Here is a 72,089-nt window from a genome sequence, read left to right as displayed (position 1 = left end):
CTAACTTAGGATCGTCGGTCGAAGATAATGAGCTCAACTCGGGGGCAATCGTACGACTCATGAGATCGGTAGTGGAAGAGGGTCACGCCGAGATAAACTCCACAAGCCTGACTTGGGATAGGAGAAACAAATATATAGAATATCTGAAAACCGAAAAACTTCCCTCGGATCCAAAAGAATCAAGGGCCCTGCGTACGAAGGTAGCCCGATTTAGCTTGTCCGAACACAGAACCCTATTCAGAAGAACATTCAATGGTCCACTAGCGATATGTCTAGGACCAGGAGATACCTAATACGTTTTGAGGAAAGTTCACGAGCGCACCTGCGAAAATTATTCAGGTGCCGAATCATTGGTTTGTAAAATAATTAGAGCCGGCTACTACTGGATCAATATGGAAAAGGACGCGAAGGAGTTCATACGAAAATGTGATAAATTTCAAATACATGCTCCTATGATACATCAACTTAGGGAGCTGCTGCATTTGATTTTGTTGCTATTGCTGTTCATGAAGTGGGGAATGGACATCGTTAGCCCCCTTCCATGGGCACCCTATGAATGACTATTTTTCTAAGTGGGTGGAAGCCCAGGCATACGAGAAGGTCAGGGAGAAGGAAGTAATCAATTTCATTTGGGACCACATCATATGCCGGTTCAGAATGTCGACCAAGATCGTGTGCAACAACAAGAAATAATTCATCGGCAGCAAAGTAAACAAGTTTCTCGAATACCATAAGATCAAAAGGATACTATCAATACCCTATCACCCTAGTGGGAATGGACAAGTAGGATCGAACAACAAAACCATACTCCAAATCCTCAAAAAGAGGTTAACCGACGACAAAGGAAAATGAAAGGAAATCATGCCCAAAGTCCTATGGGCATACCATATGACCTCAAAGTCTGGTACCGGGCCCCCCTCATTCTCAGTAGTTTATGGTGCTGAAGCTCTAATACCGGTCGAAGTCGGGGAACCAAGTGTCACAGTATGATATGCAACTAATGAATCAAACCACGAGGACATGAGTACCAGCCTGGAGCTATTAGATGAAAGGCGTGAAGCTACCCTTATCCGATTGGTCGCCCAAAAGCAGCGAATCAAGATGTATTACAATCGAAGAGCCAACCTTCAACATTTCAATATCGAAGACTCGGTGTTAAGGAAGGTCACACTATGCACCCGAAACCCGAATGAAGGGAAGTTGGGACCCAACTGGAAGGACCTTATCAAATTATTGAAATCACTGGTAAGGGATCGTGCAAACTTGGAATAGTGAACGGCGAGCAACTTACCGAACAACTGGAACATAACTCACTTGAAGCGATAATACTGCTAGAGTACGACCCAATTCATTCTTTTTTACTTATTTTTGAACTAACACTTGCAGGTAACCAACAAGGAATAGTACAATTTTTAGGCCCGAAAGCAAGCATTGCACTCTTTTTCCCTTGAATCGATTTTGTCCCAAATAGGTGTTCCGGCAAGGTTTTTAACGAGGCAACAGTGGATCGTGCTAAATTGGAATCGAAGGCCAATCATGAATCGGTGTCAAAGATCACATCAAAAGTATCTGAGGCTTCTTTATGATCAACCTTGGACACTAAGGGGGCATTACCCTCAGATAACGACTTTAGCAAGGACAGAGACTTTGTGACTGAACGGTCTCAGCTCGATCGATAGGATTTACTATAAGGGTCAAACTGTCAAATGAACCGTGCCCGCATATACTGGTCGAGCCCTGGAATAAAGCTTGTACACATGTGTAACTATTACGCACAAGAATAAAAAGAAGTCTCTACCTTGTTGATAAATATCTTGTCCCTTAAAAATTATCATTTTTCATTTCTTAAGGAATTTCCTTCATCCGATCCTCAAAGGGTATCGAGCCCAAGGGCTACTATAATCCGAGTTCAAACAATCACTCTCACTCGGGGACTATCGTCCAAAGATAAACTCGGACATCCCGGGCTATCAAAGCCCAGGGACACAAGACCTATTAGGCAACGTCCGAACTTTAAAGGCTACGACCATCCCCACTCGGGGACTGTTATCTTAGGCAAGCCCCGATAACTCGGGATAACAAGCCACTGGGCAAAACCCGAACTAAATAGGCTACAACCATATTAAAATGGCTCGAAGACGTCCGAGAGCCATAACAACAAACAAGGCCTTCAAAATTTCTTAACCAGTTCTAAAGGCTACCCTCGGAACACTATAATCTAAACAATTATAAGTACTTTTGGGGAAAATTTCCGGTCATACCGAACCCGCACGATACCTTAAACAAACTAATATTGTAGGCAAAACACGTTCGAACCTTTGAACATAACCTAACTATTTCATGCTAAGGCATTTCAATCTTTGTAAATATAAATAATAAAGCAAAGGAAAAACTCAGAAATTGCTGAAGGAAAAAAGCCTTATATACATGTCAAATGATTTTTTTTACAAGGGCCAAACGAACTCGATGCATATTTTCACAAAGGCCAAACGGCCTCAACAAAAAAGAAAGGCAATACAAAAGGCAGAAATACAAAAATATCTGTAAAACGCCTAAGTGGCCTAGTCTTCGTCGGGGGCCGCCTTATCACCTTCGGGGTCTCCTCCACCCTCGAATCTGCTCAAACCCTCGGAATCTTTATCATCTTTGGGATAAGCCAACTTCTTGGCCTTGGCTTCGAGCTCCTTGGCACTCTAAATTTCACCTGATAAGTCAAAACCCCGAGCATGAATTTCCTCGAGAGTCTCCTTTAAGGATTGCCGCTTCGCGTGCTCGATGATATCCTTCGCTCGATCCTGGGACGCCATGGAATTAGCCATATATTGGGCCACCATCTCGTCAGCATCAACTTTAACCACCACGACTACCGACTTGGCCGTTTCACGCTCCTTGGCCAGAGTTTCTCGATCAAAGACGACCGAACTTAACTGAGACTGAAGCTCCTCAATCTTTTTGGCCTGCACTACAGCCTTTTCCTTCGCCACCCAAAGCTGGACCTCAGCCGAAGCCAATTGTGCCCGGGCATTTTCCTTTCTGAGGCCAAGCGGTTAATTTTGCTTTTTCATTCTTCGGCCTCGGCCTTTACCACGTACATTTCTGCCCGAAGTTGGTCGATCCGATCAAGATTCTGTTGGACCTGCGGGTTCGGAGCGTTAGTCACCAAGTCTAGCTCATCGTCACTAACCTTAAAGACTTTTAACTTTTCCACCAGTTCGACATGCTCCTTCCGACCTACCTCTAGCTTAGCCCAGAGGCTCTTAGCCTCCCCTTCACGTTGCTCGTTGAGAAGTTTATAAGTATATCTCTTCTTAGTAAGCCCTCGAACCATGGCCTCAAGTTGGTTTAGCTCATCCCGATATCGGAGAAAAGTCTCATGATGTACCACCGAGGCCTACAGACACAAAGTAAAATGTTAGTATTATCTATAAGTTAGTCTAAGTAAAAATCAAAGGTCATCAAGAGGTATCTGAAGTTACCCGATTTAGCGCCTGTTGTACTTCGTTGAACAGGTAGGGTGTGTCTACCTCATTCATCTTGGATTGATCTTCTTCGGTCATCAGACACCGAAGGTAGATAGCCACCCCTACGGGGGCAGAGAGGACCCAGGCATCTTCCGGAGTGGAAATGACGATCGATCTCTTCCAGTCAGGATCCACATTCTAAGGTGGGAACTAGTTGATTACTTTCAGGATTGAGTAAGGCTCGCTTGTTCTCGAAGATAGAATCTTCCTCGGCACCTCTAAGTAACCCAATTCGGTGACGTCCTCCTTAGCGGTAGAATCCACGGCATCAAAAAAGTCACGGAAGGGGTCGTCCGCTTTGTGGCCCCCCTTGTTGGGGGATTCTTTCAGTATCTGAGCCTCATTGTACATAAACTCAGTGAACGAAGGCGACTCGGTGATGTCTATCACACCGAGTACATCCTTCTAGGCATTACTCATATCCCGGGAGGCCTCGGCCATGACATCTTTGTTAGCGTCGACCATGGCCTCCTCGTCGGCCTCCATGGCTTGAGGCAGATCGGCCTCACGTCTCTTTGGTTCGGAGGCCCTTTGTCCCTTGAGCTATGACCACACGCGGGCTACCAATTCAGAGGCTTCTTCTTCTTCTTTTTTGGATTCGTCCCTCAGTCGATGGAGAGAGTTCTATGATGGCGCTCGGGCGCTGGTGCTTTCTTTGGCCTTCTAGGTTTCTTCTTTTCCGAGATCAGAGAATTCAGAGCCCTTTTCCTTTTCTTCTTATTACCCTATCTCGGAGCAGGGGACTCAGCAGGGCAATCCTCATCACCGGATGGAGGCATCAGTGTGACGTCCTTGGATAAACCTACAAAGGGAAACAAAACAAGTAAGAACTTAGCGATACAAAAGAAACCCAAGTATTACTCACTCGGCAAAGGAATCTCACCATGAGAACGAGTCTCCCACCGTACCTTCGAAATTTCTGGCCATGTGCACTCAGAATATGGCCGGTATAACACGATTCCCTCGACCCACTCTTTGAGTCGAGGGATTGCATTCGGGACCCTAGCTACAGCTGCACCACCAACGTAAAGGGATAAGTGTAAACACTTAAGTATCCCTCGACGTGGGTGGTGATATCCGAGAACCACCACGTGCTTGACAACCCAATTGTAATCCTTCTTTACCGTGGGGAGGACTTCTCCGGTGATCGAGCATACGTATCTCGAGACCATCTCACACCGGCCGGGTATGGAGGGAGGTTTTTCAACCTTGAAATCAGCAGTTATCGAGCATCCACCAGAGATAAACGTGTTCAAGGGGGATTTCGCTACTGGTTTGTCGACAGCAGTTGTTGCGGCCAAACGCACACGCAGGTATACACGGTCATCAAGTAATAAAGTGACTAAAAGTCGGATGTCGAACCCACGAGGACTTGTGATTAACTATTAACTAAATTAGACTATCCTAATTATCTAAACAAGAATTAAACCTATAAATATTTGATTCTAATATTATTAAAATAAAAAGAAAACAAATAATGAACTCTGAACAAAAGAAGAGCAAATTTTTATAAATATCAATGTAATGAAAACGATCTAGGGTTTTGGGCTATCTAACAATCCTATTGTATTCTTCAATTGAATTGTCTGACTAATTTATCTAGCTTATTGGTTGACAGGGTTAATATTGCTCATAAGAATCTATCAAGTTCTTACTCTCATATTCAAGCTAACCTAACGCCTATATGTCTATGGAGTTAGAATCAACAAGAACACATTTATAATTCCTATAAATCAACCAAGCAAGACAATTAGGTATATGTCTATCCTAACCGCGAATTCGTTCCCCAATGCCCAGGTTCAATTGGTGATCAAGTAATTAAATAATTAAGAGAAGGATTGAATAAATAAACCAATATGATAAACTAAAAAATCAAAATTAATATCCGAATAACGATAGTCATGAAAGAACCACAACCCTAGAACGTGAAGTTTAGCTCCACATAGACATGGAGCAAAACAACAAATCATACAAAGAAATATGAAAAATTCTAAGTTTGGCAAAAGAAAAGATGAAACCCGACCTCCACAATGGCTCTATGCTCTCCCTAGGTCGAATTCCTTTCAAAAGGTGTGTTCCATGACCTAAAAGAGGTGTTTTGGCTTATATATTGCGTACAGAAGTCGTGGGCCAAAGTTCTCCTATTCCTAGTCCGACTCAGCTTCAGAGATTGATGCTGGGGTGGATGCTTTGCATCCACCTCATCCCCCGCTTCTCAGCTTCGTATGCTAGGGTGGATGCTATGGGCCGACTTCACTGCTAAGGGTTCACCAAGTAACCTTCTTTCCAAGGTTGGATGCGACGCATCCACCCTCTTCTCCTCTAGTTGGAGCATCATTTCTTCATATTTTTGCTCTCCAAACACTCTAAATCATTATACATAACTCAATTAGTCATAGAGCCAAAAATTAAACCATGTTGGGCATTTTTAACACCAAATAGCAACAAAAAGCAGTTAAAATATGGGTAAAGTAATATCAAAACATATAGAAATATGCCCAGTATCACCACCCCAAACTTAAACCTTTGTTCGTCTTCGAACAAATCATAACTATATATAGTGGACACAACAAAATTAAGCTCTTATCATTCAAAGCACACTACACCTATGACCATGGTTGTTTGCAACAATTAAGCTCTAACATATGCAGTCACATACACTTTCCTTTTTTTTTATGCCAAACTTCAAAAATATTCAAACAAAGACAATATACTCATAACAATCCTAGCCTCAAAAACCGACTCAATGTCACAATGCACTCATGGCTTGAACACTCAACATCGTAGAGAAGTCTAATAATATAACCATCCCTCATGAAGCCATATGCCCTCACAACAAAAGCAAAGAGAGTCCACATATCCGACCCAAATATAGTTTAAGGATTCACTTATATATAAAAGAAATCTCTCCTCTCACAAAGAAGTCACATGCATGCAATCGGCACCATAGGTTTGCCCATAATATAAATCTCCACTAATGTAGGCTCACTCGATCTAAAATCAATTAGGACTTTATATGGTTGTAATGTGGGCTAAGGGACGGGTAGAATATATTTAGTATTAGTGGTTCATCCTCCTAAGCACGTTAACACATCAAATAATAAACTTTAAGCACAAATCTTCAATCTAATTCAATTTCACAAACAAGATCACTCCCAAAATTATTCCCTCTTTCTTTAAGCTATACTTTAATTTATACCCCACTAGCAAGAACAAGATAATAATTTATTCATCTATATTTTTTTTCTCTTTTGCAATTTTTACTAGTGGTGTATTCTTTTACAAAACAAGTGCACCTTTTTTCTTTCATTGGTTCCACTCAAAAGCCACCCCACATTTAGTCCCTTCTTACTTCTTCAGCACTCATCTCACAATTAAAGTGCTTTAAGAGGTAAAAGGATCAAAAGAACATTAATTAAGAATAAAAAGGGTATAGGCTTGTAATGTGGGTGCCTAATAAAAGTATATAGGCTCAAAAGGGTTAACTAGGGATATATTTTATTCATGGTAAGCAATTAAGCTCAAAAAGATCAAAGAAAGCCTAAAATCATTTTTCAAATCGAGCATCACCTAAAAGTTCGCTTCAACTCACATACTAGGCAAGTTCTAGATACAAGTACAATGACATGGACCACACAAAAATCTCACCATACATGGCACATGACTCACTAAGTACAGTCCCATTCCGACTCTCAACAAATGCAAGTATTCATGGAGGCACAAGATATTAAGCATTAAGCACAAAGTGAACATAAGTCAAGTAAACGAGACATAGGCGCCACAAAATATGCTATCCAGTATATAAAGGCATCGTCAATAATTTCAAACCATAGGGAAGATGTTACATATGCCAAAGTCTAAATATGCTATTATCAAACAAGTCAAGGCACATAAGAATCTCATCTTTCTTCCTCCATTTATTCCCTAATTTCTAATCTACTCTAAAAATAAAAAAATGTACTACTACCCGGTTCAAACTACATCCCATGAAAAAGAGCCGAGGCACAAAGAAAAATCACGGGGGATTATTACTACCTAAAGAAATTAAAAGACGTACTTTGACTTTTTCTATTTTCTTAATTTTTTGTGTTTTTTGTTAGAATTTAATCCCTCAAGAAAACTGTCTAGGAGATCCATCGTCGGGAAAAGTCTATTTTTTTTTAATTTTCGATTTTTTTGTTTTTTTAATTTTTTTTAATTAAGCTACTAAAACTACTATTACCATATTACACCATTAATTCTACTAACTATGTTATTAAAAATAAGAAGTTACCTAATAATAAAAAGATAAGAAACTAACAATATACTAATATAATACCATACAAAGAACAAAGAATCTTCCACCCCACACTTAAAAGAGTGCAGTGTCCCCAATGCACAAATAAAGCAAAAATAACAAGGGTGGAAAAGAAACTCCCCGAAAGGCCAAAGGCCGAAGTAATAGCGGCTCACGGGGTACTCAGGCTTATCCCAGGCATGGTCCTTTGTGTTGGTACCCCACACTTAGTTCTAACCATCTAACTTGCTTTTGCACTCTTCCAATGACTTTGCTCCATATACTCAAAATCCTAAAAAAAACAACACTACAAAAATAATACATTAAGGCAAAAAAAATCAAAACTAAAAGAAAGCAGTAAAGTTGGGTTGCCTCCCAACAAGCGCCTAATTTAACGTCGAGGCACGACTTGAACCACTTTCAGCCTCCACCTCGAACTTATAAATTGTACCCCTAACATGTCATCCAGTCTGCGGCTATGCTCCTTTGGCGGGGATACAAAAATAAATAGGCCAAGTAACAAATTTTTGACTCTACACTTCTGAGCCATTATATGAGGAATGTAATTTTTTCTTTCTAGCCCGACAAATCCAAGAATGTAAACAGCTTGTTCCTCTTCCATTGACTCCTCCAAAGGTTCAGATGACTCAATTTCCATGCCATCATCCAAACACAATATCGAAAAATGTTTAGAATGAGGACCAACACGCCCTAATTTTAGAATTGTATTACTATTTATATCCTCATATGTGCACACACTAGAGTCTTCAAATATAATATTACCTATTTCCTCACATGACTCTAGAACACTCTTCTCAACATGGACATCCTTATAAAAATATGGTCTAGTGCTTGGTATTCTCGTTTTAGCTCCTCAATTTGGTCTAGAAGAGTTTTTTCAGTTTCATACAACTCATCATTAAATTGTTGGGCGTTACATGCATCAACCTTTGCACTCAAATCTGCATCCAAGTTATGCACAGCCACGCCAAATTATGAATTTTATGTGCAAGTTCATCTCTCTCCTTAGACAAATCATTCGCCAACGTTGTTAGAAGACAACGTCGTTCCGCATATTCGCCTAATCGAGAATATCTGTCCCAATACCAACCCTTACTCCCATATTCAAATTCAGACCTCCCAGAGTTAAGGTCATGACAAGCCCAAAAAGACGGGCCATAAAATTCTTCCGTCAACCAAGCGTCTTCATCAATAACCTTATCTCCGGATATCTCATCTCCAGATGTCATGTTGAGAGAACTAGGAACACGCTAAGAGAAAAATCAAATTGTTATAAAAATAAAAGTCTAATCCAGAAAAATAGTCAATTTCTAAGTTCCCGACAGTGTCGCCAAAAATTTGTTGCGGCCAAATACACACGCAAGTATACGCGGTCGTCAAGTAATAAAGTGACTAAAAGTCGGATGTCGAACCCATGAGGACTTGTGATTAACTATTAACTAAATTAGACTATCCTAATTATCTAAACAAGAATTAAACCTACAAATATTTGATTCTAATCTAATTAAAATAAAAAGGAAATAAATAATGAACTCTGAACAAAAGAAGAGTAGATTTTTATGATATCAATGTAATGAAAACTATCTAGGGTTATGGGCTATCTAACAATCCTATTGTATTCTTCAATTGAATTGACTGACTAATTTATCTAGCTTATTGGTTGACAGAGTTAATATTGCTCATAAGAATCTGACGAGTTCTTACTCGCCTATTGTCACGACCCAGATTCCCACCCTCGGGAGTCATGATGGCGCCTACTAGTACGAGCTAGTCAAGCCAATTAATTGCACAATTTACCTTTTTACCCATTTTATATTCATTAACAATTTCGAAATAATAACATTTAAATAATGAAATTTAACACGAGCGGAAGAAAGAAACAATAAGCTATCTCAATATGAATATCTAATACAACTGTTTGAGTTTCGACTACCCAGAACTGGTATCAGCGTTTCACATACGGTCTAAGAATACTACAAAAAAGGATCTGAAAGGAATAAATACAACACTGTCTCTAGAAATGCAAGAAACAAACATGAATAGTAGATAGAAGGAGATACCAAGGCCTGCGGACGCCTGCAGGAGTACCTCGGGTCGCCTGATGATCAAGAATCAACAATCTCACTGCGGTCCAAAGTCAACAACACTAGGGTCTGCACAAAAGAGTGCAGAGTGTAGTATTAGCACAACCGACCCCATGTGCTGGTAAGTGCCTAGCCTAACCTCGGAGAAGTAGTGACGAGGCTAGGACCAGACTACCAAATAAACCTGTGCAGTTCAAATATATACTACGGAAAAGAAATAAACAATTAAATATAGGAGAGGGAAACATGCTTCGGGGACTAACAAGTAAAACAGAATATCAAGAGAATCATAAAGGAATCAAAATCAACCACTAACAAGAATAAGGAAAAAAGGCAGATTTCACTTTCTTTTCACATCTTGTTGCAGGCGTGCAACCCGATCCCATTTCCTGTATCTCGTGGCAGGCGTGCCACATGCTCCCGTTTCATTTATCTCGTGGTAGACGTACCACCCGCTCCTATTTCATTATATCTTGTGGTAGGTGTACCACCCGCTCCCATTTCATTACATCTTATGGTTGGCGTACCACCCGCTCCCATTTCATTATATCTTGTGGTAGGCGTACCTCCCGCTCCCATTTTATTATATCTTGTGGTAGGCATACCACCCGCTCCAATTACATTATATCTTATGGTTGGCGTACCACCCGCTTCCATTTCATTATATCTTGTGGTAGGCGTACCACCCGCTCCCATTTCATTATATCTTGTGGTAGGCGTACCACCCGCTCCCTTTTCATTATATCTTGTGGTAGGCGTACCACCCGCTCCCTTTTACAAGCCAACAATAATCACAAGGAATCCCGGCAAGGGAACAAGAGCAATATAACAACTTCTCGGCAAGAGAACAATGATATTTCAACAACATCCCGGCAAGGGAACAATAATATCAAAACAAACATCCCGGCAAAGGAACAATACTATCAAAACAAACATCCGGCAAGGGATCATTAATTTCAAACAAACATCCCGACGAGGGAACAATGGTGATAATAACATATGAAGCGCAATAAACCATAACGGAGTCATAACAATTATAATACAAGACTCATGGGCATGCTTGACACCAACGTATAGATACTCGTCACCATGCCTATACGTCGTACTCCACAATTAACATGTAGCAAATAAGACACAACTCCTAATCCCTCAAGCTAAGGTTAGACCAAACACTTACCTCGATGCCACGAACACAATTCACGATTCAACTATAGCTTTACCCCTTGATTCCACCACCAATTTGCTCGTATTTAGTCATAAGTTACTTAATTACATCAATAAATGCTAAATGAATCAACCCCAATTCATGAAAATGGATTTTCTAAAGTTTTACCCAAAAAGTCAAAAATTTCCCCCGGGCCCACATAGTCAAAACCCGAGGTTCGAACCAAAACCCGATTACCCATTCCCCACGAACCCAAATATGTAATTTGTTTTGAAATCAGACCTCAAATCGAGGTCCAAATTCCCAATTTTTGAAAAACCTAGGTTCTGCCCAAAACACCCAATTTTCCCCCATGAAAAACATTGATTTGAAGTTGAAATCATGTTAGAAGACGTTAATGATTGAAGAAAACTAGTTAAAAACGACTTACAATTGATTTGGAGAAGAAGAAGCCTTTGAAAAATCGCCCTAATGTTTTTATGTTTTGAGAGGATATGAAAAATGGGTTTACAATTGGCTAAGTATAAAAGTTGTAGGTCGCAGGTATGGGAAATGCGAACCCCGACCTCTGCTAAGCTGGGAAATGCGAAACAGGGCTCGCAATTGCGAACCCTTCAGAAAAATAGGATCTTCGCATTTGCGAACAGTTGGTCGCATTTACGACTTGGGAATTGCAACAACTTCATAGCATTTGCGACTTAAGGCTGGGACAGGGATTTTCGCATTTGCGAAAGAAATCTCCCATTTGCGAGACTGAGCTGGCCTGGCTTCCTTTGCATTTGCGATCAGCCACTCGCATTTGCTTCCTTCGCGAGTGGCCTGGATTGGCTCCGCAAATGCGAAGCCTACAGGCCTGCTATGCACAGCTGAAATCTGCAACTTTTCTAAGTTCAAAATGCACCCTATGGCCTATCCAAAACTCACCCGAGCCCTCGGGGCTCCAAGCCAAATATACACACAACCTCAAAAACATCCCCCAGACTTATTTGTGTACTCATATCACCAAACTAACATCAGGAACATCGAATTAAACCTCAATATCAATGAAATTTATCAAAACTTCTTAAATATCAAATTTTACATTTAAGGTCTGAATCACGTCAAACGGATTCCATTTCTTACCAAACTTCACAGAATCATCTTAAATCATATATAAGACCTGTACCGGGTGCCAAAACCAAAATACGGGCCCGATACCAACATGTTCTAATCGAAATTCATTTCCAAACTTTATAAACAATTTCAGAAAATAATTTCTTTCAAAAATTCATTCCTCGGGGTTGGGCCCTCGGAATTCGATTTCGAGCATTCGCTAAAGTCCCATATTTTCCTACGGACCCTCCGGGACCATCAAATTATGGGTCCGGGTCCGTTTACCCAAAACATTGATCGAAGTCATATTAATTTATTTTATAGTCAAAATTTATCATTTTTCACAGATAGGCTTTCCGGCTACGCGCCCGAACTGCGCACGCAAATTGAGGTGATGCTAAAACAACCGTTCGTCCTCGAACGGACAAAAAAAGGAAGTAACTGAGCCGAGGAAAAGATGGGTTAACGGCTTCGCATATCAGACTCGGACTGCCAGGTTGATGCCTCAGGAGGCTGACCTCTCCACTAAACACGAACAAAAGGAAAACTCTTCGATCTCAACTGACGAACCTGCCGGTCTAGAATATCCACCAGCTCCTCCTCATAAGACAAGTCCTTGTCCAACTGGACAACGCTGAAATCTAACACGTGGGATGGATCATCGTGATACTTCCGAAGCATGGACACATGAAACACTGGATGCACGGCTAATAAACTCAGCTCAACGCAAGTCTATAAGCCACCTCTCCCACTCGATCAAGAATCTCAAACGGGCCAATGAACCTAAGGCTATGCTTGCCCTTCTTCCCAAATCTCATCACGCCCTTCATAGGCGACACTCGAAGCAATACCCGCTCACCAACCATGAACACCAAATCTTGAACCTTGCGGTCGGCATAACCCTTTTGCCTGGACTGAGTTGTATGAAGCCTATCCTTAATAATCCTGACCTTTTCCAAGGCATCCTGAACTAGATCCGTACCCAACAACCAAGCCTCTCCTAGCTCAAACCATCTAACCGGAGACCGACACCGCCTACCATATAAAGCCTCATACGGAGCCATCTGAATACTCGACAGGTATCTGTTGTTGTAGGCAAACTCTGCTAAGGGCAAAAATTGATCCCACGAGCCTCCAAAGTCAATGACACAAGCTCGAAGCATATCTTCCAAAATCTAAATAGTCTGGTCGGACTGCCCGTCCGTTTGAGGATGAAACGCTGTGCTCAACTTAACTCGTGTGCCCAACTCTCGCTGAACTGCTTTCCAAAAACGTGAGGTAAACTGCGTACCTCGGTCCGAAATGATAGACTCGGGCACACCATGAAGACGAACAATCTCCCGGATATAGATCTCAGCTAGCCTCTCAGAAGAATAGGAGATTGCCACAGGAATGAAATGCGCTGACTTTGTCAGCCTATCAACAATGACCCATACTGCGTCGAACTTCCTCCAAGTCTGCGGGAGTACAACAATGAAATCCATAGTGATCCGCTCTCACTTCCACTCAGGAAGTTCAATCCTCTGAAATAAACCACCAGGCCTCTGATGGTTGTACTTAACCTGCTGACAATTCAAACACCGAGCCACATATGCGATGATATCCGCCACCAATAATGTTGTCGCAAATCCTAATACATCTTAGCGGTGCCCGGATGAATAGAGTACTTGGAACTATGGGCCTCCTCTAAAATCAAATCTCGGAGCCCATCCACATTAGGCATACAAACTCGACCCTGCAATCTCAAAACTCCGTCATCACCTAAGGTAACCTGCTTGGCACCTCCGTGCTGCATCGTGTCTCTAAGGACACACAAATGGGGATCATCATACTGCCGATCTTGGATATTCTCCAATAAATAAGAACAAGCGACCGTGCAAGCTAACACACGAATGGGCTCAGAAACATCCAACCTCACGAACTGATTAGCCAAACCCTGAACATCCAAAGCAAGCGGTCTCTCACTGACCGGAATATAAGCAAGACTGCCCATACTGGCTGACTTCCTCTCAAAGCATCGGCCACCACATTGGCCTTTCCTAGATAATATAAGATGGTGATATCATAATCTTTTAACAACTCCAACCATCTCCTCTACCTCAAATTCAACTCCTTTTGCTTGAACAGATATGAAGTCTCTTGTGATCCGTGAACACCTCACGTGCCATGCCATACAGATAGTGCATCTAAATCTTCAACGCATGAACAATAGCTGCCAACTCCAAATCGTGAACCAGATAGTTCTTCTCATGAATCTTCAACTGCTGCGAAGCATAGGCAATGACCTTGCCATCCTGCATCAACACTGCAGCAAGCCCAATACGAGATGCATCACAATAAACTGTATAAGGCCCTGAACCTATGGGCAAAACCAACACTGGTGCCGTAGTCAGAGATGTCTTGAGCTTCTGAAAGCTCGCCTCACACTCATCCGACCACCTGAACGGGGCACCTTTCTGGGTCAACCTAGTCATCGGGGCTGCAATAGATGAAAACCCTTCCATGAACCGGCGATAGTAGCCTACCAATCCCAAGAAACTCCGAATCTCTGTAGCTGATGTTGGTCTAGGCCAGTTCTTGACTACCTCAATCTTCTTCGGATCAACCTGAATACCCTTGGCTGATACAACATGACCCAGGAATGCAACTCAACTCAACCAGAACTCACACTTCGAGAACTTAGCATATAACTGACTATCCCTCAAGGTTTGAAGAACCACTCTAAGATGTTGCTCATGCTCCTCCCCGCTGCGGGAATATATCAAAATATCATCAATGAAGACTATCACGAATGAATCCAAATAAGGCCAGAACACTCGGTTCATCAAATCCATAAAAGCTGCTCGGGCATTTGTCAGCCCGAAAGACATAACCAAGAACTCATAATGCCCGTATCGAGTGCGGAAAGTTTTCTTAGGGACATTGGATGCCCTAATCCTCAACTGATGGTAGCCAGATCTTAAGTCAATCTTCGAAAATACCTTGTCACCCTGAAGCTAATCAAGCAAATCATCCATCCTCAGTAATGGATACTTATTCTTGATTGTAACCTTTTGTAACCTTGTTCAACTGCCGGTAATCAATACACATTCTCATCGACCCATCCTTCTTCTTAACAAACAACACCGGCGCACCCCAAGGCAAAACATTAGGTCTAATGAAACCCTTCCCAATCAAGTCTTGCAACTGCTCATTTAACTCTTTCAACTTGGGTGGGGCCATACGATACGGCGGGATAGAAATGGGCTGAGTGCCCAGAGCCAAATCAATGCAAAAATCAATATCCCTGTCGGGTGGCATACCCGGTAGGTCTGAAAGGAAAACCTCAGGAAACTCACGAACAACGGGCAAAGAATCAACAGAAGAGACCTCAACACTAGAATCACAAACATATGCCAAATAGGCCAAACACCCTTTCTTGACCATATGCCTAGCCTTCACATAAGAGATACTACGGGTAGAATAACCAGGATTCCCTTTCCACTCTAAATGAGGTAAACTCGTTAAGGCTAAGGTCACAGTCTTGGCATGATAGTCCAAGATAGCGTGGTAAGGTGATAACCAGTCCATCCCTAATATGACATCAAAATCGACCATGTCCAAAAGAAGCAAATCTACATGAGTCTCAAGACCTCCAATCACAACTATACATAAACGATGGACTCGATCTACCACAATAGAATCACCCACCGGTGTAGACACATAAACAGGATCACTCAAAGAATCACTAGGCATGGCCAGATATGGTGCAAAATAAGAGGACACATACGAGTACGTAGACCCTGGATCAAATAACACTAAAGTATCTCTATCACAAACCAGATTCGTACATGTAATAACTGCATCAGAAGCCTCAGCCTCGGGCCTGGCTGGAAGAGCATAACATCGGGGCTGGGCCCCACCACCCTGAACCACATCTCTAGGGCGGCCTGCTGCTGGCTGGCTTCTACCTCTAGCGGCCTGAGCTCCACCTCTAGTACCTCTACCTCCAACTCTAGCACCTTTACCCCTACCTCTAGCTGGTTGGGCGGGCTGTGGAACACCTAGTGCCTGAACCATGGCACGGGAACCCTGATGTGAAGAACTGCTCGAAGCTCGAGAACAATACCTAACAATATGCCTCGTGTCACCACAAGTAAAACAAGCCCTCAGCTACTGGGGTTGACGACCCTGGAAACTCTGAAGCGGCGGTGCACCGATAGGAGCTGGTGAGAACCACGACCACCTAAAGCACCGTGAGAAACCTGAAGTGCTGACTGGAAAGGCCTGGGAGTATGGCCCCTACCATATGAATCCTCCAGATGAGGTACCACCGAATCTACCTAAATGACGTGGCCTCTTGTCCAACCCATGACCACCTCCCTGTGACAAAACCAATGGCCGCCTCCTGGAAAGATATCTCACTCCTAGTCTCCCTATCTATCTGAAAACGAATCGACTGAATAAGTCCATCAATGAAACTCCTCACCCTCTCTCTCTCTCTCAGTGGGAAGTATGACAAGAGCATGACGAGCTAGGTCGATGAATCTGGTCTCATACTGGGTAACAGTTATAGAACCTTGCTAGAGACGCTCAAACTGCCTCCGATAGGCCTCTCTCTGAGTGATGGGGAGAAACTTCCCAAAAAATACCTAAACTGCTCCCAAGTCAAAGGTAGCAATCCAGCTGGTCTAGCCAAACAAAAATCCCTCCATCAAGTCTTGGCGGATCCAGACAAGCAAAAAGTGGCAAAATCAACCCCATTGGTCTCAACTATCCCCATGTTCCTGAGAACCTCGTGACAACTATCTAGATAATCATGGGGATCCTCAGTAGATGCACTATTGAAAGTAGTAGTAAAGAGCTTGGTGAACTTATCCAACCTCCACAAAGCATCGGCATGCATAGCCGCTCCATCACCAGGTTGAGCAACCACACCGGGCTGAACTGCTCCGACTGGCTGAACCGTTAGAGTCTGAATTTGGGGAGCTACATGCTCCGGAGTGCGAGTAGCAGGAGTTTGGGCTCCTCCTCCAGCCTGAGAGATGGCTGGTGCTACAGGAAGCAAGCCTGCTCGGTTGACACTCTCCATGAGGCCCACTAGACGGACCAGAGCATCCTGAAGAACTGGGGTAGCAATAAACCCCTCTGGGACCTGAGCTGGGCCCACCGGAACTGCTGGGGCTGGAACCTCATCATCAAAATCAACCTAAGGCTCTGTCGCTGGTGCTGCTGCTCAGGGCTGAGCTCTGCCCCTACCCCGGCCTCTAGCACAGCCTCGGCTTCGCCCTCTGCCCCTCGTGGAAGCTGCTGCTGGGGGCTCGAGCTGCTGGTCAGTGGATGAGGAAGCGCGTGTTCTCGCCATCTGCGAAAGAACAGAGTTGAAATTCAATTAGCATTGAGGAACCAAACCGCACGATAGGAAAGAATAAATGTGAAGTTTTTCCTAACTCTGTAGCCTCTGGGGGGTAAATACAGATGTCTCCGTACCGATCCCTCAGAATCTACTAAGCTTGTCTGTGAACTGTGAGACCCATGTAGCCTAGAGCTCGGATACCAACTTATCACGACCCGGATTCCCACCCTCGGGAGTCGTGATGGCGCCTACTAGTATGAGCTAGGAAAGCCAATTAATTGCACAATTTACCTTTTTACCTATTTTATATTCATTAACAATTTCGAAATAATAACATTTAAATAGCGGAATTTAACACGAGCGGAAGAAAGAAACAATAAGCTATCTGAACATGAATATCTAATACAACTGTTTGAGTCTCGACTACCTAGAACTGGTGTCACAATTTCACAGACGGTCTAAGAATACTACAAATAAAGAGTCTAGAAGGAATAAATACAACACTATCTCTAGAAATGAAAGAAAGAAACAGGAATAGTATATAGAAGGAGACGCCAAGGCCTGCGGACGCCTGCAAGCCTACCTCGGGTCGCCTGATGATCAAGAATCAGCAATATCACTGCGGTCCGAAGTCTACAACACTTGGGTCTACACAAAAGAGTGTCGAGTGCAGTATCAGCACAACCGACCCCATGTGCTGGTAAGTGCCTAGCCTAACCTCGGCGAAGTAGTGACGAGGCTAGGACCAGACTACCAAATAAACCTGTGCAGTTCAAATATATACAACGGATAAGAAATAAACAATTAAAAATAGGAGGGGGAAACATGCTTCGGGGACTAATAGGTAAAACAGAATATCAAGAGAATCATAAAGGAATCAAAATCAACCACTAACAAGAATAAGGAAAACAAAGGCAGATTTCACTTTCTTTTCACATCTTGTTGAAGGTGTGCAACCCGATCCCATTTCCTGTATCTCATGGTAGGCGTGCCACCCGCTCCTATTTCATGTATCTCGTGGCAAGCGTGTCACCCGCTCCCATTTCATTTATCTCGTGGTAGGCGTACCACCCGCTCCCATTTCATTTATCTTGTGGTAGGCATACCACCCGCTCCCATTTTATTGTATCTTGTGTTAGGCGTACCACCCTCTACTATTTCATTATATCTTATGGTAGGCATACCACCCGCTCCCTTATCATTATATCTTGCGGTAGGCGTACCACCCGCTCCCTTTTTATTATATCTTGTGGTAGGGGTACCACCCGCTCCCTTTTCATTATATCTTGTGGTAGGCGTACCACCCGCTCCCTTTTCATTATATCTTAAGGTAGGCGTACCACCCACTCCCATTTACAAGCCAACAATAATCACAAGGAATCCCGGCAAGGGAACAAGAGCAATATAACAACTTCTCGTCAAGAGAACAATGATATTTCAACAATATCCCGGCAAGGGAACAATAATATCAAAACAAACATCTCGGCAAAGGAACAATACTATCAAAACAAACATCCCGGCAAGGGATCATTAATATCAAACAAACATCCCGGCAAGGGAACAATGGTAATAATAACATATGAAGCGCAATAAACCATAACAGAGTTATAACAATTATAATACAAGACTCACGGGCATGCTTAACACCAACGTATAGATACTCGTCACCATGCCTATACGTCGTACTCCACAATTAACATGTAGCAAATAAGACACAACTCCAAATCCCTCAAGCTAAGGTTAGACCAAACACTTACCTCGATGCCATGAACACAATTCACGATTCAACTATAGCTTTACCCCTTGATTCCACCACCAATTCACTCGCATCTAGTCACAAGTTACTTAATTACATCAATAAACACTAAATGAATCAACCCCAATGCATGAAAATGGATTTTCTAAAGTTTTACCCAAAAAGTCAAAAATCGCCCCCGGCCCACATGGTCAAAACCCAAGGTTCGAACCAAAACCCGATTACCCAATCCCCCACGAACCCAAATATGTAATTTGTTTTGAAATTGGACCTCAAATCGAGGTCCAAATCCCCAATTTTTGAAAAACCTAGGTTCTACCCAAAACACCCAATTTCCCCCATGAAAATCATTGATTTGAAGTTGAAATCATGTTAGAAGACGTTAATGATTGAAGAAAACTAGTTGAAAACGATTTACAATTGATTTGGAGAAGAAGAAGCCTTTGAAAAATCGCCCTAATGTGTTTATATTTTGAGAGGATATGAAAAATGGGTTTAAAATCGACTAAGTATAAAAGTTGCAGGTTGCAGGTATGGGAAATGCAAACAGGGGTTCGCAATTGTGAACCCCGACCTCTGCTAAGCTGGGAAATGCGAAACAGGGCTCGCATTTGCGAACCCTTCATAAAAATAGGATCTTCGCATTTACGAACAGTTGGTTGCATTTACGACTTGGGAATTGCGACAACTTCATCGCATTTGCGACTCAAGGCTGGGATAGGGATTTTCACATTTGCGAGACTGAGCTGGCCTGGCTTCCTTCGCATTTGCGATCAGCCACTCGCATTTGCGATATCGCATTTGTGAGATCGCATTTGCGAGCTAGGCTTCGCAAATGCGAAGCCTGCATGTCTGCTATGCACAGCTAAATTCTGCAATTTTCTAAGTTCAAAATGCACTCCATGGCCTATCCAAAACTCACCCGAGCCCTCGGGGCTCCAAACCAAATATACACACAACCTCAAAAACATCCCACGGACTTATTCGTGTACTCATATCACCAAACTAACATCAGGAACATTGAATTAAACCTCAATATCAATGAAATTTATCAAAACTTCTTAAACATCAAATTTTGCATTTAAGGTCTGAATCACGTCAAACGGATTTCGTTTCTTACCAAACTTCACAGAATCATCTTAAATCATATATAAGACCTATACCACACCAGAACCAAAATATGGGTCCGATACCAACATGTTCTAATCAAAATTCATTTCCAAACTTTATAAACAATTTCAGAAAATAGTTTTTTTCAAAAATTCATTCCTCAGGCTTGGGACCTCGAAATTCGATTCCGGGCATTCGCCCAAGTCCCATATTTTCCTACAGACCCTTCGGGACCGTCAAATCACGGGTCCAGTCCGGGTCCGTTTACCCAAAACGTTGACCAAAGTCACATTAATTTATTTTATAGTCAAAATTTATCATTTTTCACAGATTTTCACATATAGGCTTTCCGGCTACGCCCCCGGACTGCGCACGCAAATCAAGATGATGCTAAAAGAAGTTTTAAGGCCTCGAAACGCAGAATTCCTTTTAAAAACAAGTGATGACCTATTGGGTCATCACACCTATTCAAGCTAACCTAACGCCTATATGTCTTTGGAGTTAGAATCAACAAGAACACATTTATAATTCCTATAAATTAACCAAGCAAGACAATTAGGTATATGTCTATCCGAACCGCGAATCCGTTCCCCGATGCCCAGGTTCAAGAACATGCTCTACTCAATCCTAGATGCAATCTAGAATTCTTACTTTCGAGTTTAATTCTAGATTCGTAGATAGTATTCAATTGGTGATCAAGCAATTAAATAATTAAGCGAGATTGAATAAATAAACCAATATGATAAACTAAGAAATCAAAATCAATGTCCGAATAACAATAGTCATGAAAGAACTACAACCCTAGAACGTGAAGTTTAGCTCCACATAGACATGGAGCAAAACAACAAATCATACAAAGAAACATGAAAAATACTAATATTGGCAAAAGAAAAGATGAAACCAAGCCTCCACAGCGGCTTTGTGCTCTCCCTAGGTCGAATTCCCTTTAAAAGGTGTGTTCCATAACCTAAAAGAGGTGTTTTTGGCTTATATAGTGCGTACAAAAGTCGTGGGCCAAAGTTCTCATATTCCTAGTCTGACTCAGCTTCAGGGATTGATGCTAGGGTGGATGCTTTGCACCCACCTCGTCCTCCGCTTCTCAGCTTCGCATGCTAGGGTGGCTGCTTCGCATCCACCCTTTGTTCTTCCATCTCAGCTTTGCCCAGGTGCGGATGCTATGGGCCGACTTCATTGCTAAGGGTGCACTAAGTAACCTTCTTTTCAAGGTTGGATGCGACGCATCCACCCTCTTCTCCTCTAGTTGGAGCATCTTTTCTTCATATTTTTGCTCTCCAAACACCCTAAATCATCATACATAACTCAATTAGTCATAAAGCCAAATATTAAACCATGTTGTCATTTTTAACACCAAATAGTAACAAAAACCAGTTAAAACATGGGTAAAGTAATATCAAAACATATAGAAATATGCCCAACATCAGCAGTACGCGAAGGAACGGTCTCCTCAATAACCGGATGCGACATAGAAGGAGTTTCTTTTTGGGGAACGATTTTTGAAGTCTTCATTATTTCTTTTAAAATGGAGGGAAAAAGCAGAAGTTGAAGGAGTACACTTGATGGTGTGGGATGAAGACGAGCAAAAGTTCTCACAAAGATCTCAAAAAACAAGGATACGAGTGCCACAAAATATAGATATTTCTAAGGAACAAGGGTAGAAGGTTTGGATGTAACCTTTGAATGAATGAAAAAGGGGGTATTTATAGTTTTTCAAACGACTGTTCGCATCTAGGAGTGGCCGAACGGCAACTGACAAGAATTTAATTCTATTGAGACTTGATTAACGTGACGTTTCACTCATTTTATCGTTTCTATCACGGGATATCAAAGTGAGAATCGAAAGCTCATGTCGTTTCTCGTCGTCTACTCTCCAAAAAACGAGGGGACTATCTGTATACGGGTAAAATCGGTCTCGTAGTATATGTCGTTCTCTGACTTGATAGGCCAAGCTCGAGATATGATAACCAGGGGCCTAGACCGAGGTAGGGATCTCATCAATTCTGAGTTCGAACTATAACACCTGTCCTCGAGGATATCAGGGATATGATTCGGGATTAGTCCTGGCCTTGATTAACTTCGAAGAACGTTGTCAAGTAGTCAAGCTCGGCCAACAGAAGGTCATGATATCCGTAGCCGACCGAATATCACGGCGGAGATCTCGGCATATGTTGACGTGAGATTAACAATCAGTTAATTAGGGGATTTTTACCTTTTATAGAGTTGTACCTATGATAGGACTCCCCTACTATATAAATGGGGTCTAATCACTTGTAAAACACATTGTAATACGCACTCAGAAGCAATATACTGTTATTTTCTCTTTAAGCTCTTATTCAGTTGTGTCTTGATACTGATCGAAGTGCATCTTGTTTAAGGGTGGCTCACCCCCCAAGGCTATAACCGTTCAATTCGTGTAGTTTGAATTTACTTTGTCATTGTTTATTTTAATTGAAATTTAATTTATTGCCACGTATCTTTAAAACCACTTACAAATTCAATTGTTATCCAATTTTAAGGGTAAACAAAAGCGAAAGATATCAATCAAACAGTTGGTAAAGATAGCAATCTACGAGTAAAGGGGGTAACCATACTAATACTAATGCTACTGGTCTGAGAAAGAAAGAGCAAAATGCTCGACTACCTACTAGCCTTCTACCCTAATCCTCGACTTCCACACCCTCCTATCAAGGGACATATTTTCGGTAAGCTCCAACTACGCTATATCATGCCTAATTACTTCTCTCCAATACTTCTTAAACTTTATATGAAAGTTAAATTTATGTCCCATAAATTGGAACTAATGAAATATTGATATTTTCAAAATGACATGATCTCAAATATTTTAACACTGCGCCCTTCCCAAAGAACAGGTAAGAGTACAATTTACTTGTTCAATAGTTCTTGAAATTGTAAACGGAACAAAATATTATTCGGATGTTTTCTCGAAAAGTATTTAGGGTGAAGAATTGTATTCAGGAACTCTTTTGAACTATAAAATCTACGTCTACACGCAAAACACTCATTAACTTTCGTATAAGAATGGTACAACTTCTCAAACAGTTGTTCTTTTGCATAAACCTTTTTGTCCAATAGATCTTTTAAGAGTTTTACTTTTGCATAAATTTTTCCTTAAGAAAAAGCTTTTTTCTGAAATGGATTTTCAAAAATTGTAGCCCACAATAAAAATGTAATCCATCTAATCATGTAAACCAAAGGCTCCGACAACAACTCACTTCTTAATTCCGACGGTTGACCTTAAATTCCAACTAATACCCAAGGGTTGTGGTGAGATAAATATGATCTTCCACCCTTCCTTAAAGATTTTAGGCTCGACTAATGAAAGTGGAAAATATCTAATAAAAAAAAAAATTACCCTTTAGTGGATCTTACGCATTCCGATTTCAGATTAGTCAAGACTTTAGAATAAATACCGCTCATCGAGTGCGAAATGAAGGGAAAAAAGAAAAGAGAAAACTAAAATCCCTAACTTCTAATTTTCTTGGATGTACCACAAAGGGTATGTTGGGATGAATAGAATTTCTCCACTCTTAACCAGAAATCTAACTTTGGGAATAAAAAAAATTCTAATATGGTAGGAATCCAAATTTATTCGAACCCAAAACAAATATTGAACGCCGAAAGAAAAACATAATAATTTCTTGGATGCGGTGTATGGACCCGGAGATACGAGGAGTAAAGAGAAGTGACATATATGTATGGGGTCAAGAAAGTAGAGCTGAAAGTGATGAGTGTGACCAACGGGGAACATGGCGTCGTGGTAGGAGCCGTTGGGGCATACTTAATTCCATGCCCATACAAATTATTAGTAGCTGGCTTCGATCGTCTGACATTAAGCTAATATATATGGTTGGCGTAATAGGAGTTTGTGCACTGGATTGTTATTTTTTGTAAATTTGTAATCGAAATCCTGTATTAACGAAAGATCAAGAAGACATAATTCCTTATTCTTCGTATTCCAGATAATATTTTATGATTATATACAGAGAAAAAAGTTATTGCAAATAAAAAGAAGAGAGAGAGTATCTTGAGGTGCAATTATTGGACCGTTAAACTTCGGAGAAACTAATGTATCTACCTTAGCATTGTATGATTATTCTTTTAAGATTTCTCATCATAAGATCTCGTACCGGATTCTTTGTCCAGAGGGGACATTAATGGGCCAATTAAATCAAGTTAGATAGATTCACTTTACCCCATTGATCATCACATGATTACGGTCAACAAATTACTTGTTTGACTTAACCCAATAATTTTGATTCTATATATTTATCTTAAAATTTTTTGTTGAATATATATATATACTGTTAAGTTAAAATTTAATAACTGAAAAAAATTAAAGTTCTAAATTAATAAACTTGAAATTCTGGCTCTAAAGAAACATGTTTAATTTCAATGCTACGGCAATGAGAAATACAAAACTAAAAGGATCCTCGTGAGCTGTTTCAAACAACTGTCCGCAAAAGCTTTTTAACTATTCCTACCGTCCCAGAATGTACCACACTTTCTATTAGTCTGTTAAAAAAAATACAATGCTATATCAGAAAATAATTTAACTTAGGTTCCTATTTTGTTATTAATTAAAAACTTTTATAGCCGCATAGATGTTATCGTATGTTTAATATTATAAGTTCAAAAAGTATTATTGTCATATAAATATTATTATATGTTTAGTACTACAAATTTCAAGAGTTTGCATTTCTTTCTTAAATTATGTACAGAGTCAAACTACGTCATAAAAATTGAAACAGAAAAAAATATTTTTTTTGTTTTGAGAAATATATGCGCAAAAAAGAAAAATCGGAAAAAAACAACAACCTCAAAGCTGTAGATTGAGGGCTCCGCAACCAAAGTATTGCTTTTTGGGACTCAAAGCACAAAAATAGGTGAAAAAAACAACTGATGACCAATTTATATATAACGCATGAGTTGAATGCGCTATACCTTACGACACGTTTGTCCGTTAAGGTATAGCGCATGGGTTGCATGCGCTATATTTGAATTTTACTGACCCACTAATAATTGAGGGTATAGCACATGCATTATAGACACCACATATATAGCGCATATAATGAATGTGCTATACCCTCAATTATTGGTGCCCTACATTTGTTTTTTGCTTATTTAAGGAGTTTCAATGTTTCATTAAAACTCCATTCAGGAACCGAAACGTCTTCTGCATCCTTTTTTATTTTCTTTTACTCATTCTGAAATAATTTTTGCTTAATTTTTTTTTTTGCATTTTGTTATAATGTCCGAAGAGCAAAACTTAGGGTTGCAATATATTGGAGGGGGGTGAGGTTGTCGTGGAGAATAACTCAGTACGCTATAGTTGTTCTCCATAGTGTATTGTTAAGTTGCCACTTACAATGGAGTACGATAGATTGATTTCATTGTTATGTAAAAAAATGAGTGTGAGGAAACGTTCGGTTAATACTAAAGTAACCAGAAGATATCTGTATTCTGTTACTCTTCAAGGGGTTGCTTGTTATGCTGAGTTTAACATCGAAGACGCTGAAACTCTTATAGATTTTTTGAAGAATTCGGATGAACACAGGGAATTTCTTGTGATAAAAATGTTGGAAATATACGTCAAGTCTAAAGACGTCGCAATATTCAGGTTCCGCAAAATAGGGATAACCCTCAATCATCGGGTGGTATTTTTGGAGCAGTTTTATCTGAACAGGTTCCGTTTGAAAGAGTTTGGCCAGATCTAAACTTATCTCCACAGCGAATGATGAGCAATGACATAATTTCCCCAAGTTCACATAATCCACTAGCCGAGTGGTAAATTTCAGTTTTCCTTTGTATTACTATATTTTTTTTATGTATTATATTTGTATTAACACTCATATATTTCAAAGGGGGTATCGTCCAGATATGAATTTAACAAGTTATGAACCAATGAACAATTGGAAAATTCCCAGTTTTGATGTATTGGATCATGGTGGTACATCCGGGAGTCATCGACAACAACATAATGTGCATCATGGGATATCAACAGATTATAATTTGTAAGTTAAGTTATAAAGTTTATATATAACATTTGGATGAATTTGAGAAACTCATTATTTTATTAGTTGAGCAGTGAAAACGAGCAACTTGAAGGTCCTGTGCTTACTCAATTGCGAAATATTTAACCAGGATCAGGAAGATGCACATAGTCAGGAAGATGATAGTGATTATGACAACAATGGTGATGAGTTTGGAGGCGACACACCTTTTCCTGATGAGGGTGATGATGATGAGAATGAGAATGAGAATGAGAATGAGAATGATGAACCTAATTTGTCGAGGGAACATGATGCCACCAATAAGCAAGCTCCATATATGCAGGCTCCACCACCCGTTAAACCCAGAGTGTACGAGTCACATATGACTTTTCATTCAAGGGGGATTTCGTACCTTGATAAGTCGCCTAGTATACCGGATGTGGATTCCCTCACAAGGGATCTTGACGATATACGAACAACAATATGGGATAAATCTAGACCAACAATGTTGTCAAAGAATATGCTTTTGCTGATAAGGCGCGCCTAAGCAGGGCGGTGCAAATATACAACATAAAAGAGTATCGTGAGAATGTGGTTTATGAGTCATCTTCGGAAGTATACAAGGTTATTTTTCATAGATCGTTTCAAGTTTGTAGAGGGATGGTGCGTGCGAGAAAGTTGAAAACAAATATGTGGATTGTGGGGAAATACAATGGCACCCACACTTTTGTGATATGGACATATTCAGTGGGAATGATTTTAACTTGAATGTTGACTTGATTTCTCTTATCTTGATTTCACACATTTAATCGTCCATAAGGTACAAGATTAAAGAGGGTATAATATTTGTCCACCAGGTATATGGATGTACCATTACCAAAAGAAAGTTATTTCTCGGGCGTAAACATGCATTTGAGATTGTTTATGATAATTGCAATAAGTCGTTTGCCGCTCTACCCAGGTATATGGATGCATTGCAACATAACCCCGGACTGTTGTTGAATTAAAGTTTGAGCAAAGTCCGGGAATACAAGAATTCATATTCAGATATGTGTTTTGAGCATTTAAACCAACCATTGATGGTTTTGTACATTATCGGCTAGTAATATCTATCGACGACACTCGTGTCTATGGAAAGTATGATATTAAGTTATTGATTGTCATTGTAGTAGATGCTAATGGAAGCATATTTCCCCTCATATTTGCTATTTGTTCTAATGCAATCCAAGAGACTTGGACATTATTTTTGAACCACCTGAAGGAGCACGTTGTCAGGCAGCGTTCAGGTATTTGTCTAATATTTGATCGGCATGGTGGCATTTTAAGTTTTGTACAGAATTTGCATGCATGGAAGGAGTTGTATGCATACCACCGTTACTGTGTTAGAAACCTGAAGACCAACTTCTAGAGGGCTTATCCGAACAAGAACTTACATGATTTAATATGGATGACTGCAACAGATCACCAAGAGTGTAAATTCAGGAGGCAGATGGAATTGATTCGGCAGGAAGATCCAAAATCCTATCGTTGGTTGATGTGACATGAGTTTGACAAGTGGAAATTGCATAAGGATGGTGGTAGAATATGGGAAATTTTAACTACAAATGCGTAAGAGTCTTTCAACGGGCTGTTGAAATTTGCATGTGGATTGCCTGTCACTACCATAGTGCAGATGACATTCAAGCAGATGGCGGAGAAGTTTGTTGAAAGATCCAGAGGTGCATCGTCATTGATGGAAAGAGATGTTGAATTTATGCAACAACCGATGAAACTATTTGAGAAAAATAGGAAGCGAGCACAATTTCGTACATTTTTGCAATATTGCAGCGAGAGAATTTTTTTTGAAGTTCGTACTAGTTTGCATCAAAATCGCGGTAAGAATACACACACCATCAATAAATCTAGAAGATTATGTTCGTGTGAGAAATGGTCGACCTATCACTTGCCATACTCACATGCCATGAAATGCTTTCGACACACAGGTTTTGTGGCGACGAGGTACGTTAATAAAGAATATGGTGTTGCTGCATATATAAATACATATAGTTGTCACCTCCAACCAGTGGGTGCTGAGCATTATTAGCCACCGGAACCATTTAAAATGGTGTGTAATAAGAATTATGTGCATCAACAGCAAGTGCAAAAATGAACGCGGATACAGAATCAGATGGATGTGGTGATACAGTTTATGCGCGTAAATGTGACATATGTTACCAACCAGGACATGATCGCCTTAAATGTCCTTCAGTTGTTTAGGAGGCAGTTTTAATTCAGTTACCGGTGGCAGTTAATCCAATGTGCCCAATTATCAATGATAAACTTAGTATTTTGTTGCAGCATTTTCGTTGTACTAAATGTCTGTAAAAGTTGAGTTTGCAATATTTCTGAAATAAATCTAATTGACATTTAGCATTGAAGATTCAATACAACAATTAAAAATAACTCCAAGAAATAAATAACGATTTTCATTCGCCATTATCGTCATTGTATGGAACTATTTCATTGTCATTGTCTTTATCATCTTCGTCAACATCTCGTACGCATCTGTACGGACCAAAGACATCATAATCTAAGCCCCGATTGACATACATTTCTCGTATTTCATCGCTATCATCAATAAGACCATTTGCTTGATTTCTACAATAATTTGGGACTCTTACGTCCACGTCTGCGGTAGAAACTTAGGTAGTTCCTCCCACTCGACAATTTGAAAAAACAGGATAATCAATGTCTCCATGCAAGTTTTTATTTTCTAATAAATCCCAACACTGATCCTCTTTTCCTTGCAGGTAGTTAAGATCATCCAGTTCACGATGAACGGCTAGTGCCTTTTTCATCTCTAAAATCTCCTTCATCAAATGCCGGATCACTTCTGGTTCATCTTTATGTGTATTTGTTTGGAGGGTTGTGGACAATGATTGTGGTACAACTAGCCCATGTCAGTGGCATAGTACTTCATAATCACACCTTTTTAGTTAAGGGGAACCCATTGTAGTTTTTCACCCCAAATTCGCATACCTTCGGTCTTTGTAGAATACGCTTCGCACTCAATAATGTGCCCTGCAACTTTGCGATCAGTGTGTATATTGATAGGTTTATTTTCCAATGGACGTAGAACACCATACCACTTGTCATCAACCAAATCACTTTATCAACCTAACATATTGTTTTCAAGGTAGGAATCGGTTGTGTTATGACGTGTTCCATGTGAATCTGATGAACTACCTTCACCTTTTTGCCTCTTCTTAACCCACTTAGTAAATGTTAGTGGCATTTCTAAAATGGATATTCTTAAACCACAATATATATTTTTAATAATTTTTAGCACATAAATAAACTAATCTGGATAAAAAATAAAAAAACTAATTATATACAAAACGATCACAAAAAACATACAACACAATAAAAACAACTAATAAACACTTTATGTACATGAGATTTATCAAAATGTAAGTCGGAATACCTCGATTTAAAAAAATTTGAATTGTGAAAAACTGATGATTTTGGGAGCCGAAATGAGAAATAGACCAGATCCACTACACGACAATGCTTTGGATCCAGTATTAGCTTGCTAAAATATGGAGAAGACACGATATTTTGGGAGACCGGTGTCATGATCCAAAACTAAAATACAATTCAACAACTAGACTGTAACAAATAACTATATAATGATAAAATGCCGCTCGGCATGTACAATAACCAACACGTGAGTATAAACAATATTCCCAAAACGTAGTAGTCACAAGTCACAAGCTCCAAGAATTTGTCTAACTATTTCTATATATCAGCAACTAGAAGAAATAAATGAGGAACAACATAAAAGGGATAGAGGGGGACTCCGAGGTCTGGAGACACTGGCAGATATACCTTAAAGTCTCCGGAGCAGCAAGAAGTGCGCAACTAATAGCGGTGCTGATAGGAGGTACTAGAATCTGCACACAAAACATGTGCAAAAGAGTAGCATGAGTATACCACAACGGTACCCAGTAAGTGCCAAACCTAACCTCGGTAGACTAGTGACGGGATCAGGTAAGGGCCCTACTAGTATATACTAAGTAAGATAGAAGATATAATAATGTGGAAAGACTAAGGATATAACAAGGAGAATTTTACAGGAAAATAGCAGCACAACACATAGAGATAACAACAGCGCCACTCCCGAGATACCGTCTCGTAGTCCCAAAAGTAAATGCTCAACCGGGGATCTCCCGAGGTACCGCCTCGTAGTCCCAAAAGTGAATATGCAGGGTAGATCTCCCGAGATATCGTCTCGTAGTCCCAAAAGCGAATATGCAGGGTAGATCTCCCGGGATACCGTCTCATAGTCCCAAAAGTATGCAGGGAGTCTCCTGAGATACCGTCTCGTAGTCCCAAAAGTAAATATGTTGGTCGAAATCGATGGAAATAATAGTTACCGCAAGAAATCCTACAGGTTAAGTCTCTCAAGGAAAAAATAGGAATTCAACTAAGCATGTTGCACGGAGTTCAAGTAAGCATTTAAGACATGTAGACATGTGATATTAGGCTAAAAATGATAATTACACATGTTGGAATAACTCATTTAAGATAAAATAGGTTACTACTCAGTAAAAATCAAATTTTTACAACAATTAGCCCGTGTACGCATTTGTCACCTCGTGTACAAGGCACTCATATATCACAAAGTATCACAACAATACCAAATCCTAAGGGGATCCCCCCCCCCCCACAAAGTTAGGCAAGCGACTTACCTCGAACCAAGCTCAATCAATCAATAAAAATTCCTTTTCCACGATTTTCTGACTCCAAATGGCCCAAATCTAGCCAAAAATGATTACATACCATAAATATAACTATGAGAAACTAATCTAATTAATGCAATCAACTTTCTCAAGAAATTAGAAATTCGCCCCAAAAAGTCGACGCATGCCTACGTCTCAGAATCGGGTAAAAGTTAAAAATATGAACGCTCATTCACTCACGAGTTCACTCGTACCAAAATTACTCAAATCCGATGCCAAGATCTCAATCAAAACCCAAAAATTTGGTTAAAGAACTTTTCCCATTTTTTCCAAATTTCTCAACTCAAATCTTAAATTAGAAGGTGAAATTAATGATAGATTAGTGGGATATAACCAAAAACAAGTGAAGAATCATCACCCAATCGATGCCTCTGAAAATCCCTCAAAATTTTGTCAAAATCCGAGCTCTCTATCTCAAAGTTTTGATAAAAATGGCTAAACCCTCATTTTTGAAATGTTTATAACTGTGTGGGTGCTCACACTACGCGATCATGGAAATTCCCACGCGATCGCATAGAACAAAATTCCAACAGCTCAAAAACATACTGCGCATCACCACATTCGTGATCGCGTTCAAGTGACTTCTTAAACCTACATGATCGCGTCTGCCGCAAAGAACAACAAGGTGAACTCCTCTACCACCTCAATTCCTCTTCACGAATGCGGCCTCGCCCATGCGTTCGTGATGCACAACCTTACCAACTTACGCGATCGCGTACCCTAACTCGCGAACGCATAAGGTAAAATGCTACTGCCCCCAGACAAGCTTACGTGATCGCGTCCCCTCTTATGTGATTGTATAAGTGGAAACCAACAAATGAAAGCTCCAAAATTTCTGCTATTCCAACAAGTCCAAAATTAGTCCGATAACCATCGGGAATCTACCTGAGGCCCCCGGGACCTCAACCAAACATATCAACAAGTCCCAAAATATTATACGAATTTAGCCGAGCCCTCGAATCACATAAAAAAATAGCAAAAATACGAATCACACGCCAATCCAAACTTAATGAACTTTGAAACTTCAAACTTCTAAACCGATGCCGAAACCTATCAAATCATGTTCGATCGACCTCAAAATTTTGCACACAAGTCATATTCGACATTACGGACCTACTCCAAATTCTGTAATTGGAATCTGGCCCCGATATCAAAAAGTCCACTCTTGGTCAAACTTTCCAAAAATTCAACTTTCGCCATTTCAAGCCTAATTCAGCTACAGAACTCCAACTCACAATCCGGACTCCAAAATACCCAACGGAGCTAACAGAACCGACGAAAATCCATTCTGGAGTAGTCTTCACACAATTCTAACTACGATTAAATTCCTAGAACTTAAGCTTCTATTGTAGGGAACAAGTGTCCCAAATCACTCTGAAACCAAAAGCAAAACCTTCCGGCTAGCCACATAAGCATAAAAAGATACAAGGAATGCAGTAAATAGGGGATCGGGACTAAAACTCTCAAAACGACCGGCCGTGTTGTTACGACGAGTGGTCTCCGATGGAGATTTTTGGTTAAACAATTGGAGGGGGGAGGGGATTTGTCACGACCCAAAACTCGACCCATCGTGATGGCGCCTATCGTGGAACTAGCCCAGCCTCAACTCAAAAATACAACATCGCAAAAGTATTTTTCAACAATAAACACGGAAATGACAATTCATTAAGGAACATTTTTGAAAATAAAATAAAATCCAAATTTAGATACAACTACCCAAATCTGGGATGTCACTAAGTTCATGAGCGTCTAGAGGAGAACATAGTTTATTACAATACTTAAAGAAACAAACTGAAATACAACTGGAGATAAAGAAGGAGAGTCAAGGCTTGCAAATGTCGTGCAGATACCTCGATAGTCTCCTAAAACCTGAAGCCTCGATCAACGACTGCCATTGGGACAAAAGTGCCTGAATCTGCAAACAAGGTGCAGAGGGTAACGTGAGTACACCAACTTAGTAAATAACGAGTCCAAACTATGGACTGAAAGATAGTGATGAACTCAACCACAACAGAAATAATAGAAATATATGTGCAGAAACGTAGCCATGCTTTCAATTTAATAAACTGCTAAAATAGTAAGATAGAGCAGATACAAACAAGATAAATAATAGAACTCTGCTACATCTACATGCCTATGCACATGTTGTATATGATGCACCATGCTGAATATATCATGTGCTTACACTCTCAATGCTCGTCCACTTAGTATTATATATGGCACATACGGCCCAGGGAAGATTCATCCTGGATTATATATACCTCTGACAATAGTCACTCAGTACTGAGGAAGGCCAATCCAGCCCTATGGAGAAGATCCATCTCCAAATATTAATATCAACTGTGCTTATTGGGATTGTGTACAGACTCCGGAGGGGCCCCTTCAACCCAAGCGCTTTCACAAATCAATATAACCACTGCAGCGTGCAGCCCAGTCTCATAACTGTCACTCATAATCAGGCTCTCAGACTCACTCAGTCATCACTCTCTAGTCTCACCCACGAGCTCACAATGCCATAAAAATCTAGCCCGGAACAATGATATGATGTGCCAATACATAACAACTGAGACTGAGGTATGATATGAAATGCATGAATATGACTAAGTACAGAATATCAATGAACCAATGAGATGACAGCAAGAAACGACCACTAGGGATCTCAACAATATCGGCATAAAGCCCTAATATGATATCTAGCATGTTTTACAGCTTAGTTACTTTATCACATAGTGAAAACTCGGATATCAACAAGAAAGAGTCATTAAACGGTGTTATGGAATGAACCATGTCTCGATTCTCATGGTGCACGCCCGCACGCCTGCCACTTGGCATGTGCGTCACCTCAATACTATCCACATAACATGTAGTTCAGTGTTTCGAACCCTCAGAACCAAGTTTGAAAGCGTTACTTACCTCAAACCGAGCAAAATCCTACTCCACGACGCTTTTGCCTCTCAAATCGACCTCCAAACGTCCCTAATCTAGCCATAAGCAACACAATACTATCAATATAGGCTAAAGGAACCATTTCCACAAGAAAAACTACTAAATTAGACTCAAAATTCAAAATCAGCTCAAACCTGCCCCCAGGCCTACATCTCGAAATCCGACAAAAGTTACAAAACCTGAAAGCCCATTCACTCACGAGTCTAACCATACCAAATTCATCAAAATCCGACATCATTTGCCCTTCCAACCCCCCCCCCCCCAGTTCACTCTCCAAATTCTCAAGCCCTAACCCCCAATTTTCATTTCAAAACCTCACCAATTAAGTTGGAAATCAACGGAAAACACCATTGCTAAGGATAGTTAGGCTCAAGAAATTTACCTCAGTGATAAACCTCGAATTCCCTTCAAAAATCTCTTCAAAATCTTCAAAATCCGTGTTAAAAAATGTGAATAAGAAGAATTCCCGAAGTTCTCTATTTATACTTTCTGCCCAGCAAAATCGCATCTGCGGCTCATTTACCACATCTGCGGAACCGCTTTTGTGGACAAAGTTCCCCTTCTGTGGAAACTCATTAAAACCCAATCTCATCTTCTGCGATTCGCTGAGCACATCTGCGATCATCGTAGGTGTGGAAATCCCATCGTACCTGCGGTCCAAACACGCACCTAAGCCCCATAATTTGCTTCTGCGACCATCGCAGGTGCGGGAACTTCATCGCACTTGTGCCTTCTGCCCAGCTACTTCAATCTTGCATCTGTGATCTCCCGCTCGCTTCTGCGGGTTCGCACCTGCGATGAGACATCCGCAGGTGCAATTATGACTGATCAGTTCAACTTCAGCAATCCTCCAATTCCCAAACTTGTTCCGTTAATCACCCGAAATCAACTCGAGGCCCTTGGGACCTCAACCAAATATATCAATATATCCCACAACATCATACGAACTTATTCAAATCATCAAATCACCTCAAACAATATCAGAAGCACAAATTACACATGGATTCAAGTCTAATGAACTTCGAAACATACAAAATTCTACAAACAACGCCAAAGCCTATCAAATCACATCTGAATAACCTTAAATTTTGCACAAAAGTCAAAAATGACACCACGAACCTACTCCAACTTTCGAAAATCCAATCTGACCCCGGTATCAAAATTTTCACTGCTGATCAAAATTGCCAAAATTCTAACTTTCCCTAATTCAAGCCTAATTCTATTACGGACCTCCAAATCACATTCCGGACGCGCTCCTAAGTCCAAAATCACCTAACAGAGCTAACAGAACCATCAAAATTCAAATCCGAGGTCGTTTATACATAAGTCAATATCCGGTCAACTTTCCTAACTTAAACCTGCTCACAAGAGACTAAGTGTCTCAACTCATTCCAAAATCACTTCGGACCCGAACCAACTAACCCAGTAAGTCAAAATATAGTCGAAGAACACCAAAAGAAGCAGGAAATGGGGGAACGGGTTTATAACTCTCGAAACGACTGGTCGGGTCGTTACAAGATCATTTTTGAGTTTTTGGTTCTGTCTGAACGGGGAATTAGACTGGCACGATATTTTATATAGGTATAGCACATATATAGGATGCGTTATACCTACCTGTCTTTTCAACTTCTGGTATAGCGTATCCTATGTTATGTGTGTGTGTGTGTGTGTGTATATATATATATATATATATATAACCACCAATTTAAAATTCAATTATTGTGCATATGTTGCATGCACTATACCTTAATGGACAAACGTGTCGTTACAGTATAGTGCACTCAACACCTGCGTTATAAATAAATTGATCATCACTTGGTTTTTTCACCTATCTTTGTGCTTTGAGTCCCCCCAAACCCCCCCCCCCCCCCCAAAAAAAAAATGGGTTCCTGACTCTAGATTTAGTCCTCATTTATTTCATCTGAGATTGACGTATTGGAAAACATGTGTAGAAATTAGAAAACTACCTTTGATATAGAAAAGTCAGAAGAAGAGATGAAAGTTAAAGTTAGGCCAACCTCAATATGGATACGTACATGTACTTTTGTCACTAACATAGTAACAATATCGGACACCCTATCTAGGCCCTAAACTTTAGTGATATGTGCCCTATTTATGAGAACCTGAAATCTCTGAAATATTTGATCAGAAGATAGCCCAGAAATTACGCTGACAACAGACATAGAAGTGGAGACATATATACTACACAGTGGATGCTACATTGGCCTTGCTCTTTCACTTTCTTTATTACTACTAGCTTTCTTCTTTTGGAAAGTCACAGCAGTACTATAACACGCCAACAGTAGCTTGGTTAAGGGAATCAGCCCTGGTTATGTACAAGGGAAGATGTGTCGTATGAGCTATATTTTTATCTGAATCCATAACTTTCGACATGAAGTATAAATATAGATATATAAACATATTAAAATCTTAATAAATATTAAATTTGAATATATAATTTTAACAATACAATAAATTTATTGCTGAAAACAAGAAAGTGAGTTTTTATAAGACAATTATCACCACAAGAGCAGTATATCTACAATTAGGATGAAGTTTGGGTGAAATTAATTAAATTTGGTTGCGTGTGAATCAAAATTTTCATTAAGAGACGTCAAAATTTAAAGAAATAAGTAAACGACAAAGTCAAAGGAATTTAACATATATAAAAAAATTCTTGAACAAGGGTGGCTCTCATTTTACCCTCAATCATAAGATTTAATAGTCATAAAAATATCATCACATGTTTTAGGCAACAAATTCTAAAAATCTTTATTTAGTTTTTAAATTTATGTCTAGTGAAATGATGTTACATAAAACAAAATATAGGGATAAACTGTTTTTTCGAGATGTGGGACGGTGAATAGAGCGGAAGAAGATGGAAAATATTTGAACCAAGCAACTAAGAGCCCGTTTGGACGTAAGAAATTTTTTCCTTTTTTCCAATTTTTTTTCACTTTTCTCCGAAATTAGCGTTTGTTCATAAAATTTCTAATTTTCATCTGAAGATGCATTTTGAAAATTTTCAAAAATTTGAAAAACTCTCTAATGCTATTTTTCAAAATTTTCACTCAAATCACTCACAAAGCTTCAAAAATAATCCAAAATTATATTCATGTCCAAACACAACTCTAAATTTCAAATACCATTTTCACTTGAATTTTTTTTTTACCCTAATTCGAAATTTTACAATTCTTATATCCAAACGCCCACTAAGTGGTTAGAGTAAAATTGTAACAACTATGTTTATTTTTACATCTTTACGTTGACGAATCTAACCATCTCCCCAAGATACTTTATTCTCAAAGGTAAAACTGATGAAATACTTGATGAATGTGAAGACTACAATTGCAATAGGTTGCGTTGCCCTAGAGAGCCAAATCCCGCTATACTTAAAAAATTTATAGGCGATTTATCAATATCAATAGAAAAATGATGTGAAGGCTATACGTGTAAATTGATCATAAGCAGAGGCGGAACTATGCTTGAAGAAGAGGGGTCACTTGACCCCATTAACTTCGATAAAAATTCTGAAATATAAGTGTATATATGTTAAAAACAGTCATATATTATGATTAGAATCCGTAAGCTCAAAAGTTCAATGGGGATATAGTTGAATGGTTTGATGTGCTCGCGCTACCTTCAAATCCTAGATCAGTCTCTGATCATAAGTAGTTGGCATCAGGTTACCTTAAAGTCAAATCAAAATGATAGACTTGGCCTTAACATTTTTGGTGGAATATGAGAGATAAGGCTAACACTATACATACTATGTGATATCAACAATTGTACCTAATATTATAACGGGGTAGATATGATTCCTTCACCCATAATTAGAAGCCTTAAATTCGAGTTATAAGTATAAAAAAGAATCTACTAGGAAGCTTCCCGTTAATTGGTCTTATAAGACGGGAATCTGAATTAATTGAGACTTCAATACGCATAGCGGGTAAGGAGTGTGAAACAAAAAATTATACTATATCAACGATTGTACGTGCTTTTTACATAGGGGTTTCTATTTTGGGTTGCTCCTATTGGAGCATTTATTGAAGTATAGTTCAACTTTATATCATATAGTAGTATGATGTTACATATATTCAGTGATTGCTAGCTCTAGGTTGAGTGTTAAAGTGAACATATTTTATATATATGTTGATGTGACGACCCCCAAGTCAAGTCACATGTTAAGATGCTGGATATCATTATGCCATAAACAATTATTGAAGACTTTGAAGTACTAATTAGCTTATATTTGAAAATATCTTAATTTTAAACTTTTCATTTTATTTTATGTAACGAGAAGTTTTTATAGTCATATAAATATTGTGATCCCACTAATCTTTTATCCTTTATGCTTTAAAGACAATAAGTTTCAGAACTTTTCTATTTTTTCTTAAATGCCGTATCAAGTTAAAATGTATTATGTAATTGAAACGGATGCACTACTAGAATTTCGGTAAATACCGACCAAAACAACCAACCAATTTTGGTCGGTTATGGCCAATTACCGACCAAAATGCGACCAAATACGCTTGGACGGTATTTTGATGGTCGTTTTAATATACCGACCAATGTTGGTCGGTCAATTAAATTCAAAAAAAAAAAATATTGCAAAAAAACCCGACCAAAGTTGGTCGTTATTTTAATTATGTAATAAAAAAATCCACCATTTGGAAATCGAATCGGGATGAGTACTGTGACAGGATACTATTCTACCACTAGACTATTGGTGCATTTTGTTTTAAGATTGTCTTATTTTTTATTTATACTCTTTAATTGTATTTTCGCATGAAAATAACCGACCAAAGTTGGTCGGTTTTATTAAAAAATAAAATTACCGACCAAAGTTGGTCGATTTTTTAAAATGACCGGCCGAATTTACCGACCAACTTTGGTCGGTTTTTTTAATATTAATTTTTATTTATTTTAATTGCAAAAACCGACCAAAGTTCGTCGGTTTCTTGAAAATAAATTTCGCGAGAACTCAAAAATAGTTTCCCGCATTTTTGCGTCAAAGAAAACCGATCAAAGTTGGTCGGTTTTGTTAAAAAAATTAAAAATTAAAAATTAAAATATTTTGAAAAACTGACAAACTTTGATCGGTTTTTGGCCGGTTTTTTGACCGACCAAAGTTGGTTGATATTTTTTGATCGATTTTTGCCGAATTTCTAGTAGTGATATGGAACCTATTACCGAACATTTATATTATTTTATACCTAATATATTGGTGGACGCACGTCCACCAAGAAGGTGTCATCCGACACTACATATTTCTTCGGATTTTTTTTAATGAAGGCATATATAGATAATTAAAAACGTGAACGTTAATAGAGTATGATCTCATGCTATCGGTGTTTATGTTTTAGTTATTTGAAATTCATGCGCATATATATATATATATATATATATATATATATATATATATATACATGTCTGGTTTTGTCCCCCTATATTAATCTAGTCGTATCTGTCAAATTCTACCTCCTTATTTTTCTACCTATTTTCCAAGCCAGCAAGCAAAAATTAGAAAAACAAAAAGAAAGGGTATCCCCTTAGGCAGACTTTCTTCATCTCTGTCTATGGCTTTATTTTGGGAGAAATTCAAAAATAGTCAGATTTATAAGTGGTCATTCAAAAATAGAAATAGTTTTAAAAGTAATCGAAATTTAGCTACTTTTCATGTAAGTATAAATCTGAACGAAAACACTGTTCAAAATCCGAAAAAATACTCCAGTATAATATACTGTATACTGGAGTTCCAGTATAATATACCGGTCCATTATATTATACTAGAACTTTTCGCGTGTTGGAGTTCCGGCATAATGTGCTGGAAGTTCATACACAAGGGCACCGATCTCCAGTATATTATGCTGGAACTTTTCGTGTTGCAGCAAAATAGTGGCTATTTTCAATGACTTTGCAAATACTGATTATTTTTGAATGACCAGTTCGATAACTGGCTAGCCCGTGCTATTTCTACCTTTATTTTTTCTTCTTCTTAAGTTCCTTTATGGTTTAATTTGTTGAGTTGGAAAAGCCCAGAGGCAAAGGACCTTTATTTGGGCCAACTTAATAAATCTTAGACCTTGCACTATAGAAATGACACCAGATAGCCAATTTAAAGAGATGCTATTCAAAAATTAGCTAGCCAATTTTAAGAGATGCTATTCAAAAATTAGCCATCGTTCTGAATTTGAATTCTCCCATTCAAATTTTCTGTCTAGGCTCAAAGCAGGTGAGTTGTCATTGAACTATCCAAAAAACAGAGGGAAAAGTACGAAAATAGCCGAAATTTACTCAAACTTACCAACATTTAGCCGGCAAGCACTTGTTACCAAAAATAGCCACAAAACATTACAAAATTTAAATAGTTACCTGTGATATTTCGATTATGTTTAAAGTCTTATTTGATCAATCCTGAACTTCCTTCAAGGTTCTCTTTTTTATGTCATTCTTTCTTGTTTTTTAACCTTGAAGTACTTCAGAACTAAATTTGCCCATACTTTGATTTTTACACAGAGATAACGTTGAAATTGCATGTTCCTCTCTTTCCTTAGCATTGCAAAAGGTATTCAACAAGGTCGTCTTTCCCTTTGCTTTCTTAATCATCTAGTCTGTATCACAGGTTTAAACTCTACGTCATATTCTTGTTTGAGTTTAGGCGAAATATATAAATAGCCCTTTTAAATTGTGCCATTTGAACACTTAAACTAACCTACCGACCATGTAGACACTTTTATTTGATAGAAGTGTGTGCCTTTTAAACACCTTGGGCTGACATGGTGCCTCACTATGCATTGAGCGCGTGAGGACTCTAAATAATGTTGTTTTTCTTTTATTTTCAGCTCAAATTATTTTTAGAGACTTTTTCCTTTCTATATGAAACTTTATTACAAAAAATGTGCATAGTTTCATATTTACCCGCCATGTTCACAGTTATTCTACAAAATATATACCATTCATTAAATACCAATTATTAGGGGCTGATTCCTTCCTAATTAGGCGCACTACAAATCTGGAACTAAATATTTTTCCAGATATTCCTACTTAGGCGCGCTACAATTATGAAAGTAAATATTCTTCCAGATATTTTCCACCATTGACAGCTATTAAAAAGCTTGAAAGCTTTGAATTCAAATTTGGGTTTCAAAAAACATTATTTGTTTGGATTGAGTGTTGTTGAAAATAATCGGGAATATGGTTTGGAGTTTATATCTCAATTTTGAGGGGGTTTGGTGAAGATTAGACTTGGTTTTGACTGAATTTCAGATTGAAAGTCGAAGAAGAAGAAGAAGAAGAAGAATAAGAAGAAGAAGAAGAAGACATATTGCAGAAATTGTAGATTATTTATATTCTGATTGAAGATGCTTTATTTTCTGTTTTCACAAATAAAAAATGGCTAAAACTTCTACAAATCTTCTGAAAAAACGCAATTATGTCAAAAATCACAATTATGCTACAATTGAATGGGAATTGAGATATAAAAATTTAATTTACCCAGTTTGTAGATATTGCAGATAAATTGTAGATTATTTGTATTCTAATTGTAGATGCTTTGTTTTCTGTTTTCACAAATCAAAAACGACTAAAACTTCTACAAATCTTTTGCAAAAAACGCAACTATGTCGAAAATCCAATTAAACTACAATCGAATGGGAATTGGGATATTAAAATTCATTATATCCAATTTGTAGATATTTTGTAGGTGAATTATAGATTATTTGTATTCTGATTGTAGATGCATTATTTTCTGTTTTCACAAATCCAAAACGACTAAAACTTTTACAAAATCTTCTGCAAAAAATGAAATTATGTCGAAAATACCAATTAAGCTACAATTGAATAGGAATTGGGATATTAAAATTCAATGTACCCAGTTTGTAGATATTTTGTAAATAAATTGTAGATTATTTGTATTCTGATTGTAGATGCTTTGTTTTCTGTTTTCACAAATAAAAAACGACTAAAACTTCTACAAATCTTCTGCAAAAAACGCAATTATGTCGAAAATACCAATTAAGCTACAATTGAATGCGAAATTGTACCAATGTCGAAAATATCAATTAAGCTACAGGCTACAATCGAACCTCAATTCCATTATCATCTATTAGTGACGTAACTTGGGCAACGTTTGGAGTCTGGTTTATTGGACATGTGATGTTAGTCGATCCATTAATCCCAGTTTGAAGAAAAGTAGAATTCTCCAATATTACTTCACTGTTACTGTGATAGATAGAAGAAGAGGACATAAGATGTTCCATAGATGATGACGTTTCACGTATTTGTTGAGCTAAAGAGGGAAGCCATTGATAGCGAAAGAAATCTCGAAATTGTAGGCTATTGACATCGCATTGCAGCTGTTTTGCATGTTTTTGAACTTTTGTTCTCCAGTAATTCTTAATCTCGAAGCTTAAAACGTGGGAGGGGTGAGATATACGGTACCTTGAATTAAGGAGGGATATACGCTGCATTACTTGTACCCTTAAAATGCACTATGATATAGAATTAGTAATTTGGTATACTAAATGTAATTATATCAAACCTTAAACATTGAGGGTAATAGGGTTTTCTATATGATATACGAATGTGAAAATCTCATGTGTGGCCCACATCATATTTTCCTTTTTTTCCTCCAAAATATTTTCATCGTCTTCCCCAAAAAATTCATCTCCACCAACCAACCTTCCTTCACCTTAACATTAGCGGCTCCTACTTATTTTAGGGCCACCGTCTACCATAAATCCACCACAGGATTAAGGAAATGAGCCAACAATCTTAACTATTTAGCGAAACCCAAGGTTGACCAACAGTAACAAGTGAAAAAACAAGAGATTTGACCCAAGAAGGGCTATAAATTTGCAAATTCCCATCTCTGGCGAAGCACTTGATTACTGCAACTATTTTTACCTCATTGTCGTTATCATCTAGGAGCTATTTTTCAAGCTCTTGAAGCTGATTCATCAACTTTTTCTCTGATTTTTAGACAATTGGAGACAAAACCTATGTGGAATTATTCTTGATGAAATCTGCTGGTAATTTCACGGCTTTAATTAGGGAGATAAAAGTGAAGTGTATTGCTACATATAGAAGAAGACAAATTAAAGAGAGAATGGGGAAAGATTATCGGGACTAAAGAAATGGATGGGAAAGACAGTGAACATATCTTTTCCATAGAAGATGGCAAGCTTTTAGTGGAAGAATTGAAAAATTATATTTTAGTCTTTTTAATATTTCTTAATTACATGTAAAATTATTTTTATTTAAAATTATATGTGTTCTTATTTAATTGGCTCATTTGCCATGTCAACAACAAGTGCATGTCACACATGTGGTCCGCTTGACTTAAGTGTCCAATAAATAGACTTCAGTCAAATAAAAGTGTCTAAATGGTCAGTAAATTAGTTTGAGTGTTCAAATGATTCTTGGAGACAACTTAAAGGGGTTATTTATGTAGTTCGCCTTGAGTTTAAGTACTTCTCCACACTAATAGTGAAAGTCACCTAAAAATAATTAAAACAAATATTTTGCAATTGGATATATTTGGAATTCATTAAAAATAAATAAATGAGGTAATATACAAAATTTGAGAAAAATTAAAGGTGATTTAGACTGGTTTGGAGTCAAATTTATAGTTAAAATCAAGTTTAAAAATTTCTCTGTGATAAATGTATCTAGCATGTATCTCACACTTAGGTATACATGGATACACATGAGATAGATAATTGATACATTTGGAATACATAAAATGATACATATGGATACACAAGAGGATACACATCTCATCTCCTTTCATGTTCATCTTTCACTTCGATTTTGACTCAATTTTCAATTCAAACTACCTCAAATCTCTACCTAATCGTCAAAAAATCAAGATTCAAACTCCTTGAAATGTACCTAATTTATTCCAACAACATCCACTCAGCGAAATTAAGCTAGCAGTTTACTACTAAAACCTAACTAATTATAAACTTAAAGGAATTGGAAAAATACGCTAGCAAATGACTACTAACACCTAACACAATTATAAACACAACGGAAATGCAGAAATATGCTAGCAGTTGAATACCAAAATTTTCGTAACTAAATAAGCTAAGCAGCACAATGGAGTTAGCCTTTTTCTTCACTGGGTTCTACTCAACTCTTCCTCTTAGGATTCATCACTCCAACGTTCTATTTAATTTGCTTTTAATAAATGACACATTTAAATTTTTAGTTTTAATATTTATCATAAAAGAAAGATGATGCCATCTGGTGATTTTATTTTATCTAACTGAAATTGATATTTACGAGTTAAGCATCAACTTGGTTAGCTTTTATTACTGTGAATGAAAATCGACTAGAATGAAACAAGACGAATAAGAGCTTAAATGCAACATAAAATAAAATAAAACAAAAAATAAAAAATTAATGAAAAGAAACGATTACAGAGTACAAGATTAACATCATCAGTATACAAAAAGGGAAGACTTACGGTCATTGAAATGCTAAAAATTAATTGGTTAATATTGATAATATTTGGCTTTTATTGATAATATTTTATGAATTAGCTAATATTAATAACATTGTTACTCTAAAAGGACAAACTTGATAGTTTCCCAAAAACAGAAAATTATTGGGAAAAATGTTTCGATCTTACATATATTGACAGTCTCAATTGCATAATATACAGTAAAAATAGCACGGGCTAGTCAGTTTTCGGACTGGTCATTCAAAAATAGCCAACGTCAGTATATTACGCTGGACTCTAACACGCGAAAAGTTCCAACATAATAAACTGGAGATTGGAGCACTTGCGTATGAACTTCCAGCATATTATGCTGGACCGGTATATTATACTGGAACTCCAGTATATTATGCTGGAACTCCAGTATATTGTACCGGAATTCCAGTATATTATGCTGGAGTATTTTCCGAATTTTAAATAGTATTTTCGCTCAGATTTATCTTTACATGAAAAGTGGCTGAATTTCGATTACTTTTGAAACTGTGGCTATTTTTGAATGACCACTTGTAAATCTAGCTATTTTTAAATTTCTCACTAATATACACTATAGGTCAAGTGCCCAAGGCCCATATCTTGAAACACCTATCTACTTGACCCGAGATTTTTGTCACGACCCGAATTCCTACCGCCGGGACCGTGATGACGTCTAACATTCCATTTGCTAGGCAAGCAACGTTAGAATATTATTAAGCCGAACCTCATTCAATTCAACAATTAACAGTAAATAAACTAAAGTGAAATACAATGAGTGCGGAATGATATAATAACTTCATCATTTACTGCTACCTGGATTTGGTGTCACAAATTCACGAACATTCTAGGATTTACTACAAGTAATAGTCTGAAAGAGATACAACTGTTTGAACGAAAGAAACAGTAAAACAGAAGAGATAGAAGGGGAATTCATGGTCTGTGGACACTGATAGATCTACCTTGAGTCTCTAGTGGTCCGGTCCGAGCTGCTATGCCTCTCAATCAACTGGGACCAATACCAAAATCTGCATAGGACGAGCAGAATGTAGTATCAGTATAACCGATCCCATGTACTGGTAAGTGTAAGCACGTGATTTTTGCCCTATGAGAGAATTACTCCCAAAAAATTCAAAATAAAACGATTTTCCTTTGTGTGCAATTTTGAGATTTTTTTGCGGCATTTTAGGATAATTATTTGTGTTTGTCCATGCATGTTTATTTGTTGAATTAATAAAAATACAAAAAATATGTCGCATTTGCATTTAGGATTTAATTCTACAATTAGGAGTAATCAAGTTTGTTTTACAAGAATGAAAATTACAAAAAATGTGCATCGTTTGCATTTTTAGCATTCAAAGTCAAATTGTGCAATTTTGTTTTAATTGGTGTTTAATTATGTATGATAAATGTTGCTAGAAATTAGTAGTATTTTTGATAAGTTAATTTAGTTTATAACTTAATTTAGAATTTTAGTTTTATTAATTAGAAAGTAAAAGAAAAGAAAAGAGAGCAAAAAATAAAGAAAATCGGAATTGTGCCTCTTCTTCAATTTTGAACCTAGGCCCAAAACACCTCGACCCAGTCCATAACCCCTTATCCAACCCAAAAACCCACCGGGTCGACCCAACCCGGTCCGCCCCATAACCCAAACACTCCCCTTCCCATTTTTTCATTTTTCTAAACCTAAAACCTAAAACTATCCGCCCTCCCCTCTATCTTCCTCTCCATCTTCTCCAAGCCCATCCATGGATGCCCCTCAAGCTCACTCCAAACAGCCCCCTCCCTCGTTCGCCGTTGAAGACCAAACGACCCCCATTACTGCTACGTCTTCTTCTTCTTCGACGTCTTCACGTCGTTCGTCACCACCATGGCCACCTCTTCTCGTCTTCGTCTTCTCCATGGCGAGCTCAAGCTCGTCCATGGCTGCCATCATCCATTTCTTTCAACGCATGCACACACACACACACACAACCCCGTCGTTTCCGCTGCTTTCAAACTAGCCATGAACGACCTCTAGTAACATCGTCCCCCAACCCCAGCACGTCCAGTAACGACCCTACTGGTTCGTCCATCATTTGCCCCACGATTTGAAACAGTCGTCCCCTAGCTTCATCTTTTTGACGACCATGGCTGCTACTGCCCGTCCAGTCGAGCAGCATTTGTTGCTGCTGCTTCGTTCTTCTTCTTGTCGAAACAAACAAACCAGAACCGCCACTGCTGCGTTCCTACTCGTCGAGTTATTTTCCGGGTAGATTCGAGTTATGTTGGTTTCAAAGTTTTCGGGCAGATTTGTTCCGTTCGAGTTCGTCGTTGTTTCCGATCCGGTTAGTTGGTTTAAGTTTCAGTTCTGTCCGTATCTTGTTTGATATTTTCGGATTTGAAATCAGTATATGTTTGATTCATTTCTTGATTATTTCTTTAGTGTGTTTTTATACATTTGTTCTTGTTTAGTTTTAATATGGAAGTGTGTTGGTTATAATGTTGTTAGATTTAATTTGAAGTTCAATTGTTTATTAAAGTTTAGTGATTTGAATCTATTTGTTTGTTGTTGTTGTTGAATTTGAAAGTAGTTTTGTTGTTAATAGAAAAAATAAAAAATAAAATAAAAATATTGTTCAGTCAAAATAATTCCAGTTTGTTTCTTTGCTGTTCATCATTTAGTTTGAATTTGTTGTTTGAAATTGTTTAGGAATTGGTTATAGCTGTTGTATGTTGTTTAGAATTGATTAGGCAGATTGGATATAGCTGATGTGGTAGAATGTTAAATTGCAGTATTTTCAGGAGTAAAATGGTAATTTCAGTAAGTTCGGAGGGGTATTTTTGGAATTGAAAATTTGAACAATTATTTAATCTGAGTGCTCCGTCCACTAGGCATTAATAATATTACAATAGTACATGGTGGGGGACAAGACATAATGGAGTGAGAATAATGCATTTGTTTAATATAATGGGGACAAGACACAAGATAGTGGGGAATAATTCTTTAGTTTAATATAGTGGGGGACAAGACACAAAATAGTGGAGAATAATTCATTTGTTTAATGTAGTGGGAAACAAAGCATGCAATGATGGAAATATTTCGGGGAGTGGTTCAAGACAAGAGTCTTATTATAAATAGAGTCATTTTTTGACACAAAAGGAAGAGACGTAGAGAGAGACTTTTGGGGAGGGACTTTGAAGAAGAAAAAAGAAAGTTGAGAGAGTCAACTGAATTTTGAGAAATCAGAATTTGAGAGCAAAAGAGAAAAACAAGTTGAACTTTTACTTGAATAATTTCCGTTTGCCTTTCCTTGAGTGTTATTCAAAATCAGTAAACTACTGCATCTTGTATCCGTCTCTCTTCTGCTTTGACTGCGATTGCATTCTGGTACTGCTGGTTTTTCAATCTGTTACTGGGTTATTCTACGGGTCGTTACTGGTTTTGCTGTGTCGCTGAACCTGTTGTTGCTGTGTATTTACACTACTGCTGCTTCCACTGATCTTCATCTTCTTTCCTTGCTTTCCAAATATCAGGTACACAAACTGATACACTGGTACATCTTGTAAGCTACTCGAAGCATGAATGCAAAAAATGGGAAAGATTTGAAGCTGTAGTTTAATGTAGTCTTTTCTTTCTTTTACTGTCTGTATTTAGAACATTCTATGCGCTGCCCATGTAAACTCTTTAAACGACTCACTTTCGAAACTCAACTATAATAACTCGTGAGCATGTGAATAAGTTAGAATTCTTTTTCTTTCATTATAGAGACAAACGAAATAGAAAACATAGTCACTATAGGTCGATCCTTTTAAAACAAAAATGAGGCATGCCTTTCCAAACAAAAATGCAAATTGCGGGCCCCTCAATAATTGGTCATAATAAAATACTTAGAATTTGGGATGGGCCGTTTAGCGAATTTTTACAGCCTCCCTCAATGATAATAACGCGTTAGACTTTTTAGGCGCGATTTTTAATTAAATTACATTCTTCAATTCGGGTGCGCATTTATGCGACCCAAATCCAAATCTCAACGAAATCGGAATGTATTAGCGACTACGGGCGCATTGATTGTGATGCGGTTCGAGATGCATTTTCACGACGTTGCAATTCCATAAAAAATAAATAAAAATAAAAGCGGTTTTTAAACTTAATAAAAGCACACAGTTTATAACATGTTTTAAAATCAGATATTTAGCCATTATAACAATTTAAGCGATCGTGCTAGAACCACGGGATTCGGGGGTGCCTAACACCTTCCCTCGGGTCAACAAAATTCCTTACTTAGAATTTCTGGTTCGCAGACTTCATTTGGAAAGTCGAATATTTTCCTTGAATTGGGATCAAGATAAATCGGTGACTTGGGACACCAAAAGCCAAACCTTTCCCAAGTGGCGACTCTAAAATAAATAAATAATCCCATTTTCGAATATTGTCACTTAAATTGGAAAAACTCTCTCACGCATTTATCCCTCACGGTAGGCGCGCAAAAAGGAGGTGTGACAACTCTGGCGACTCCGCTGGGGAACGAACCCAGAATCTCTAGTTCAGTGTTCAAGAATTCGAGCTTAGAATAATTGTTATATTTGGCTTTATTATCTGATCTTTATTACATGTTTGGGCATAACGTGCTAAATGTTTCCTTTTACCGTTTTGATATCTGAACTGTATATAAACTGTGCCGAAACCCTCCTCTTCTCATCTTCGGGGATGTGCTTGCTGGTCGAGACTCCCTATTCTGTTAGTGTCATACCCTGAAATAAGAAAGAGGCCGGACAAGTTACAAAGCCGAACGATCTCGCGGGCCCCCGGTACGTAGCCCCTTCCTCGACTCGAGTTGTCCACTCGGGTACACAGTCTAAAATAAATACCCAGGTTACGAACCTAGAATAACTCAGCTTCATGCCGGATCCCTAGTAGGAACGTTTGTTTGCATCATGTGCATTTGACTTTGGAGGCCCAACACAGGGGTTGGGTCTGTCTAGGACAGATGTACTAAAATGAAAAGACCATCCTGATGCATCTTACTTGTTTTCTGTGCATTTATTTGTTTCGGACTTACATGCTGACCGGCTTTGGAGCATGTGGAAAATTAAAAAAAAAGGAGAGAAATAGAGTACGGAGAGTTGATTATCTATTTTAGAAAAAATAACCAATGTCAAAATAGTGTCGAAACTCCGCCAAATTTTTAGAAAAAAAAATGAAAAAAGGGAATTTGTTAAAAAAAAATAAAAAACAAATGGTTGTTTATTGGTCAAGAAAATAAAAAAAAAGAAGTAAAAAAAAGAAGAGAAAATTTTCATTTTTTAAATAGTTTGTCGAAGTACACAAAGAGTATTTCCAAAAATAGTGTTTGTCAAAAAAAAAAAAGAGTCTTTTTCCGAAAATAGTTAGTTTTATCGGTCCGAACTACACCGGTTTGATTCTCACAGGATGTGAGATACGTAGGCAACCCTCATCGGGTCCAACCTCCCTTTTTTCAAAAATAGCCGAAATGTCAGAATTTTAATTTCATCATAAATAAATCGAGTGATGCTGTTTTTGTCAAAAATAGCCAAATGTTCCCGAAAAGGGATGGCGGAAGGCTGACTTTGCATAAACGGCCACTTTCGATCATCCTTTAGAATTTTTGATCGGTTGACCTCAAAGCCTTAAAATCTTCATCCCCGAAGTGCTGAAAGGCCGTGTTTGAAAATCGGATCTTTCTTTCTAAAACATAGTCAAATCATCTTTGAGTCAAATAATCTTTTACTTAAATCACCCTAATAAATGTGCAGGATAAGCACAATGCAAAATGAACACTTTTCGATAATGGCTAAAATCCCTGTCAAGTTGCGGTTATAGTGGGATGATCTAGGTAGCGAAGGGCAAGATGAGGTCAAGAAATATCTGAAAGGTCTCACAGGTTTATTGGAAATCCAGCCTCGGGGAGATATCATAAAAGCTTTAGTCACCTACTGGGACCCGGCACACAATGTCTTCCACTTATCCGATTTTGAACTCACCCCGACTCTGGAGGAAATAGCCGGGTACATCGGAAATGCTGAAGTTCCATTAAGGCAAAAATACCTGGTTGCCCCAAGAGCTGTCACTGTGCATCGTTTCCTAGATTCATTAAAGATACCCAGGACGGTCCATAACCCAGATTTGGCCGCAGGTTTCTGTAGTCCACGCTTCATATACGACAGATATGGTCATATAGGAGGGTTCAACAATCCGGTTAACATGCTATGCAGCAAAAGTAACCGTCAGAAGTGGGATGAGCATAGACGGGTGGCTTTCATGATAACATTTTTGGGCCTTTTGGTGTTTTCAAGGAAAGACGGAAACATTGATTTGAAAATATCCGGGGTCGTCAGTACTTTGCTCACTCAAAATGAAAGCACTCTCGCGCCTATGGTATTATTTGATATCTTTCGAGCTCTCACAGCCTGCAAAGCCAGAGGGAATTTTTTTGAGGGGTGTAATTTGCTGCTATAAATATGGATGACTGAACATCTTTGCCACCGTTCCAAGCTTTTGAGTTATGGTTCCTCGAAAAAGACTTGCATAGAAGAGTTTTGCACGAGAATCAAGGAGGTCAGTCTACCCGAGGGAGTTACGGCGTGGACGTCATTCTTTTGAACCCTCACCGCCAGCCAAATACAATGGACACTGGGATGGTTGCCTGTTGATGAGGTCATATATATGCCGACCGCTAGGACCTACTTTCTATTGATGGGACTTAAGAGCATTCAGCCTTACACGCCCTATCGAGTTTTGAGACAACTCGGGAGATGCCAGATAGTGCCACACGAGGAAGATCTTAGTGCTCAAGCAATTGAGATTAGCCCTGACGGACAATTTCCTGAAGCAAAAGTCCGCCAGATCTGGAATGAATGCCAATGTTTAAAAGCAGATACTTGCGTGCAAGATCGGGCCAAAGGTGAAGTAGCACCAGGGTACCTTGTGTGGTACAGAAGAGAACTTGAGCACAAAAGGCCGGCTAAAAGACCCCATATCCTGAATTTTGTCGAGTCATCACAGGAGCAATGGGATTGGTTAGCAAAAGAAAAAGGCTATCGGTTTGAAATCAACAAACTGAAACAACAAATTGAAGGTCTAAAATATGAGCACAACGTGCAAGTTGCTACTGATCTGGGAGAAAAGAACAGGTTGACCCAGGAAAACGAGACGCTCAGGGCCCAAATCCAGCAGATAAGGATAGCCGCTGATAACCAACAAAGGAGCCGGTCGGATGAGCGACTGATAAAAGGTTTAAAAATGAAAATTGGTGAGTGCCGGAGTGAGTCAGAGAATCTTGAGAATACCATAGCAGGACTCGAGACACACTGGGCAAAAAGAACAGAAGAGCGCAACCGGTACCTGCAGCAGTTGAAAAGGGACCACAAGCAAACCATTGCCAATTTGAAGATAAAGGTGGCCACTCTTGAGGACAAAGTGTTTGAGCAAGCCCGAACCTTTGAAGCTGAAAATAGACGTTGCTATGATTTACTGGCCCAAATGGAAGTAGAAATCCAGCAGTGGCAGAATCAACATCTCCAGGATTCTCGGGTTTTGAAGGCCCGTAATGATCAAACAGAGTGCCTACTCATAGAAAAGAGGCAAATCAGGGATAAGATTAAGACCATTGCCCATGCCATCATTAGGAGGTGTCTACGATGCGAAGATATGACCCGCACTACCTTCTTCTCGGCAGTGATGATTTATGTCAAGCAAACCATGTATGAGCTGGAATAACTTGAAAGGGACCTCGCACCTAAGCCCGCGGCGAGGCCGAACGATGCCCCGCAGGCGCCAATTTTTAAGGCTTTAATTTATTTATAAGTCGAGTCTGTATTTTCCATCTTGGCATCTTTTGTTTGTCTTTTCGCATCAGGGTGTATCAGTAGTTGTTTGAGTTTGTATTTATTTCAAGTCTGTTATTCTCCCTTTTTCAAAAAATGTTAGTTTGTAATAGATTGTTTCAGTAATAAAAAAATGCTTCTTTATTTTTACACTTGTTTGTCTTGAACTACGTAATGATCTGATTCACACGGCATCGTGATACGTAGGCAATCCTCATCGGATCCGGTCACATTTTTAACTTCAAATAATAAAAAATAAAAAAAATATAATAAAAAATATAATAAATAAAGGGGAGCATAAAGAGAAGCCGGAATGACGCATGTCATCGATGCAAACATGTAGAAATTCACTTAACTGTATAGGTACATCCCACCCCAACGTGAGATTACCTGTCTGTTATTTGTTTCAAACTAACTGTTTGCTTGCTGCTAAGTCCAGGTTTTTAGAAAGGTGGTTTGGTTTGGTGGAGGTCTGGCCTCACATTCATACTTCACGAGGTCGAAAGGAAGTGTTCAGCTACCCGTCACTAAGTCGAGAGGAAGTATTCACACTTACTTCACGAGATCAAAGGGAAGTGTAGAGATGTCTTCAGAAATTCCTTTGCCAACAATTCTTTTCTCCGAAGAGAGTTCAATCTCGGCCATCCCAACTTCCGAATCAGCAACTGCTGAAGAAAATAGAATCTTGCGGCTTCGCATGTTGGAAATGTTGGATGACTGGAACAATGGAAAAGAGCCACCGAGTGTAATCCCTAGATTCCCCGAGTTGTTCTCTAGGACAAGTGGGATTTCCAACGTCCCCATAAGTTATCCAACTACCCCATTCGGGTACCCTACCATTTCAGCCCACTCCGCTGGATCACCCTCTGATTCTTATCCCCGGATGTCAACGACAGATGTGGCTACAAACATATTCACTGCACCGCCCTGTCCGATCGTGACACAACCCGCTACACACAAGCCTAATTTTGACTCTTCCTCATTCACATTTCAAGCACCATCTTTCTCGTTGGAACCAACTCGGTTTACCACCAGCACTCACCCTCAGTAGCCTCAATATGAGCTTACGCCTGGGCAAGACCAAAATCCCAAAGCTTTTGATCAAGATGAAATGGCAAAAAGAATGAGGAGCCTTGAGCAGAGTTTAAAAAATATACAAGGTTTAAGCGGGCAGAAGAGTGTTTCCTATACTGATCTGTGCATGTTCCCTCATGTGCACCTGCCCGTAGGTTTCAAAACACCAAAGTTTGAGAAATATGATGGGCATGGCGATCCCATTGCTCACCTCAAAAAGTATTGCAACCAATTGTGTGGGGCTGGCGGCAAAGAAGAATTGTTGATGGCATACTTCGGAGAAAGCTTGGTGGGCATAGCCTCAGAATGGTATATGGATCAGGACATATCTCGATGGCACATTTGGGACGATCTTGCCAGAGATTTTGTAAGGCAGTTTCAGTATAATATTGACATCGCGCCAGACAGGAATTCTTTGTCATACTTGAAAAAGAAACCCTCAGAAAGCTTCAGAGAATACGCTATTAAATGGCGCAAGCAGGCATCAAGAGTAAAACCTCCCATGGATGAAATAGAAATGGTCACTACTTTCCTCCAAGCTCAAGAATCAGATTACTTCCAAAACATGATGTCGGCCATGGGGAAACCTTTCGCAGAAGCAATTAAGATCGGAGAAATGGTAGAAAATAGGCTAAAAACGGGTCGAATTCTAAGCCAATCTGCTATCAGAGCTACCTCCCAAGCCATTCAGGGTGGGTCTGGAGGAATAGCAAAGGGAAAGAAAAGGGAAGAAACGTTCATGGCATCGTCGGGTACAAGGAGAAGCTATACTCCCGGACCCATTTTCTCAGAGAGGACCCCGCAACACTATTACCCTCACCAAGATCTGGCCTATACTCCTCAGCCATACTCGGTCATGAATACTCAGCCTTATGTCCGGCCACCGCAACAAGCCAATCGGAGCCAAGCTCCACCTCCTAGAAATCAGCCTCCTTACCCCAAACTACTATAATCCACAACTACCCCAAAATAATTTCCGTCCTCAAGAACCACCCAGAAGACAAACTTTCACACCCATTGGTGAACCGTATTCTACCCTATTCCCAAAACTAGTCCAGATGGGTTTCCTGCAACCAGTCCCTCAGACAAGGCACAATCCAACATCACCTGCTTACAAAGCCGGTGTCAGGTGTGCTTATCATTCGGGAGCAGAAGGGCATGATACCAATGATTGTTGGACTTTAAGAAGGGTGGTAGAGAACTTAATAGAACAGGGAAAGATAGTATTAAGGGACGAGGAGGTCCCAAATATGACCAACAATCCGTTGCCCACTCATAATAATGGGCCATTGATTGGGATGATCTGTGAGGACAAGGAGTTTGATCCTGCCCTGAAATCTATAATCGCCATTGTTGATGCAGAGAGAAAGCCTAAAGCAGCCCCAAAGAAAGAGAAAGGGGAAAAGAAGACTGATACTGTCAAGACTAAACTCAAAAAGAAGGCAGAGACAAAAACGGAGACGATGTTGCCTTCGAAGAATGAAGTTCTCTATATTCCATGAGGCCGATCAGAGAAACCACAGAGATGCGAAATAAAAAGGGGAATACCGATGTACGTGTCGAAAGGGGCCTATGTGGTCCGGGGGACGATTAAACTGCCTTGGCTGAATGAGCCAGTGGTTATCGGACGCGTACCATAGAAGCCAATGACAGACCCTTCTAAGGTACCGTGGAATTATAAACAAACATTGGTTACATACAAAGGCAAAGAAATCACGGGGGAACTTCCAGAAAATACTTCTGCTGGAAAATATTCAGACATTTAAGGAGTGAACAATGCCACACGGAAGCGCTTCCCACCCAAGAAGCCTGTGAGCATTGAAGAAGCAGAGGCTTTTTTCCAGAAGATGAATATGCCTGACTATGAAGTGGTGGATCAGTTGCACCAATACCCTGAACAAGTGTCTATGCTATCTTTGCTAATGAGGTCCGCCGAACATCAGAAGATCCTGCTCAAAACCTTGAATGAAGCGTATGTGCCGGCTGAGACTTCAGTTGAACAACTTGAAAGAATGACGGAAAGGTTCTTTGCGGTTAATCAAGTTTCTTTTAGCAAAAACGATTTGCCTCTAGAGGGAGCTACTCACAACAAGGCTTTACATCTGACAGTCAAGTGTGAAGACTACTACGTCAAGCGAGTAATGTTGGATGGGGGTTCGGGTGTTGATATTTTCCCTCTCTCCACGCTGCAAAGAATGGAAATTGGGACCGGAAGGATTCACCCCAATAATGTCTACGTAAGAGCTTTTGATGGCATCAAGTGGGACACCATCGGAGAAATAGACCTGATATTAACTATCGGGCCGGTGGAGTTCAAGGTAACTTTCCAGGTACTGGATATGGACACATCTTACAACTTTCTCCTCGGAAGACCTTGGATTCATGCTGCAGGGGCTGTACCCTCCACTCTCCACCAAAGGGTGAAGTTTGAATATTAAGATCGGGAAATTGTGGTCCACGAAGAAGACGAACAGTCTATTTATCGGGACCCATCCACCCCATGTCTTGAAGCAAGAGAAGGGAGTGAGCACACAGTTTATCAGGTTTTTGAAGTTGTGCTGGCTTAGCAGTATAAAGAAGGGAGCCCTTGTCCCCAACCTTTCTTGTCCAACGCTTCAATCATGGTTGCTAAAGAAATGATCCGACAGGGATTCAAGCCGGGAAAAGGGCTTGGAAAATCGCTGCAAGGAATAACTGAACCTATCACCTTGCTTTCCACTAAGAAACTCGTTGGGATAGGCTTCCAACCCGATCCAAAAGATGAAGATTGGTCAAAGAAGAGAAAAAATGAGGGATGGAATTTGCCTCGACCATTTCCACATTTGTACGAAACTTTCATCAGACCAAAGTACATTGAAGAAGAAGATGACGAGGCCTTTACGGCCGAAGAGATTGAAGAAATATGTGGGTCAATGAGAGAAATGCTTTACGAAACTCACATGGTTCAACTGAGAGAAGGCACAAGCACCGCTGAGGTGCTATACATGGGGCCAAATGCTAAGCTTCAAAATTGGGAGGCTACACCGTTCCCAGTCAGGCAGGAGTCCGGGTAGACTTGTCCTGCCCCCTTTCCTGCATCACGAGTTATCCCAGAGTGTAACTCAGATGTTTTTCTTTAGTTTCTAGTTTTAATTTCCTGAAATATAAACCTTGTTATCTTCCCAATTCCAAGGAATAAAATAAGTATTTCATCATTTTTCCTTTATTCTTTCTGATTTTTGCTATTTTTCTTTTGTCTTTTCCTTTCAGTTATAATAATGCGGCTTTAAATAATATGACATGCTTGCGGACTTCACACCCAGATCCAAACGAGTTGTTTAATTGTGAACCACGAACCGGAATATGACGAAGAAGAGGCTTTTAGGGAAATAAATCGAGAATTGGAACACTTTGAGAATAAACCTAAGCCGAATATGAATGACACCGAACCAGTTAATTTGGGAACTCCTGAAGAAATTCGAGAAACCAAAATAAGCATTCACACAGATGAGAAGACAAGAGATGCAATAATTCAACTCCTCTTTGAATTTAAAGATATGTTTGCTTGGTCGTACGACGACATGCCAGGACTAGGTGTTGATCTAGTGGTGCATAAATTGCCAATTTACCCTAATTGTCCCCCAGTTCAACAGAAGCAAAGGAAGTTCAAGACTGATATCAGTGATAAGATCAAAGAAGAAATCACAAAGCAGTTGAAAACAGGAGTAATTCGGGTAGTCTAGTATACTACGTGGTTGGCTAATGTAGTTCCTGTGCCAAAGAAAGATGGGAAAACTCGGGTGTGTGTGGATTATCGAGATTTGAATAGGGCAAGTCCCAAAGACAATTTCCCTCTACCCAACATCCACATCCTTGTTGATAACTGTGCCAAACATGAGATACAGTCTTTCGTAGATTGTTACGCTGGATATCATCAGGTGTTGATGGATGAAGAAGATGCCGAGAAAACTGCCTTCACTACACCTTGGGGTACTTACTGTTATCGGGTTATTCCATTCGGTTTAAAGAATGCCGGGGCTACTTACATGAGAGCCATGACTGCCATTTTTCATGATATGATGTATCAAGAGATAGAGGTGTATGTAGACGACGTGATAGTCAAGTCCAGGACTCAAAACGATCATGTTCGAGACTTGAGGAAATTTTTTGAGAAGCTGAGAAAGTACGACCTGAAGCTGAATCTGGCTAAGTGTGCCTTCGGAGTCCCGTCGGGCAAGATTTTGGGTTTCATAGTAAGTAGGAGAGGTATCGAGTCAGATCCAACAAAGATAAAATCTATCCGAGATCTACCTCCTCCAAGAACGAAGAAAGACGTGATGAGTCTATTGGGCAGGTTAAACTATATCAGTCAATTCATTGCCCAACTGAATAGCACATGTGAGCCCATATTCAAGCTATTGAGGAAGGATGCAGCAATCAAATGGACGACTGAGTGTCAAGAGGCTTTTGACAAGATCAAAGAATATCTTTCAAATCCTCCAGTTTTGGTCCCGCCAGAGCCAGAGAGACCCCTGTTCTTGTATCTGACGGTCTTGGAAAATTCTTTCGGTTGTTTCCTCGGACAACATGACATAACTGGAAAGAAAGAGCAGGCGATCTATTACTTAAGCAAGAAGTTCACCAGCTATGAGGCCAAGTACACTTTGTTGGAAAGAATGTGTTGTGCTTTGACGTGGGTCGCTAAAAAATTGAGACATTATCTCCAAGCTCATACTACTTACCTCATAACCAGGTTGGATCCTTTGAAGTACATATTCCAGAAACCAATGCCTACTGGGAGACTAGCAAAGTGGCAAATCTTGCTTACTAAATTCGACATAGTCTATGTCACTCGCACGTCAATGAAAGCCTAGACATTAGCGGATCATTTGGCCGAGAACCCGGTTGATGAGGAATACCAACCATTGAGTACTTATTTTCCAGATGAAGAAATAAACACCATAGAAGTAGTCTCGGAAAACGCTCATGCTTGGAAGATGTTCTTTGATGGGGCCGTAAACGCCAAAGGTGTAGGAATTGGGGCAATCTTGGTCTCACCCACTGGTCAACACTATCCGGCTACAGCTAGGCTTCGTTTCTTTTGCACGAACAATACAGCTGAATATGAAGCCTGCATCATGGGCATGAGCATGGCGATCAATCAAGATGTTGAAGATTTGTTGATTATGGGGGATTCTGATCTGATTATCCAGCAAGCCCAGGGTGAATGGGAAACTTGAGATGTCAAGCTTATTCCTTACCGGCAGAACGTGGAGGATCTCGGAAAGCAATTCAAATCAATAGAGTTCAGGTATATCCCGCGGTGTCACAATGAACTAGCCGATGCACTTGCCACCTTAGCTTCAATGTTACCTTACCCAGGCAATGCCCACATCGATCCCTTGGAAATCCAAATCAGGGAAAGACACGGTTACTGTAATGTAATCGAGGCAGGATCAAGTACCCATCCATGGTACCATGATGTTAAGAGGTTCTTGAAGACACAAGAATACCCCGAACATGCTACTGGAGATCAAAAGAGAACTATTAAGCGGCATGCGAGTGGATTCTTTTTGAGCGGCGAGGTATTGTATAAAAGAACCCCGGATCTCAACTTGTTAAGATGTGTTGACACCGAAGAAGTAGGAAAAGTCATGCATGAAGTACACGCAGGAGTGTGTGGACCTCATATGAACGGGTATGTCCTGGCGAAGAAAATCATTCGAGCTGGGTATTATTGGATAACCATGGAGAAAGACTGCTTCAGTTTCGTCCGGAAATGTCATCAGTGCCAGGTACATGGAGATCTGATTCATGCACCTCCAACAGAGCTACATCCTATGTCGGCACCGTGGCCTTTTGTCGCCTGGGGTATAGACGTCATTGGTCCGATTGAGCCGAAAGCCTCAAATGGGCACAGATTCATATTGGTCGCTATTGACTACTTCACAAAATGGGTCGGAGCTGTCACTCTCAAATCAGTCACTAAGAAAGCCGTGGTGGATTTTGTACATTCAAATCTTATCTATCGTTTCGGTATTCATGCAACTATTATCACAGATAATGCGGCAAACTTGAATAGTCACTTGATGGAGGATGTATGCGAACAGTTCAAAATAACGCATAGGAACTCCACTCCTTATCGGCCCAAGGCCAATGGCGCTGTTGAAGCAGCAAACAAAAACATCAAGAAGATTTTGAGGAAGACGATCCAGAGTTCCAGACAATGGCATGAACAATTACCTTTTGCCTTACTGGGATATCGCACTACAGTACGCACATCAGTAGGGGCAACCCCATACTTGTTGGTTTATGGGACCGAGGCTGTGATACCGGCAGAGGTAGAAATTCCTTCGCTCCGAACCATTGTTGAAGCAGAAATTGAAGATAGCGAGTGGATTAAGACTCGATTGGAGCAGTTGACTTTGATTGACGAAAAACGAATGGTTGCGGTTTGTCACGGATAGTTGTACCAACAAAGGATGGCCCGTGCTTACAACAAGAAAGTGCGACCCAGGAATTTTGAAGTAGGTCAACTGGTATTAAGGCGCATTCTGCCACATCACCAGGAAGCGAAAGGAAAATTTGCTCCTAATTGGAAAGGCCCATACATCATCAGGAAGATATTGCCAAGATGAGCGTTGTATCTGGGTGATATTGAAGGAAATGACCCTGAAACAGACGTGAACGCGGATGCAGTCAAGAGGTACTATGTCTGAGTTTATTTCGGTGATGTGTTGGCACATTTGAGATGATGAAGGCTTTTATTCCCGCTACCCAAACACTATCAACTCTCTCTACAAACCCTTTGAGCTGGTTACATTTCCTTGGCTACCCTCTTTGGAATCCAAAAGCACCGTTGAAAAAAAAAAACAAATGATCGGCCTGAACTACGTCTGACTTGATTCCGAAAGGATACGTAGGCAGCCTCTAACTGAGGTTCAGTCACACCAAAATAAAAATTCAATTTTCCCTGAGGTTGCAGATGTTATAATGTTTCTACCATAGGCCCACCAAATGGTTCCAAAGTTGTAATTTCATCCACAATTCTTTTACCAAAAACTGAGTGCAAGTCCTTCGGATCAATTGCCAAAGGCGGGGGAACCCAAGAAAAATCATTGTTGGAAGCTGATGCATTCTAAAACTGAGAGAAATAAAACGAGAGAGTCTTGTCGGTGAAAACCTTCGGGCACCATAAGGCGACAGGAGTAGAGAAACCAAGAATGAGAGAGTCCGTTTAGTGAAAACTCGCAAAAAGTACTATTAGGCAACGGTGAGAAGAGAAATGAGAGAGGTCGATTAGCGAAAACCCGCAAAGGGCGCTGTCGGCCGAAAAGATGATTTCACCTCAGAAAGTTCTGGCAAGGTTCCCTGGTTTGGAAACATAGATCCGTTTTTTGGTTCATGAGGAAATGCAAGTTCATGATGGTCGGGCATCCAGTCCAAAAAGCATGTCATGTCAATTTAAAGTTAGCATGTGCCTCAGATAAGTCTTTCTTTTCCCCGAAAGGGACGCTTCTCTTTCAAATTCGTTTCTCCACTCTTTGTTTACCTTTCCTTGAATCCCTTTCGTTTTAACCCTAAAATCCAAAATGTGTTGGAAAGAAAAGGTGGTAGGACTGGTTTCACAGAGCTCCGTTTAGCAAGAAGTGAAGAAAATACCCCGCCTCAGTGGTGCGTCAGTCCAATCCCGACTGGTCATGATGTTGATTGCCTTCAAAGTAAAAAAAATAAAATCCCCAACGAGTCTGCCCCAGTGAAAATCCCCAAGCAGAATGAGATGGAAGAACCAAAGCCTTACACGGGCGAATCACCATGAAATCCGGAAATCCAAGTTTGATCAGTTTGAAAGGGGGTCGCCTTTGAAGCCAATCAATGGTGAAGTTTCTCAATAGAAATGAGGTCGGGACCAAGCAACTGGAATGATCAAGGCCACCGAACCAACCACCATTTTCAAACTGACAATTGTTCTTTGTTTGGAAAATTGAAACAGGTGCAATCCAAAGAAACCATGCAAGAAGCAGGTGCAACCAAAAGGGAAATGAAATGCACAAGTGCAAGAAATAGCTTTGCAACAAGGAATCAACCCAAAAGGGAAGTTTCCTCCAAATTCTTTCCTGCATTTTTACTGAACAAAAAAAAAATAAAAAAAATAAAAAACGAAAAGAGAAATAGGAAGAAAATTCCAAAAAAGGGGTTAGTTTAGAATCCCCAATATCAACCTATTTTTCGCCAACATTAGGGCTCCAATCCCTAAGTTGAGATTTTAGACATAGGGTCTCCATTCCCTAATCGCCTTTACCAATAGTAGGGCTCCAATCCCTAAGTTGAGATTTTTAGACATAGGGCCTTCATTCCCTAGTCGCCTTTACCAATATTAGGGCTCCAATCCCTGAGTTGAGCAATTTTCCTTTAGACGACATCAGGGCTCCAATCCCTGAGTTGAGCGATTTTCTTTATCCGACATTAGGGCTCCAATCCCTGAGTTAAGCGATTTTCCTTTAGCCGACATTAGGGCTCCAATCCCTGAGTTGAGCAATTTTCTTTAGCCGACATTAGGGCTCCAATCCCTGAGTTGAACAATTTTTCTTTAGCCGACATTAGGGCTCCAATCCCTGAGTTGAGCAAGTTTTCTTTTAGCCGACATTAGGGCTCCAATCCCTGAGTTGAGCAATTTTCCTTTAGCCGACATTAGGGCTCCAATCCCTGAGTTGAGCGAATTTTTCTTTTAGCTGACATTAGGGCTCCAATCCTTGAGTTGAGCAATTTTCTTTTAACCGACATTAGGGCTCCAATCCCTGAGTTGAGCAATTTTCCTTTAGCCGACATTAGGGCTCCAATCCCTGAGTTGAGCAATTTTCCTTTAGCCGACATTAGGGCTCCAATCCCTGAGTTGAGCGATTTTTCCTTTAGCCGACATTAGGACTCCAATCCCTGAGTTGAGCGATTTTTATTTTAGTCGACATTAGGGCTCCAATCCCTGAGTTGAGCGATTATCTTTTAGCCGACATTAGGGCTCCAATCCCTGAGTTGAGCGAATTTTCTTTTAGCCGACATTAGGTCTCCAATCCCTGAGTTGAGCGATTTTCCTTTAGCCGACATTAGGGCTCCAATCCCTGAGTTGAGCAAGTTTCCTTTAGCCGACATTAGGGCTCCAATCCCTGAGTTGAGCGATTTTCCTTTAGCCGACATTAGGGCTCCAATCCCTGAGTTGAGCAATTTTCTTTTAGCCGACATTAGGGCTCCAATCCCTGAGTTGAGCAATTTTCTTTTAGCCGATATTAGGGCTCCAATCCCTGAGTTGAGCGAATTTTCTTTTAGCCGACATTATGGCTCCAATCCCTGAGTTGAGCAATTTTCTTTTAGCTGACATTAGGGCTCCAATCCCTGAGTTGAGCAATTTTCCTTTAGCCGACATTAGGGCTCCAATCCCTGAGTTGAGCAAGTTTTCTTTTAGCCGACATTAGGGCTCCAATCCCTGAGTTGAGCAATTTTCCTTTAGCCGACATTAGGGCTCCAATCCCTGAGTTGCGCAAGTTTTCTTTTAGCCGACATTAGGACTCCAATCCCTGAGTTGCGCCTTTTAGACTTGAGGTTTCCAATCCCCTCATCAATTCTGTAGATTTTTGTGGCAATTAACTCACGAAATTTTCCTAGTGAAACTGGGCAGAAAAATTTCGTTCGTTTGTTTGTTTTGTTGTCTGAGCAGGTTTGATCCCGAAGCACAGGGATCAAGATGACCTACGGAGTGAGTCTCAATCCAGAATAAAGAAAGGAAGGAAAGAACAAAAGAAGATGAGCCCAAATACTGGAGCAAACAAAGTGCAGATCACTCAAAATCTGATTGAAGTCACGAGCTCCACCAATCCCGCTTCACTCAATGCCGCAGAAATAAACAAGCGCCTACAACTTGCGAGCATCAAGATTCAGATCGAAGTCTACAGGTAGAATCAGCTAAGACTCAAGATCAAGTTGCGAAAGAATTATAGATAGGAATCTTGTTACTAGTAGTTGATAGACATAACTAGCTTAGTTTTAATTCTCCTTTGGTGTAATAAGGAGGTCGGTAAAGCAGTAGTAACAACATGCAACAATAGTAACAGCAGCATTGCAGTCCCATGGTAGTCCCAGCTACCAAAACTTCCCGAACTACATTAACCTGATTCCCCTTTAGCCAGGGATATGCAGGAAACCTTTGAAGCAAAGGTTCGGTTAAATATTTTTCAAAAAATGCTTCACACGGAGTACTCGGATGAGCAAAAATCGCTCACTTTATCTTTGTACGAAAACTCTTCGTGTCTTCGGACAAAGAGGGGCAGCTGTAAGCACGTGATTTTTGCCCTGTGAGAGAATTACTCCCAAAAAATTCAAAATAAAATGATTTTCCTTTGTGTGCAATTTTGAGAATTTTCGCGGCATTTTAGGATAATTATTTGTGTTTATCCATGCATGTTTATTTGTTGAATTAATAAAAAATACAAAAAATATATCGCATTTGCATTTAGGATTTAATTCTACAATTAGGAGTAATCAAGTTTGTTTTACAAGAATGAAAAATTACAAAAATGTGCACCGTTTGCATTTTTAGCATTCAATGTCAAATTGTGAAATTTTGTTTTAATTGGTGTTTAATTATGTATGATAAATGTTGTTAGGAATTAGTTAGTATTTTTGATAAGTTAATTTAGTTTATAACTTAATTTAGAATTTTAGTTTTATTAATTAGAAAATAAAAGAAAAGAGAGCAAAAAATAAAGAAAATCGGAATTGGGCTTCTTCTTCAATTTTGAACCTAGGCCCAAAACACCTCGACCCAGTCCATAACCCCTTATCCAACCCAAAAACCCACCGGGTCGACCCGACCCGGTCCGCCCCATAACCCAAACACTCCCCTTCCCATTTTTTCATTTTTCTAAACCTAAAACCTAAAACTATCCGCCCCCCTCTCTCTTCCTCTCCATCTTCTCCAAGCCCATCCATGGTTGCCCCTCAAGCTCACTCCAAACAGCCCCCTCCTTCGTCCGCTATTGAAGACCAAACGACCCCCATTACTGCTGCGTCTTCTTCTTCTTCGACGTCTTCACGTCGTTCGTCACCACCATGTCCACCTCTTCTCGTCTTCGTCTTCTCCATGGCAAGCTCAAGCTCGTCCATGGCTGCCATCCTCCATTTATTTCAACGCGCACACCCACACACACACAACCCCGTCGTTTCCGCTGCTTTCAAACCAGCCATGAACGACCTCCAGTAACATCGTCCCCCAACCCCCAACACGTCCAGTAACGACCCTACTGCTTCGTCCATCATCTGCCCCACGACCTGAAACAGTCATCCCCCAGCTTCATCTTCTCAACGACCATGGCTGCTACTGCCCGTCCAGTCGAGCAGCATTTGTTGCTGCTGCTTCGTTCTTCTTCTTGTCGAAACAAACGAACCAGCACCGCCACTGCTGCGTTCCTACTCGTCGAGTTATTTTCCGGGCAGATTCGAGTTATGTTGGTTTCAAAGTTTCTGGGCAGATTTGTTCCGTTCGAGTTCGTCATTGTTTCTGACCCGGTTAGTAGGTTTAAGTTTCAGTTCTGTCCGTATCTTGTTTGATATTTTCGGATTTGAAATCAGTATATGTTTGATTCATTTCTTGATTATTTCTTCAGTGTGTTTTTATACATTTGTTCTTGTTTAGTTTTAATATGGAAGTGTGTTGGTTATAATGTTGTTAGATTTAATTTGAAGTTCAATTGTTTATTGAAGTTTAGTGATTTGAATCTATTTGTTTGTTTGTTGTTGTTGAATCTGAAAGTAGGTTTGTTGTTAATAGAAAAAATAAAAAATAAAATAAAAATATTGTTCAGTCAAAATAATTCCAGTTTGTTTCTTTGCTGTTCATCATTTAGTTTGAATTTGTTGTTTGAAATTGTTTAGGAATTGGTTATAGTTGTTGTATTTTGTTTAGAATTGATTAGGCGGATTGGATATAGCTGATGGGGTAGAATATTAAATTGCAGTATTTTCAGGGGTAAAATGGTAATTTCAGTAAGTTCGGAGGGGTATTTTTGGAATTGAAAATTTGAACAATTATTTAATCTGAGTGCTCCGTCCACTAGGCATTAATAATATTACAATAGTACATGGTGGGGGACAAGACATAATGGAGTGGGAATAATGCATTTGTTTAATATAATGGGGGACAAGACACAAGATAGTGGGGAATAATTCTTTAGTTTAATATAGTGGGGGACAAGACACAAAATAGTGGGGAATAATTCATTTGTTTAAGGTAGTGGGGAACAAAGCATGCAATGATGAGAATATTTCGGGGAGTGGTTCAAGACAAGAGTCTTGTTATAAATATAGTCATTTTTTGACACAAAAGGAAGAGACTTAGAGAGAGACTTTTGGGGAGGGACTTTGAAGAAGAAAAAAGAAAGTTGTGAGAGTTAACTGAATTTTGAGAAATCAGAATTTGAGGGCAAAAGAGAAAAACAAGTTGAACTTTTACTTGAATAATTTCCGTTTGCCTTTCCTTGAGTGTTATTCAAAATCAGTAAACTACTGCATCTTGTATCCGTCTCTCTTCTGCTGTGACTGCGATTGCATTCTGGTACTGCTGGTTTTTCAATCTGTTACTGGGTTATTCTACGGGTCGTTACTAGTTTTGCTGTGTCGCTGAACCTGTTGTTGCTGTGTATTTACACTACTGCTGCTTCCACTGATCTTCATCTTCTTTCCTTGCTTTCCAAATACCAGGTACACAAACTGATACACTGGTACATCTTGTAAGCTACTCGAAGCATGAATGCAAAAAATGGGAAAGATTTGAAGCTGTAGTTTAATGTAGTCTTTTCTTTCTTTTACTGTCTGTATTTAGAACATTCTATGCGCTGCCCATGTAAACTCTTTAAACGACTCACTTTCGAAACTCAACTATAGTAACTAGTGAGTATGTAAATAAGTTAGAATTCTTTTTCTTTCATTATAGAGACAAACGAAATAGAAAACATAGTCACTATAGGTTTATCCTTTTAAAACAAAAATGAGGCATGCCTTTCCAAACAAAAATGCAAATTGCGGGGCCCTCAATAATTTGTCATAATAAAATACTTAGAATTTGGGATGAGCCGTTTAGCGAATTTTTACAGCCTCCCTCAAAGATAATAACGCGTTAGACTTTTTAGGCGCGATTTTTAATTAAATTACATTCTTCAATTCGGGTGCGCATTTATGCGACCCAAATCCAAATCTCAACGAAATCGGAATGTATTAGCGACTACGGGCACATTGATTGTGACGCGGTTCGAGATGCATTTTCACGACGTTGCAATTCCATAAAAAATAAATAATAATAAAAGCGATTTTTAAACTTAATAAAAGCACACAGTTTATAACATGTTTTAAAATCAGATATTTAGCCATTATAACAATTTAAGCGACCGTTCTAGAACCACGAGATTCGGGGGTGCCTAACACCTTCCCTCGGGTCAACAGAATTCCTTACTTAGAATTTCTGGTTCGCAGACTTCATTTGGAAAGTCAAATATTTTCCTCGAATTGGGATTCAAGATAAACCGGTGACTTGGGACACCAAAAACCAAACCTTTCCCAAGTGGCGACTCGGAAATAAATAAATAATCTCATTTTCGAATATTGTCACTTAAATTGGAAAAACTCCCTCACGCATTTATCCCTCGGGGTAGGCGCGCAAAAAGGAGGTGTGACAGTAAGTGTCGAGCCTAACCTCGACGAAGTAGTGACGAGGCTAAGACAAGACACCTGCAATAAACCCCTGCAGTATAACAATATATATACCAATAACAACAATAAAAGAAACAAGACATGAAATATTGCGGGGGTAGGGGGGGACATGCTGAGGGGGATCACAACGGTAATAAGCACTTTGATCAACCGATATACTTTGAGCAAATAGGAACAAGTAACCACAGTAAAAGAAAATACACGGCATCACCCTTCGTGCTTTTACTCTCAACCTCATCATATGAATAAAATAGAAATGACACGGCGTCACCTTTCGGGCATTAACTCTCTCACAACATGGTACCACATCACCCTTCATGCATTAACACTCACAATATGGTACGACATCACCCTTCGTGCATTAACACTCTGCTTCACCAAAATAATGGACAATAGCAACATGGAGATAGAAATATCAAGAATAAGTCTTACTTCAACATTTGGTTCCACAATACCAACCTCAACTTTGAATCAATACTGAATCAATGCCAAAATTTGTAAATATGATAAGAACGATCAACATAACGATTAACTAGTCTAAGTATGGGTAATATGATCATAGAGAGCTACAATTACATGAATAAGACTCACTCGCATTCTCCGACTCGACAACAACGCATAGGTACTCGTCACCTCATCTATACGTTGTACTCAACATTCAAACACGTAGCAAATAGGCAAATAAGACCTAATCCCTCAAGCCAAGGTTAACCACAACACTTACCTCACTCCAACGGCCAGACTCAAAGCTCAACCACAGCTTTTCCCTTCAAACAAGACTCCAGACCAATATAATCTAGCAAATTACCAACCAAACGATTCAATTTAAGCCTTAGGAACTACCCACGATTACAAAGCATTCAATTAAGGCCATTTTTAAAAACGTCAACAAAAGTCAACACCCAGGCCCGCTTGGTCCAAACCCGAAATTTGGACCTAAACTCAATTACCCATTCACCCCCGAGCCCGAATACATAATTAGTTTGGGAATCCAACCTCAATTTGAGGTTTAAATCCCCAATTTTTAAAATCCCCACTTTCTACCCAAAAATCCCCAATTCCACCATGAAAACCTTAGATTTTAGGTTGAATCTTAAGAAAAAGTAGTGGAAGATTGAAAGGAATTAGTTTAAGATCACTTACCAATGATTTGGGGGAGAAACATTCTTTGGAAAATCGCCTCTTGAGTTTCTAGGTTTGAAAATTTGAAGAATGAATAAAAAATCCCCCGGGTCGCAAATGCGAAGGTCTCCCCATTCCTGCTTACATTGTAAATGCGAAGGAAATCTATCAAAATGCGAGCCTGACCCTTTTCGCAAATGCAACCATGTGATCGCAAATGCTTTCACTGCCTTCCCCCGTCCCAGTTCGCAAATGCAAATATGTGTTCACAAATGCGAAAACTATAAGGCCAAGCTATTCTTCGCAGATGCGAGAAATAGCTCGCAAAAGCGTAACCTGCAGAGGTCGCAATTGCGATGCCTGATCTCCCATTTGCGAGATCAGAGGCTTACACCAGATATTACAACACCACCTATGCTCAAAGTCCTATTTTCACTCCGTAGCCAATCCGAAACTCACCCGAGCCCTTGGGGCTCCAAACCAAATATGTACACAAGTCTAAAAATATCATATGAACTCGCTCGCACGATGAAATTGCCAAAATCATACCCAGAACTACGAATTTAGCACCAAATTGAATGAGATTTTCAAGAAAACTTTGAAACTTCTATTTTCGCAACCGGACGTACGAATCATGTTAAACCAACTCCGTTTCTCACCAAATTTTACAGACAAGTCATAAATGTGCGATTGGACCTATACCGGGTTCTGGAACTAAAATACAGACCTGTTATCCAAGAAGTCAAATATTGATCAAACATCTCAAATCCATTTTGCCTTTAGCTTTTAAATTTCAACAAAGTCCGATATCTCGGGCTAGGGACTTTCGATTTTGACTCGGGGCATACGCCCAAGTCCAAAATTATGATACAGACCTACTGGGACCGTCGAAACATAAATCCGAGCACATTTGCCAAAAATATTGATCGAAATCAACTCAAATGAAGTTTTAGGCAATTTTTCTCATTTGTTTAATAGTTTTAAACATAAAAGCTTTCCGGAAAGACGCCAAGACTGTGCACGCAAGTCTAGGAAGGTCTAAACATGATTTATAAGGCTTCAAATCACATACTTAGGTTTTAAAACACGAGATGACCTATCGAGTCATCACATTCTCCACTTCTAAAACAACATTTCATCCTCGAACGGACATAGAAAAGTACTTGAGCTGGCAAAAAGGTGGAGATATCTACTCTGCATGTCCGACTCCGACTCCCAGGTAGCTACCTCCATGGGGTGACCTCTCCACTGCACTCTAACTAAAGGGCAACTCTTCGATCTCAACTGACGAACCTGCCGGGCTAGAATAGCCACCGACTCCTCCTCATAGGTCAAATCCTTGTCCAATTGGACAGTGCTGAAATCTAACATGTGTGATGGATCATCGTGATACTTTCGGAGCATGGATACATGGAATACCGGATGAACTGCTAATAAACCAGGTGGCAACATGAGCCTGTAGGCCACCTCTCCTACTCGCTCAGGAATCTCAAAAAGCCCGATATACCTAGGGCTCAACTTGACCTTATTTCCGAACCTCATTACACCCTTCATGGGTGATACCAGGAGCAACACTCTCTCTCTATTTGACCATGAATGCAACATCACAAACTTTACGGTCGGCATAACTCTTCTGCCTAGATTGAGCTGTGTGAAGTTGATCCTAAATAATCTTGACCTTATCCAAGGAATCCTGTACTAACTTTGCACCCAACAACCGAGCCTCCCCCGACCAAACCATCTGACTGTCGATCGGCACCTCCTACCATACAATGCCTCATAAGGAGCCAAGAATGCTCGACTAAAAACTGTTACTGTAGGCAAATCCGCTGGCAGCAAGAACTGACCCCACGAACCTTTGAAGTCTATAACACAAGCGCGAAGCATATCCTCTAATATCTGAATAATGCGATCGGACTGCCCATTTGTCTGAGGATGAAATGTTGTGCTCAGCTCAACTTGCATGCCCAATTCACGCTGTACTTCCCTCTAGAAATGCGAGGTGAACTGCATACCTCGATCAGAAATGATAAACACGCATACAACGTGAAGACGGACGATCTTGCGGATATAAATCTCTTCCAACCGCCTGAAGAATAGGTAACTGCCACATAAATGAAATGCGCTGACTTGGTCAGCCTGTCCACAATGACCCAAACTGCATCGAACTTCTTCTGAGTTCGTGGGAATCCAACAACGAAATCTATAGTGATATGCTCCCACTTCCACTTAGGAATCTCCAACTTCTGAAGTAAACCATCGGGTCTTTGATGCTCACACTTTACCCACTGATAATTTAGACATCTCACACATATGTAAAGATATCTTTCTTCATTATCCTCCACCAATAATGCTGTCGCAAGTCCTAATACATCTTGGCAGTGCCCAGATGAATAGAATACCTGGAACTGTGGGCCTCCTCAAGAATCAACTCATGAAGTCTATCCACATTAGGCACACAAATACGACCTTGTATCCTCAAAACTCCATCATCTCCAATAGTAACCTGCTTGGCACCATCGTGCCGCATTGTGTCCCTAAGGACAAGTAAATGAGGGTCATCATACTGTCGACCTCTGATACGCTCAAACATAAAAGATAGAGCCACTGTACAAGCCAAAACACGACTGGGCTCAAAAACATCCAACCTTACGAACTGATTGGCCAAGGCCTGAACATCTAATGTAAGAGGTCTCTCACCGTGTACGCAAGGCTACCCATACTAGCTGACTTTCTACTCAAAGCGTTGACCACCATATTGGCCTTCCCAAGATGATACAAGATGGTGATATCATAGTCCTTCAATAGCTCCAACCACCGTCTCTGCCTCAAATTGAGTTCCTTCTGCTTGAACAAATACTGCAAGCTCCAATGATCCGTGAATACCTCACACAGAACGCCGTAAAGATAGTGCCTCCAAATCTTTAGCACATGAACAATGGCTGCCAGCTCTAGATCATGAACATAGTAATTCTTCTCGTGAACCTTAAGCTATCATGAAGCATATGTAATTACCTTACCAGCCTGCATCAATACCATACCAAGTCCAAAACGAGATGCATCACAATATACCGTGTAAGATCCTGAACCTGTAGGCAAAACCAACACTAGCATCGTAGTCAAAGCAGTCTTGAGCTTCTGAAAGCTCGTCTCGCACTCGTCTGACTATCTAAATGAGGCACCCTTCTAGGTCAACCTGGTCAATAGGGCCGCTATAGATGAGAACCCCTCCACAAGCCAATGGTAATAACCTGCCAAACCCAAGAAATTATGGATCTCCGTGGTTGAAGTAGGTCTAGGCTAGTTCCAAACTGCCTCAATCTTCTTAGGATCCACTTGAATACCCTATGCTGATACAACATGCCCCAAAAAGGCGACAAAATCCAACCAAAACTCGCACTTTGAAACTTAGCATATAACTGGTTGTCTCTCAGAGTCAAAAGTACAATTCGAAGATGCTGCACGTGCTCCTCTCAGTTGCGGGAGTAAATCAAGATATCATCAATGAACACAATCACAAAGGAATCTAGATAAGGCTTGAACACCTGATTTATCAAATCCATAAATATTATTGGGTCATTTGTCAGCCCAAATGACATTACTATAAACTTGTAATGCTCATATCGAGTCTGAAAAGCTATCTTAGGGACATCGGATGCCCTAATCCTCAATTGATGGTAGCCAGACTTCAAATCGATCTTTGAAAACATCTTGGCACCATGAATTTGATCAAATAGATAATCAA

General features: G+C 39.7%; 2 protein-coding genes across 2 annotated transcripts; both read left to right on the top strand.

Annotated features, from left to right (window-relative positions):
- The first annotated feature begins 27,295 nt into the window (after positions 1-27,295).
- Positions 27,296-52,310, top strand: LOC138889253 (uncharacterized). Its single transcript, XM_070172533.1, has 3 exons — positions 27,296-27,350; positions 27,559-27,675; positions 51,469-52,310. Exons 1-3 carry the CDS (start codon positions 27,296-27,298, stop codon positions 52,308-52,310), a joined length of 1,014 nt encoding a protein of 337 aa, XP_070028634.1.
- A 1,218-nt stretch (positions 52,311-53,528) lies between these two features.
- On the top strand, positions 53,529-54,443 carry LOC138889252 (uncharacterized). The gene is made up of 2 exons (XM_070172532.1): positions 53,529-53,800; positions 53,900-54,443. Exons 1-2 carry the CDS (start codon positions 53,529-53,531, stop codon positions 54,441-54,443), a joined length of 816 nt encoding a protein of 271 aa, XP_070028633.1.
- The last annotated feature ends 17,646 nt before the right edge of the window (positions 54,444-72,089 follow it).

Source organism: Nicotiana sylvestris, chromosome 4, assembly GCF_000393655.2.
Source record: "Nicotiana sylvestris chromosome 4, ASM39365v2, whole genome shotgun sequence".
NCBI lineage: Eukaryota > Viridiplantae > Streptophyta > Magnoliopsida > Solanales > Solanaceae > Nicotiana > Nicotiana sylvestris.
This window is presented reverse-complemented; position numbering and strand designations above follow the sequence as displayed.

Bases quoted from the DNA above. Each gene is read 5' to 3' on its own strand.
- LOC138889253 (XM_070172533.1), top strand. From the start codon at position 27,296: ATGCATTTGAGATTGTTTATGATAATTGCAATAAGTCGTTTGCCGCTC. The intron at 27,351-27,558 runs GTATATGGATGC...TTGTCATTGTAG, and splicing joins TCGTTTGCCGCTCTACCCAG to TAGATGCTAATGGAAGCATA. The intron at 27,676-51,468 runs GTATTTGTCTAA...GTTTAAAAGCAG, and splicing joins CGTTGTCAGGCAGCGTTCAG to ATACTTGCGTGCAAGATCGG.
- LOC138889252 (XM_070172532.1), top strand. From the start codon at position 53,529: ATGGCAAAAAGAATGAGGAGCCTTGAGCAGAGTTTAAAAAATATACAA. The intron at 53,801-53,899 runs GTATATGGATCA...CGCGCCAGACAG, and splicing joins GTGGGCATAGCCTCAGAATG to GAATTCTTTGTCATACTTGA.